Genomic DNA, 72,089 nt, shown 5'->3' with positions numbered 1-72,089 from the left:
AAAAAGAAAAAGACTGAAGTCACCAGAGCTGGAAACAGTGTGGTTCCTTGAAGAGGTACACAGCTCGGAATGAGTGGAGGCCAAGTTCTGCCTGCCATGCAGGAGCAGAAAGGAAGGAGGAAGGCTACCTTCTGGAAATAATGATCTCGTGGGGGCTCCACTGCCTGCAAAGTATGTGGAAAATCGTCAACGATCAATCTCATTTCCATATATGCTTTGACTCTGACAGGATTTTAAAAATCGTGTTTCCTGCACGTACTCTAGGGTCTGGGGAAAAATGCATACATAGCTCTCGGAGGATATGCTTAAAGCCATATGCACATGCATATAAATATATATGGGTTAGAATAATTGATCATATGGAGATCTGGGTTTTCTCCCCCTATTCCCTATACTCCACAGAAACAAACAAGGCAAAATATTGACTCACAAAGTTCTCATTCAATCTTAAAATCCGGGCGACATCAAGATAAACCGCAGTGGCTTCGCGCTGTTCATGAGATCATCTAACCTCCTGACTGAATTACAGCTTTTTAATCCCACCCTTTTCTATTTATTACCTTATGTACAGCACTCCATTATCTAGAGTGCTGTCAGAAAAAAAAAAAAAACAAAAAAAACAAAAAAACCTTCCCAGCTGCTGTATTAACCTAATCACAATTCTTTTCTTACCTTGCCTTACTCTGGGCTGTGGGGTGGGGGGAAGGAGAGATCTGATGTTTCAGTGACAACTAGAAGAAGGTGCTGGACGTTTCTTCCCTGCTCTTGGTCAGCATGACGGGCCCCGTTCACTCTCCACCTCACCCGAGTCTGTATTAACCCAGCGTGGAATATGGCAATTCCCTAAGCCACGGTCATTAAAGTAAATACCATTTCTCCCCATAAGGCGCCCTTTAGCTGCTGTGTTCCTCGTGCTTGTTTATTTCATGATACCTCATGCCAGATACTCTTAAAGACAGTGCTCCAGTGCAAATGGCCAAGCAGCTAGACTGTGAAATGTGGGCGCTCCCATCCATCAGGGGAAGGAGTCTGCCGCGGGGGAGGTTGTGTTTTGTATTTGTTTTCCATTCATTATGTGTTTCTTGCTGAGCCTGCCTTTCCCACAAATATTGACGGCTGAGCTAATGACTCTCTATTAACACCAATTCGTGGGGGCGATTGTGCATCTTCGGAAAGTACTTATAAACACTATTAAAAGATTTGGCTTTACGGTGATGGCAAATCCCGCCAGATGTGCCATTGTGTTGTTAGACAAAGGCAGTCTCGAAAAGGTTTCAAGGTATCGTTGAAAAAGTAATCTTTTATTAGGCTGCCTAGCAAGATGCCCCGTTAAGTACTGAGAACCCATAAGAAGTTTGAGTTCCGATAAAGAACGTGTTACCAGATGGCAGCAGTAATTACCCTGTCCCCAGACTCGAATTGCATTTACCCTGCCTTTTGCCTACAAAGTTGCCAATGCGGTACCCAGCTTTTCCACCGGAGCACACCGGGTCGTATTTCCTGCTGGCACGGCTATTAATGAGTGGGTGCTTTTATTAACGGTGTAAGACAAGAATATTTCAATCTTGTTGTTACACCTGCTGCCTGATATAGATCATAAAGGACAAGGATAAAATTTAATTTGCAGTAACTCTTTGGAGCCAGAGTAATGCTTGTCCAGGAGTTCCTTGTCCTTGTCAGAGCATTGTGGCTTTTCACTAAGTACCCAGCCACTCAATTCTTTTCAACTCTGGCAGAAGCAGCCAGAGAACACTTTGGGAGCTCTATAAAAGGCATTCTCCTAATCTTCAAACCATTGGAAAGACTCTTTAGCATCTGTTAAAATATTTTTCCCTTCTAATCTGCCTGAAACTAATAGGGAGAAAATTCTGAGATGTTTCTTAATTAAGCAATAAGAGATGGTGGAGGGTGGTCTGTGCTGAGTTAATCACAGTTGTAAAGCATGAAAAAAAGGAAAAGAGTTAAGTACCCCTAAATCCTTGGGCATCTCATTTCCCTCTCAATGTGCCTTATTGCTGTTATTAAGAAGTCTTTTTGTATTTCAGGAGAGGAAGATCCAAATGCGGGAAAGCTCAAGTGTAAGGGAGGATGGGGGCAGTGAGTCAGGCAGAAAAAACCAGCAAAATCCCCCGCTTTGGCCCCGGGCTGGGGGGTGGGGGGTACAGGGGGCCGTGGGGTGCTTCACCCTGCTATCTTTTAGCCCCCTGGCTACTGGGAGTGGTCTGCAGGACTGCCTCCTCAGCCAGGAAGGAAATTCAACCAGGAGAACTGCGGGATGTCAGGCACCAGGGAAGGCCCCAGCTTCACTAAGGGGCCGGAGCCAGCTTCCCCTGACCCCATTCCTTGCGGGATTCCGAGGTCGTAGTCATCAGCACACAGCTGGTGAAGCAGACAGTGTGAGAGCCGAAATCTCCCTCCCCAAAACCAGTGTGCAAACTTCTCTTTAAAACCCCTGAAAAGGTGAGCACCTAAACCTTTAAACCCACCTCCTAGTCCCTAGGATTCCGAATCCCCACAAACTCCTTTCCCGGCAAATCCAGAGCTTACCCGAGAAGAAGGGCAACTCAAGCTTGTTTTCTCTTCAGGCCATTAAGCCGGGAGTCCTTCCTCCTCTTTGTTCAACCCCGAGACCAACCCGAGGAACTAACTCTGGAACAGTCTTTCGCATTGTTGCAAGCGTTTCTCCCCTCTATGAAAACTGTGCCCATCCCGAGTTAGACCGACTGTGATGGAGCGGCTTGTTAGCGACCGCAAGGACAGCGAGGACAACAACCTTTGTCTGCTCTGCCGTCGTCACCGTGAACTTCATCCTCAGGAGAGTTGGATGGAATGAGGGCGCCCCGCCGCCCTCGCGCTGCCTGCTGTTTATCTTTCCCCTTTCATTGCCATTTTATTCTGTGAAGACAGCAAAATCTGTCGGCTTGAAATCCGATATAAATACCAGAATTAAGTACATAACGGGTGTTTTTGCACTTCTCCTCCACACAGTTGACCCTCATGATTTGCAGATGGCATTGTTTGCAAATTTACCGACTTGCTAAAATTTACTCTAACCCCCCAATTCGCACTAAAGTGTTTCCAAGGTCGTTCACAGACGTGCACATGTACCAATCAGTGAAAACACTGAGACACGGACATATGCATCCCAGGTGAGGAAGGACAAGGTGACGCTCTACTTTTTCATATCAGCTCTCTTACTAAAAACGAGTGTCATTTTCACAGTCTATTTAGTGCTGTGTTTTCACATTTCTGTGCTCTTTGTTGGTGATTTTGCTGTTTAAATGGCTCTGATGCATGGTGCTGAAGTGCTATGTGACGTTCTTTTTTTTTTTTAAGATTTTATTTATTTATTTGATAGACAGAGATCACAATTAGGCAGAAAGGCAGGCAGAGAGAGAGGAAGGGAAGCAGGCTCCCTGCTAAGCAGAGATCCTGATGCGGGGCTCGATCTCGGGACCCTGGGATCATGACCTGAGCCGAAGGCAGAGGCTTTAACCCACTGAGCCACCCAGGTGCCCCAACTATGTGACATTCTTCTACTCAAGAAGTCTTTGATGTGTCTTCCAGAGAAAATAACATGTATTAGGTAAGCTTCGTTCAGGCATGTTGTAGTGTTCTTGACTGTGAGTTCGATGTTAATGAATCAACAATTTATATTGAATAAGATGTCTCAACGCAGAAACACACATAAAACAAAATTGCATATTGATCTATTGGTGAAAATGTTGTGGCCAGGGGCTTGTAGGCATCTAACCTTGTATTCCCCCAGAGGCAATAATTCGGTTTTCCCTAATTCGGGGTTTGCTGCAACTTTGTAGAGCATAACTACCATGAATAATGATAACTGACTATATATAATAAGAATTGTTTACTTCAGCTCAAAACTAGTTGGCCTCCCTGGTGAATTTTATTAAATACTTAAAGAAAAATTAATACCAATCCATCTCAAACTCTTCCAAAAAATCAAAGAGGAGGGAACACTCTCAAACTCATTTTATGAGGTATCATTATCCTGATACCAAAACCAGGAAAAAAAACTGTTAGAAAGGAAAACTATAGGCTCAGATCCCTGATGAATGCAGATGCAAAAATTCTCAACCAAATACTAACACACCAAACTCAGCAGCACATTAAAAGGACCATTCACTATGGTCAAATGAAATCTATCCCTGGGAGGCAAGGATGGTTCAATGTATGCAAATCAACCAATGTGATATATTGCATTAATAGAATGAAAGAAGGGAATCATAGGTCATCTCAAAAGTTGAAAGAAAAAAAAAAAGCATTTGACAAAATCCAAACATCCATTCATCCTTTCATAATAAAAACTCTTCACAAATTAGGCATAAAAGGAACATATCTCAACATAATAACAGTTATTAACAATAATAACAGTTAATAATAATGTTGACAAGCTCACAGCTAACATCAATGGTGAAAGAATGAAAGCTTTTCCTCTAAGATCAGGAACTAGACAGGGGTGCCCACTCTCACCCCTCCTTTTCAACAGTACTGGAGTCTTAGCTACAGCAATCAGGCAAGAAAAGGAAATAAAAAGCATAAGCATTGGAAAGGAAGAAGTAAAACTGTCTCTATTTGCAGATGACATGATTTTACATTTAGAAACTTCTAATGACTCACACAAAAAACTGTTAGATCTAATCAGTGGTTTCAAAAAAGTTGCAGGATACAAAATTAACATGTAAAAACCAGTAGCAGTTCTATACACTAACAATTAAACTTTTGAGAAAGAAATCAGTCCCATTTACAATGGTATCAAAAGGAATAACATACTTAGGAATAAATTCAACTAAGGAGGTGAAAGATCTGTACATAGAAATGGGAAGATATCCCATGTTCATGAACTGGAAGAATTAATATTATTAAAATGTGAATACTGCTCAATACCATCTATAGATTCAATGCAATCCCTATCAAGATTCTAAAGGCATTTTTTTACAGAAGTAGAAAAAAACCTCCTAAAATTTACATAGAACTTAAAAAGACTCCAAGTAGTCAAAGAAATCCTGAAAAGGAAGAACAAAGCAGGAGGCATTACAGTTCCTGATTTTAAGTTTTCCCGTAAAGCTTTAGTCATCAAAACAGTATGTCACTGGCATAAAAACAGGCAAATAGATCAATGGAACATATGGTGAGCCCAGAAATAAATCCAAGCATATATGGTCAACTAGTATTTTTAAAGGGAACCAAGAATACTCAATGGAGAAGAGACAGTCTCTTCAATAAATAGTGGTGGGATAATTGGATATTCACATGTAAAAGAATGAAACTGGACCCGTATCTTGTACCATTTACAAAAATTAACTCAAAATGGATTAAAGACTTAAGTTAAACACGAAACGGTGAAACTCCTAGAAGAGAATATGGGGAAAAAAACTCCTTGACATGGGTCTTGTCAATGATTTTTTAGATATGACACCTAAAACACAAGCGACAAAATAAAAAATAAACAAGTGGGACTATATCAAACTAAAAAGCTTTTGCACAGCAAAAGAAACCATTGACAAAGTAAAAAGACAACCTAACCCTACATAATGGGAGAAAATACTTGCATACCATATATCTGATAAGAGATTAATATCTATGGGGCACCTGGGTGACTCAGTGGGTTAAGCCTCTGCCTTTGGCTCAGGTCATGATCCCGGGGTCCTGGGATTGAGCCCCACATCGGGCTCTCTGCTCAGTGGGGAGCCTGCTTCCCCCTCTCTTTCTGCCTGCCTCTCTGCCTACTTATGATTTCTGTCAAATAAGTAAGCAGAATCTTCAAAAAAAAAAGATTAATATCTAAATCATATAAAGAACTCATACAACTCAAAAGCAAAAACAAACAAAAAAAACACCCCACATAGCCCCCCTCAAAAAAACAAATCATTCAATTTAAAAATAGCAAAAGGCCTGTTTCTCCAAAGAAGATCTACAAAAAGCCAATAGATCCTTGAAAAGATGATCAACATCACTCGTCATTAGGGAAATGTAAATTAAAAGCTCGATGAGATAACACCTCCTATCTGCCAGAATGACTATCATCAAAAAGATAAAAGATAGCAGAAGCCCGTGTGGATGTGGAGAGAAGAGAGCCCCTGTGCACTTCAGAGGTGACTATAAATTGGTGAGGTCCCTATGAAAACAGTACAAAATGGCCTCAAAAAAAAAAAAAAAAGAAAGAAAAAGAAAATTATCATATAATCCAACAATTTCACTTCTGCGAATATATCCAAAGGCAACAGACACATGAACTCAAAGAGTTATCTGCACCCACGTGTTCTTAGCGTTGTTATTTACAATAGCCAAGACATGGAAACTCCCTAGTTTCTATTAGTGGATATATGTTGTGTTTTATCTGAACCAGAGAATATCCTTCAGCTGAAAAAACAAAACAAAACAAACAAACAAACAGACAAAAAAACACAACAAAACAAGGAAATCCTACTATTGGCAACAACACAGATGGATCTCAACTGCATGATGCTAAGTGAGATACATCAGACAGAGAAAGACAAATACTGTATGAGTCACTTACTCTGAAAACAAAACGAAACTCACAGAAACAGAGCTCAGACTTGTGGTTAGCAGAGATGGAGGGTGGGAAGGAGAAGTGGAGGAAAGTGGTCAAAAGGTTGAAACCTCCCATTCTAAGATAAGTAAATACTAAGTATAGAAATGTCCAACTTGCATGGCTGCATGGTACAGAGCAAAGCTGTGAAGAGAGGAAATCCTAAGAGTTCTGAGCACAAGGAGAAAAAACTATTTCCATTCTTTTTTTCTTTTTATTATGTCTACATGACAAGATGGCGGTCAACCGTACCTGTTGTGGTGGTCACTTCAAGGTATGTGTCAACAAACCAAAAAAAGAATTGCTTACTTTGCACTCTCCCCTCTCAGCGGGCTCGAACCAAAGCTGGTTAACACGGCAGTGGCTCTGAGGTGAAGCCCCACCCATTTTAGGGAAGGGGTATCCTTCTAGCGTGCTCGCTGACATCTGAGATGACACAGATCTTTTAAAAAGTCTTTTGATCTGGCCCACAACCGGGCCTCTCGAAGGCAACTTTCCCTCCATAACGTGTGGCGTTCTGATGTCGGTACCTGAGACCACTTGAGTGCGGGGGGCCCTGCCTGAGGCTTTTGACAAGCTTTGGCCAGACCCACAGCCCTGAAGGCTGAGAAAATCAATACCTTGTCTTGCCTCTATCCCTGCTCTAAGGCATATGAGAGACAGAAGTGAGCTATCATAAGGAATATTTGAACGTGTTCTTCTAGGGTCCTGCTGGCCTGCAGACTCCACTGATGCCCTGCGTGCCTTTGAAGAACACAGAATCTGTCTCCGACCTCAGCCAGCTCCCCCCGCAGGTGCAGCTGCGGAATGTGCCAGGTCCAACGCACAGAGAAAACGTGGGATGCCTCGTGCTTGGAGAAGGTACAGCTCTCCGCGCTCAAATAGAAACCGTTTTTCTTTCTTCCGTGATCTCTGTCCCAACTCATCATGGTGTTTTGTTTTGTTTTTTATTTTGCTATTGAATGCTGTTCCTGGTTTTAAAAGAATTAAAATATAGCATGAGTTTTATTGGTCATCTTTATACTTCCTGTACGCTGACAGTTTGAAATGAAAATATAAGCTCATTTCACTCTCATGTGGAAACCATCGAAATTAGATAATCTGTACTTCTTAGCTGGTGTATTTGTAATCTGTTCCCAGCGGGACAGAGAAAATACTACACCAGACCAACTCAACTATTTCCATCTCACTTCTCTCTCTCTCTCTCTCTTTTTTTTTTTTTTGTAAGATTTTATTTATTTATTTGATGGGATAGGGAGTGTGGAGCATGAGCCAGTGGGGAGGCAGAGGAAGAAGGAGAAGCAGACCCCCCACTGAGCAGGGAACCAGAGGTAAGACACGATCCAGGGAACCCTGTGATCATGACTTGAGCCGAAGGCAGCCGCCTAACAACTGAGCTACCCCGACTCCCCTCCACCTCACTTCTTGATACTCACACCTTCTATCAACATCCTCTACCTTCGGCTTCCTGGCAAGGAAGGAAGGCCGGGAGGAAAAGGAGCTATGGGCGGCTCTGCTCTTCCCTTTCCTTCCAGGTCCTCCCGTGAGGGTGAGCGCTGGCCCAATAGCGAAGTGACACAAGTAAGAGATGCTCTGAAGAGGTTCGCTGGCCATTTGTGTTACTTAGAACACCATCACCCCCTTTCTGCATTCCAAGCGAGTTCCCACTCGACGGTGTGGCCCTTGGGGCCAGCAGGGTTCCTATTCACCACTCCCAGTTGCCTCATGCTTGCAGGTCCCCACCTTGTGTCTTGCTGGGCTCTGAGTGGGGGCACGGGAAGTTTGTGCTCATGGGGCATCCCGAAGGCGATATGAGAAATCAGAGACAAGGCACAGCAGACACACATAGCACGCCTCGCTTCTCTCCTGTGCGTGTTGTGCCGTCCCATCAGATTTTACATACAAATCTCAAGTTTGAAGGTCAAATTTTTAGGAATTTCAAGACGGTGACAACAGAGCATTGAAGTGCCCGTCAGAGCACAGGACTCTGTGGGGTAGGTTACCCACCCATGATGCTGGTCTGGGCACCCAGACTGGGCTGGGCCATGTGCAGCTTCTAGAGTTATGTATGGAAAACCTTCACTACCCAGGCAGGGAAGTCTTGAAAATAAGGACCCATTTCCTGGAAAATAAGGAACCCTTGGAATAATGAATGTGGTCATCCAGCCTGGTTGGGTTTAACAAAAAGGAAACTCTGGGCTTTAACCGAGGGCTCGTTGAGCACATTTCAGGAAGTCCCTTGAGAAGGTCCTGAGATGATCTCTTTTACCAAAAAAAAAAAAAAAAAATCTGAGAGAAAATCTGAGGTCTGGGTGTGAGTGAGGAGACACACAGACGAGCTCAGCGCTGGAAATCCTTTAGAGATGAGCACGAGCAAGATTTTCAAGACCCAGGGGGCCTATGGGCAGTGGTTTGAGGAAAAGGGGATCTCCAGGGGGCACAGCAGAAAACAGCTCAGACGCCCGAGTGAAGTGGGAGCAAGCTGGGAAAGACGGCAAGAGAAGGAAGGAAGGAGGAAAAAATCCTGGTTTGGAAGCAGCCGCAGGAGTACCTTTGAGAGGGGAAGGTAGATTATCTGTAAGGTGCTGTCGTTCGAACTCTGAAGGCAGGCATCTGAGTCCAAACTTTAGAAAATAAGTGGAAGTTGACTGCCAGGGACAGTGAACACGGGGAGTGAGGGAGAGGATAGGGGAGCATGTTGGCAGGGGGCTCTGAAGCCTGCACGCAAGGGAGCCACCGGTGGTTACCAAATGATGGTTCGGGTTGGCAGATTTGGAGAGTCAGTCCGAGGTCTGACGGTCATCCCCAGGATACCCAGGTCCTGGTTCCATGCTGCTGCGTCTCCCCTTGCCCTTGGGTGTGTGTGGCACCTGTGATGTGTTTCTAACCACTAGAAAACAACAAAAGTGAGAGGAAGTGTATGGCTGCGTATGTGAGATTACATTACATAGGACCGAAATGTCGGTCCTGTGGAAGGTCTCTCTCCCACGCTGGCTTTGGGAAACAGCAGCGTGTTGGTAAGGGGTGGGGGGTGGTGAGGAACTGAGGACAAGAGAGTGGAGCCAGCCATTCCCCAGCCCAGCATCAACAGAAACTCTACGACCTGTAAAAGCAAAGGCGAGCTTTCTGAAGTTCCGAACCCATGTACTGGTCATCCACTGCTGTGTAACAAATGAACACCCACACAGAAAATAGCACAGTCATCATTGCATCGTTTCTGCCGGTGTGGCTCAGACCTCGATGGCAATCTTATGAGTGCCAGAGCAGAAGCCCCAGCCATGCTGTGTTGCCCCCAGGAACTAGGGAGTACGTGTGTCCTCTCTGGTGGTTTCATCCTTCCCATCATCCTGACCTCTGGACCATGTTGCAGGTTCTGTCACCTTTGCTTCAGTGGCTTGGTGGTCACCTCCTGCAGAGGAGTTCCCAAACCAGCAGTTCCAGCTCTGAACTTCCTCCCGAGTGCCAACTTCCATCTTTAGTTTCCTAAAGTCATAAATTCAAAGAGTCAAACTGTAATTACCTAGTCATTCGAGTTTTTAACCAATGTTTGCTAAGTGACTTCTCTGTTCCAGGCACTGTTCTGGGCCCCAGAAATGAACAAACATCCCTACCTTTATGCCACTTATTTTCTAGTGGGGGAGGAGACAGACACTGAATGTATGTTGGATAACATTAAGAGCTACACAGAAAAAATAGATGATAGAGAGGGATATAAAGTGCCAATGTAGGGAACTGAAATTTTATACATGGCAGACAGTGAGGTCTCACTTAGAAGGTGACTTTGGCGTAAAATCATGCAAGTAAGAGGGCAAACGAGGCATGTTGTCAAGGAAGAAAGTACTCCAGAGAGAGGGAACAGTAAGTGCAAAGGCCCCGAGGCAGAGGGTGCTATTTTAGGAACAGCTAGGAAACCGATGTGGCTGACATAGAATGACCAAGACAGGGAGAGTGATAGGAGATGAAGTCAGAGAGGGAAGGAAAGGGACAGATTTTGTGGGTCTCATATGTCATTGTAAGGTTTTGACTCACAGTGAGATGGGTGTGAATAGAAGATTTTGCATGGGGCTTGCTATTATGATAGACAGTATGGGGATAGACTGGAAGGGGATGAGAGTGAAAGTCGGACTTGCTTATTCACTTCTAGAACAACATCAGACTAACTTATTGGTCAAAAAATAAATGCTTAACACTTGAAAGTTGTCAAGTCTATTGATCTTGTACAATTTTTTAAATTAATGCTAAGTCTTAAAAATACTTTCTAAATTTTGTGGAGTAATTAGAAATGGTCTTCCCTACCATTACATCCTAAAGATAATTAACTTACATTTTCTTCTATCACTCTCACAATCCCATTTCTTAAATTTGAATTTTCATCTATCTGCAATCTATTTTGGTGAAAGGAATACAATTAGGAAACCAGTTTTATAATTTTCCAAATGGCTAGTCATCTGTCCAAGCTCTGCTTATTATATAATCGAACTTTCTCCTACTGAAAATCTGATGAGATTTAGTTCTTATTCTGACATAAATATGAGCTATTGATAAGAACCATTCCTTATGCCTACTTGGTCATCATAGCTGTAGCCCCAAACTGAGGCATCTATGTCCCATATAAGGTGGTTGATTCATGATCACTACCTAAACTACCTGCTAACACAGTGACTAACAGTTCTATCTCTTACTTTTCATCACCAACAATTACTCCCTGTGATTAAAAATTAGGAGAATGAAACAGGGAAAGACAGAAACAGCACGAGTCACAAACTTTCCCCCAGTCTACAAGGGAACAGACTTGAATGTTTAATATCCCTCTGCCTCTACTCCCCAGGATGAGAAAGCAAACAAGAAGTTAGACACAAGGAAAACTTTTTTCTTTCCCTCCATCTTCCAATACTGTGAAGTATTCTCATTTTAATTGAAAATGGGAGATGGGGAAAATTATGTAAAGAACTCACCAGGAAAGAAAGCTTATTGTCGTAGTAGTCAAAGGAATTTTGTTAGAAATTCAGTAACCAGCATTTACAAAGTGGGGATGACTCTGACAATCTTGGGAGAGTCCGGACCAAACATCTGGGTTGAGTTACCTAACCAGATGTCCCACCAGAGGTTCAAACTGTCGTCTTCTGTTTGGTTGATTTCGTGTTCTCTGCTTCAAAGAAAAGGATGTCTGAACGTCACCTGTGCATCCTAGGGAAGGTGAGTCACTGAATGTGGGCCTCCGTGGCAGTGGATGTGGGGTCCCATGAAAGCCAAGTTCAGCTTCTTTTGGAAATAAGAGCCAGTGGTGCCACTGTCCCAGGAAAGACTGTGATATAGACACCTGGAGCTCTAAGGCTTATGAACGGGAAACACTCTCCTTCCCCTGCAGGGTAAGGGACAGGGAGTTCAGAAACAAGACTGGTCTGATGTCCAGCCCTACATTCCTGGGGCAGCTGGTCCCCAGGGAGAGGCATGCATGTGTCACCGAAGGACTTGCACCCAACTTCAGTTCATGCAAAGGAAAAGGGAGGGAGCCCTTCAAAAGACAACAGTGGACAAGGGTGCACAGGTCCTTTCAGTAAAGAGTGGGCCAGGACGTGGTCAGAGCGTCCAAGCTCCCCGTTAAAAATAAGTGGCAGGAGTGTAACATACAACATGATCACCGTAGATAACAATGCCTTATGGTATATTTCAAAGTTGCTAAGAGAGCAAATCCTGAAAGTTCTCATTACAAGGAAAGAAAACATTTTTTTCTTTTCTTTTTTTTTTTAAGATCTCTATATGAGAAAACGGGTCCTAAGAAAGCTCGTCATTATTTCATAATATGTCTAAGTCAAGTTATTGTACTGTATACCTATACTTGCATGGTGCTGTAGGCCAATAATATCTCAATAAACTGAAAGGGGGAAAAAAAACCATGGAGCCTGAGAAAAGGGGGAAAAATGTCAAGTAGTTGCAACAGGGTCTGTCTGGCCAACTATGCCTGAAATAACCATCCGGCTCTTGACAAAAGTTTCCAGACCCCTTCCTCAAAACAATGAATATGGTTTTATTACCACAAAATTGAAAAATATGTATAACACTGTGGTTTTTATAGAATTGAAAGTAAATGAAATATTAAAGACAACTAAATTCAATTATGATTTCACATGATTGGTCTTGCAGCCAGCAAGATTCGGATGAGTAAAAAATTTATAAAGATGTAATAAATTTATAAATTTATTTCATAAATCATCCATTGATATGTTCCATAAAATCAAGTTTTCTCTTAATTTTAGGAAATTCAATGTTTTATCATTTCGATTTCACATAATCTATGTTCTGTCGATAATAAAGATTGGAAGGTAAAAAATACAATATAATCATACTTAAAATATTCAATATTTTCATAAATTTTCATAAAACTTAAATTAAACATAAATTTTAAATTATTTTTCCTATTTTGTTTCAAAAACTTTTTGTTCTACAATACTCAAAATGTGTCAGATTTTAAAAAATAAGTAAGTTAGTAATTAAATTCAAATTTAAGTCAAAGCTACATAAGAGTCAAATTTGTATTTACTTTTAAACATTTAATAAAACCTTTAAAATATTTTTATAACGTTAAAAAAAAGTGGACCAGTATGATTGGCTGAACTGTTTACAACCAGTTTTCAAAATCCACACGTGGAATCATGAGAAGCAATAGGAAAAACAATTAACAAATTGCCAGTGCTTTCTCCCTCAGGGATGAAGTCGAACTGAAAAAAAAAAAACTGGAAAAAAAAAGAAACATGATCCTTTCTGGACCCCGAGGTTACAACTTCAGTCGTGCCTACTATTTTTGGAAGGAGGCTTTTTAATAAAGTTAGGAATATAATTTCTATCTGTTAATTGAATTGGTAACAGTGATGAGTGATAAAGGAGTCAAGTTGTATTTGTTTTGTTTCTTTAATTTCTGTTCAGTAAGTATATAATGGGCGGCGATGAAGTTTATTTTCTTAGATTTAACAGTTTAAATACATGGACATTACTTTGATAGACCGAAGAGCCTAATGAAACAGAATAGTCTGGGGCTAGGATTTGCAGGTTAAATTCAGCCTTGGCCAGGGGCACCTGGGTGGTTTGGTCCGTTAAGCGGAGGGATTCTTGATTTCTGCTCAGGTCCTGATCTCTGGGGGTTGTGAGATTGAGACCAACACTGGGCTTCACACTCAACAGGGAGTCTGCTTGGGATTCTCTCTCTCCCTCTCCTTCTGCCCCTACCTCCTCCCTCTCTCTCTCAACTAAATAAATAAATCTTTATAAATAAATAGCTAGCTAGCTAGCCTTGGCCAAATACTGTTCACCTGATAGCAGCCAAATCTAATTCTAATGATGATAAATGTCCAAAGAGGTTGAAGTTGAATGCCCAGCAGGAAAGATACATTTCCAGGGAATGAAACGATATTCTAAATGTTTTAAGTAACACCTCGCCATTTCCACATAATGTCTGATGATGTATTTTCAGGATTTTTATTATTCTTTCTATTCTTTTCTTTTGCAACTAAACCCACAGTTAACCAGCTTATGTCCTGCTGGGGTTAAATCTATCTACCCCTACTTGATTTCCATCTTTCATCCCAGATGTATTACACTTGTGAAACTTGCCACTGGTGTTCATTTCTTTTTTTGTTTGTTTGCTTTTGTTTGCCACTCGCTTTTCTAAAATATTAAGGAGTAAACATGAAATTAAATATTCAAATCAGTACACAAATAGTGCAGGGAGAAGAACCTAAAAAGTCTGTGGAAACTGAGCTGGTGCCTGGAAGCACCCACCCCCCCAAACCCACCACCTGATGTAGTACACAATTTCTTTTGGTTGATAAGGATATAGGCAAATCCCATGTAAGGCAGTCTAAGAGTATGGATGCATGATTTGGGGAAGAATGTTCTACAGCAGTCAGGTATGTGAAAGACACAGACAAAATATGGAAAAACAAAAAATGACCTCTGGAAATTTGAAATGATACATTGAAACTTTCAAATATCCCGACATGTGCAAGTAGGAGGGGCAGGGGGCTCAGCAGGGGGCGTGGTCTGCAAGGCAGTAAAGGGCTCAGGCTCCAGACCCAGAGAGGGGAGTTAGTCAACTCTTTCCCTCCCCACTGTTCAGTCCCCTTCTGTTTCTCTCCCACCCCAAAGCAAACTAAAGGAGCCAACTAAGGAAAGGGCAGGTCTGAGGATCCCAGTTCTGTCTGCGGTGAATCCAACTTGAGCCTGCCAGTAAAGTTCAGGTCTTAGAAAAGAGCAGGAAACTGGGAACATTTGCTCTGGCTTCAGAGGGGGGAAATATGAAATTGGTAATGAAGCAGAAGCACCATGTCAACTGCTTAAAGTTCACTCACATTTAACATTTCACACACCATTTACATGCCTGTTCTCTCTCCACCAAGTGAAAAAGGCGGTGCTGCCCTTTGGGACTTAGCGGGACGCTTGGCCTCCTTGAAGCGCCCCTCTCTGTCGCTTTCTCCCTTCCGCTCTTTCCTGACTCAGTGGTGAGAGGTCTTCATGCCAGTTGAAACCATCTGTGGCTCAGGGACACCCCGCCCCCAACGGAGCACCAAGTACTCGCACTGACCCTTCCAGCGGGAAAGAGCACGGATCCCCCAGCAGAGGCCAGCTTAGTTTTGCAGCTAAATTCGCAGACCCCGCAGAGCCGGCTTTTGCGTTTTGGTGCTGTGATCGCCTGGCTGGATCCGTGGGATTTCACCTGCAGCACTGGCGTCACACACCGGGCATTCCAAAGAGACCTGACAAGTGACTTCGACCTTGACTTAGTGACTTCTCTGTTCCAGGCTGTTATAGGCTAAATTATGCCCCGCCCCCGTTTATATGTTGAAATCCCAACCCAGGGTCCCTCAGAATAGAACCATATGTGGAGATAGGGCGTTTAGAGGGGATGATTAAGTTACAATGAGGCAACTAGGGGGTCCTAATCCCATGTGACTGGTGTCCTTAGAGGAAGAGGTAATTGTCTTCAAGCAGTTGTCTTCAAGCCAAGGAGAGAGTCATCGCATGAAACCAACTCTCCTGGCACCTTGGTCTTCTACCTCCAGTGTCCAGAACTGGGAGGTAATAAATTCCTCCTGTTTAGACCACCCAGTGTAACACACAGGCAGGGTTGTGAGGAACTTACATGTATGAACTCAATTCACACACCCGTGTGTGTAAGGAGAGGGAGAAACATTATTAATATCCCTTTGCAGGCAAGGAAACAAAAGCCCAGAATAGGTAAAAATTAAAATTTAGAAATGAAGATTAGGCAGCAAATAAGGGATCGAGTTGGGATTTTAATGCCTGTACTCTGTATGCGAGGCCATATACTGAACGGACCCTGCACTGTAGGACCCTCTACCTTCAGAGAAGCCCTTCCTTCCCAACCAATGTCTTTCTTGCAATCTTTAAGGAACAAAGAAAAAATTTTAACCCAATAAAGGCATAACTATGGTGTCTGAAAATAAGGAAACCAGCTCCTCTGCTTTCTCACTTTATTTTTTTTCTAAATATTTCTATTTTGATTCATTTGAGAAAGAGAGAGAGCCAGAGAGAGGGAGAATGGGGGGGTGGTGGGGTCAGGAGCAGAGAGGGGGAGGGAGAAGCAGACTCCTCACTGAGCAAGGAGCCCAACGCAGGGCTCTATCCCAGGATCCCAGGATCCCAGGATCCGACCTGGGATCTGACTCGGAAGGCAGATGCTTAACTGACTGAGCCACCCAGGTGCTCCTCTCGCTTTATTTTTGAATTCCCTGAAAATGGGGAGCTGCTTGGCTCACTCAGTTAAGCATCTGAGTCTTGGTTTCAGCTCAGGTGATGATCTTGCGGTTGTGGATTGAGCCCCCACAGCGGGCTCTGCAGTCAGTGCAGAATCTGCTTTAGATTCTCTCTCCCTCTCCCCCACCCCCACTCTCAAATAAATAAATAAATAAATGAAATCGTTCTTAAAAATTCCCTGAAGATGAGTTTATCTTCATATTGTAAGAGAAACTCCAGCTTAAACTGGCCTAAATTAAAAAAAAAAAAAAAAAAGTGCCCTCTCACCTTCAAACTTTCCCTCAAGGAGACAAAATGGCTGCTGTGATTCCGGACTTCATGTCTTCACCCCATAACACTCCCGCGTAAGACCTTGTCTTTGGGCTTTACTTCCCAGAAACCTCAGCAAAGATTCCTTTCCAATGTTAAGGCTTTCAGTTCTACATTCGTGGCTGGAACACTGCAGCCAGGGGTATGGGATAGAGTCACTGACTTAAGACAATAAGGTTCCCACCCAAAACGCAGAGCTGAGGGTCTCAGGATGGAGATGAAAGAGACTCCTGGTTAAATAAAGGTTTCCAGGGGCTGGGGGGAGAGGGGAATGAGGGATTATTGTTTAATGGGCATGGGGTTTCTGTTTGGGATGACCACAAAGCTCGGGAAACAGTTGGTGGTGACAGTGTACAACACTGTGGATGTACTTAATGCAGCTGAACTGGACACTTAAACATGGTTAAAACAGCAAACTGTATGTTATCTATATTTCACTGCAAAAAAATTAATCTAGAAAATAAAATTTAAAACTTTCTTAACGCATTTCCCTTGTATGTCAGCTGAAGCCAGCTGGTATTTTATCCATAAAGTGCCCCTCTGCCATTGAAAATAGCTCTTGGGGGGCACCCGGGTGGCTCAGTGGGTTAAGCCTCTGCCTTCGGCTCAGGACATGATCTCAGGGTCCTGGGATCGAGCGAGCTCTCTGCTCAGTGGGGAGTCTGCTTTCCCCTCTCTCTCTGCCTGCCTCTCTGCCTACTTGTGATCTCTCTCTCTATGTCAAATAAATAAATAAAATCTTAAAAAAAAAAAAAAAGAAAAGAAGAAGAAGAAATCTCCACACTGTTTTCCAAAGTGGCTGCACCAACTTGCATTACCACCAACAGTGTATGAGGGTTCCCCTTTCTCCACATTCTCTCCAGCACTTGTTTGTTGTCTTGTTGATTTTGGCCATTCTAACTGGTGTAAGGTGGTATCTCAATGTGGTTTTGATTTGAATCTCCCTGATGGCTAATGATGATGAACCTTTTTTAAGTCTCTGTTAGCCATTTGTACGTCTTCTGTGGAGAAGTGTCTGTTCATGTCTTCTGCCCATTTTTTGATGTGATTATCTTTTTCGTGTGTGTTGAGTTTGAGGAATTATGCCTCCATCAGAAAGGATGAACACCCAACTTTTGTATCAACATGGATGGGACTGGAGGAGATTATGCTGAGTGAAATAAGTCAAGCAGAGAGAGTCAATTATCATATGGTTTCACTTACTTGTGGAGCATAAGGAATAACACGGAGGACATTGAGAGTTAGAGAGGAGAAGTGAGTTGGGGGAAACCTGAAGGGGAGATGAACCATGAGAGACTGTGGACTCTGAGAGACAAACTGAGGGTTTTGGAGGGGAGGGAGGTTGGGGTTTGGATGAGTCTGGTGGTGGGTATTAAGGAGGGCACGTATTGCATGGAGCACTGGGTGTGGTGCATAAACAATGACTCTTGGAACACTGAAAAAAAATTAAATTAAATTTTTTTAAAAAAGGAAGGAAGGAAGAAAAAAAAATAGCCCTTGGGAACCTTCCCTAGCCACTGACCCAGGGCCAGGGCCAACGGGCATTAAAGGAAAGTTGCCAAATGTCAACACAGAGAATTATGCTCAGATTGTATCAAACACTGGCCTGTGACAGGGCTCAGGAAATATCGTGCTATTCATAGGAGCAGAGAACCCTTATCTTAGACTGCCAGATATTTCACACAGGGAGATAATTAAGGTCAAGTCTCATACTGGTGGTTTGAACGGGAAAAAATAGCGGGCTTTTTAACAGATATTTTCCAGTGGCACCTTTTAGCATAGGGAGGAAGGGAACAAGCTCCAGCTGTAAATGGAAAATGAGTTGCAGCATCTGTTTTGTCCTGTGTCTAAGTATAGTGAGGTTCACACGCAGACGTCTCAGCCAAGCCCTCCAGAGAGTGGAGCTCTTGCCTTCTGACAGCTACAACAAAGGTGAGCAGATTGCTCTGGGATAAAATCCACGCCCGTTGCATCCTGTCACCGGCAAGTGGAAAACCAGGTCCGAGGCAGCCATCTAGCTGCAAGGTAGGAATTTACATCCGCGACGGCCTGTGTCAATTTCAGAATGATTTTATCGCGCCTGCTCCTGTCGCCGCTAAGCTGGAAAATGCGGACTGTGACATACTGAAGCAAAAAAGGGACAAATTTGCATGGTACTGGGCTGGAAGAACCCTTTGATTGTTGGAGATGCCCGATGATGCTGTCAAGCGCCAGGAGACAGGGCACCGGGGACGCACCAGATCTCCACTCCCGGAGGCTGACAGCGAACGATTTAGAGTCTGCACAAGATCAAAGAGTTGGGTCTATCTCAAGTAAAAGTGTTAGAAACACAAAGAAGCCGGCATCTTGATAAGAGGACATCAAGAGGCGAGAAGTGCACAGGGAGAAAGAAAACGACCTTGAGTCTGTAATATGTTACAAGCCTCGGAATTGTAAAACGCCTGAAATGAAAAGAAAACGTGCAGCTCAAATGAGAGTTGTGGAGCCGAAAAGGTTGGAAGTTGTATGCTTGTCACAAAGAAGAGACAGGGGAACAATAGAGCTCCACAGGATTATGACTGAGATTACATGTCTGTGTTCAAGGCTGATCACTTGCTTGCATAAGTAGGTCTGCGACTTGGAGCTCCGACACACGTATGTTTTAGCTGAGTGTGCCTCCTCGGTGTCAAGCACAAGACTTTTTCAAACACAAATATTCTTTTAAGAAGAGAACTGATGGGGCACCTGGGTGGCTCAGTGGGTTAAGCCTCTGCCTTCGGCTCGGGTCATGATCCCAGGGTCCTGGGATCGAGCCCCACATCGGGCTCTCTGCTCAGCAGGGAGCCTGCTTCCCCCTCTTTCTCTGCCTGCCTCTCTGCCTACTTGTGATCTCTCTCTCTGTGTCAAATAAATAAATAAAATCTTAAAAAAAAAAAAAAGAAGAAGAAGAGAACTGATCCCGGGCAATAGTCAAGTCAAACTTTGCTATTTAAAGAAGCAAATAAAAATACTGAAAATGAGACCTTCTGTAGAAACATCAATAAGAAATTAACTGCTTTGGGAATTAGCTTATCTGCAAAGTGTGTCATATAATAATATGTCTTTCGGTGGGGAATATATTAATGATTCCCTTCAAGAGAGGGCTTCATCTTCTGACAACATTCAAGTGTTTCAGATCTGACTCCCCCCAATTTGGGGTTTGGTTTTTGTTTTTTTTTTTCCTTTTTCCTACTTTCCATGCAAACAGCTACCATCTCCATGTCTGGAATGAACATTGGAATGAACCACCAGAGAAAGAGTAACAGGTAGATCCAGCTGGGAAATTTGGAGCATCCATTTATCTCACGTAAAGACAACATCTCAGAAGGGCTCCTGGGTGGCTCAGTGGGTTAAGCCTCTGCCTTCGGCTCAGGTCAAGATCTCAGGGTCCTGGGATTGAGCCCCGCATCGGGCTCTCTGCTCGGCAGGGAGCCTGCTTCCCCCTCTCTCTGCCTACTTGTGATCTCTGTCTATCGAATAAATAAATAAAATCTTAAAAAAAAAAAGACAACATCTCAGAATAAGCAAAATAAAACAAAAGGGGGAGGGGTCGCCTGAGTGGCTCAATCAGTTAAACATCGGATTCTTGATTTCAGGTTATGATCTCAGGGTCATGAAATGGAGTCCCATATCTGGTTCCTCCCTGAGCACGAAGCCTGGTTAAGATTCTCTCTCTCCCTCTCCTCTGCCCTCTGCTCATTCTCTCTCTCTCTTTTGGAGGGAAGGAAAGTAGGAAGGAAGGAAGGAGGAGAGGGAGGGAAGGAGGGAGGACGGAAGGAGAAAAAAAAAGAAAAGAAGAAAAAGAAAATCCTTACCTGTATTTCCCCTTTTAATCTTTACCTGGATAAATATACTAGAAGGGGAAATGTTATAGAAACTAAATAGACAGCATGCTTTCTTTACTTTTTGAGTCCCTTTTTCAATCACCTAATATCAGATAAACCACCTTGGGCACCCAAATAAATATTTGCTTTTGGTGCCATCCTGCCAGTAGTCTGGTCTTGAAAAGTGAATTTTCCACAGTGAAGGACATTTCCTGACACTCCGCACCCCCTGAGCTGAGCCCAGACACTTAGACCTGGTTTCAATTCACTGATCCAGTATATTTTTTCAGAAAACTTTTAACAACTTTTTCAAAATTTACCAGCTTCTTGATAACAGTTTTTAATTGAAAAAGAAATTTCCCCAACCTTCAGCTATGGTATGAGCATATAAATAATATGGTGTGATTAAGTTACCCCCGTGCATATTTGGCAAGCATAAAAGAGTTGTGCCTGGCGGCTGAAATTGTTCCCCAAATTTTTATGGTTTGCTGTTGAACATTCAACATTTCCAAAATATATTAAAAGGGAAATTCTAAGAGCCTTCATCATGACTACCTTGCCTGCACAGGAAATCATTTCCTCCTAAATACTATGCTTTATCTGTTCTGATTTCTGAATTCGTGGCAAATCTTTCAGTATTTGTCTGTTTCCCCAACCCAGGCAATTAACCAGGATAGAGGTAAACAGCTCTAAGAACTTCACCACGTGGTGCAATTTTCTAATAAAACACAAGAGGGCAGGGTTTGCTTTATTGTAAGCCTAATTCCACTCTGCTCCTCATCAGGATGGTCATTGTGCTCATTACAAATGCAGAAACGCTTAATAACGTACAAAGTGAATGAGTCATCAGACTCTCTTCTGGCAGCGAAAGCTCTGCTATTTTAATGAAGGACAAGCGTAAGCCTTTCTATGAGGCATTATTTACGACACAGAACACAATCGCTACCTGGGAGACACCGTGATAGTTTTAGCAGAGAATGGTTTGAAGAAGAGAGGACCAAATTCAGTCATATTACGTGCATGAAGTCTGACTTGAGTCCATGGGGAAAATAACACAAGTGGGTTAAGGGTTTTTGCCAAAGAGACACAGTCTCGATGAGACTGTATGAAGCATACATGCTTTGAATAGGAACCTTGAGTTGTGTTTTATTTTCTTTTGGGAAACTTTAATTTATCCTATTGTTCACGATTTTCTCGCATGTTGTTTTCAAGATTTCATTAAACTACTTGCCAAAGCGTAATCACATTCACAGGGCTTATTTTCAGCTTGAATGAAGCTAAAGCCAAATGATCATGTCATCGGTGGACAGTTTCTGAAGAAACATCTTGGGTCCTTCTCCATAAGAAAGGCACTGGTTTGTCTGCCTTCATAATTCGGCCGCCAACTCTTTCCACTGAAACCAGGCTTTTAAGACTTCAGATAGTGGAGGACCCTAAAATGATGTCATGACATCTTCCCTTTCTATCCTAGTCCCTACACATGGTAGAATTAAGGTCTACCCCTGGTGGGAAGAAGAAGATAGCTGGACGTGTACCCTTGCATGAGTTTGCATGGAGTAAATGTCCACATAGCATCTGGACAGCTCAGAACTGAAAGAGAGGCTGTTACTAATTTCGTGGCAGGGATTGAAGACCCTACTCTCTTACGTTTTATCCTGCTAATGCTAAAACAGATGCCAGAGGCCCTGAATGAAAAGTTTTCCTTTGAGATCAGTTCGTTCCTTAAAGAATATTTGTAAAATAGTCAGGATGAGTAAGGTTCTGCAGAAATAGGAAAAGTTCCACATTGGGTTTGACCATTGCGTTGGGGAGAATAATTATGTCTCCACTGGGGAGCGAACTGGTTCTTTTATGTCCCTGTATCAATTACCCCCCCCCCCCAATTTTCTGGGTACTTAAAGTGGTTTGATAAAATGGCATTGGAGCTGTACAGAGAGGTGTCCAACCTGACCTCTAGAAGCTTCCGTTCTTAATGCGGAAGCAAACTCCACACAACTTACGTTAGTTCATTGTTTTCTTCCGGGGTCTCCAACGAAATGATTGAACTGGAGAGCTTCCAGGAGGATCAGCAAGTTAGCTGCTGCGGGACCTTGCCTCCCTGGTCAGAGACTTGAAGTAGCCACCCCACCTCATCCTCCAACCCAAGATCAGTCTCTAGATTGTGGGGACATCAAAAGGAACTCAGTGCCTGGGAGGAGATGGGTGTCTTGTTTTTCTGCCTGTAAAACTGAGAGTGAGGAAGTAGCAATTGCCAAGAAACTCAAAAGAAAATAGAAGCCTCCATTTATCTAAGACCTTATTTTCAAAACTGAAGTTGTGATTATGTATTATATATATATTTGTATATGCATATATGGTTATATGTATACATATGTTTTTATGTATTATATATATACATATATTCTAATGTATGCATACTGAGTGCCAAAAAGATGGGAATTGATGTTCACAAATTAAAAAACAATAGCCTCCAACAGATGAACAATAATCCACAAAACATTTATTTTTATTTTCCTCTTTAATACATTTTTTATTTCTTGTTAACATGAGATTAAAATTATTCATTAGGATTATTATAATTAACAATGTTAAATCCTAAGCAAGACACAAATTACTGTCAAAGAATTTTAAAATTAGAAGAGAATATAAGTCACAAAGGAAACAGGCTATTAGATTTCAGCCACTTCTGAATGTTCGCTTTATAACAGCATTCCTTTTGAAACAGTAATTCATAGACATACAGTTTTTCTAATTCTGAGGCTACAAGCATGTAAAGTGATCTATACATTTTCTTCAAGGTTGAAGTTTTCCCCCTATCATTGAGAAATACCACCAAATCTACAATGCTTCGTGGTATTTTCTGAGTTTATTTGCATGAGATTCAGTGTAAATACAAACCAACTTGTTCATCCTAACAGGTTTGTTCTACCTTTAAATTTCTTAAAAGGCATTCATCTTTAACTGACTATAATGTCAGGAAACATTAGAAAATTTTACTCCTCTTCTATGAACTACAAAATTAGGAAATCATTTCTGTTGGGAAGACATTATAAAACAGTATCTTTTAAGAAGTTACATCTGCTATAGAAAAAAGTAGCCAAGTATAAATGATCACCCTCTATTTCTACCTCAGATAGATCTGGCTTTAAATAAATTGCTTGGGAATACGATGAATGAAAATTCTGGTGTACCAGAGAGACAAGAGAGAGGCGGTTATTTGCTTTATGGAATTATTCATATAGTTCATCTATAAAAAGTCATTTTCCCTGTTACTTTTATTTTTATTTTTTTTTTAAATTTATTTTATTTACTTGAGAGAGCAGGAGAGCGAGAGAGAGCATGAGTGGGAGGGGCAAAAGGAGAGGGAAAATCTCAAGCAGACTCGCAGTGGAGGGCAGAGCCAGACTCAGGGCTCCATCTCAAGACCCTGAGATCATGACCTGAGCGGAAACCAGGAGTCAGGCACTCAACTGACTGAGCCATCACGTATTATTCATCCATAATACGTGAAATTAATTTTAACGTAACTTCTCAGACACACACCTACCATGCACAACTATATCTTCATTTCAATATATCTCTTTTGGCTGAAAAATAGGGGGTAAAACTGTGTTCCCCAAGAATCCTGAGTTTGGAGCATAAACCTTCTGGAGTGGAGTACGTTCATCAAACTTTGCCGAATTTTCCAAAGATACTGTTAAAGGCAGGGATTGAGATCTACGTGGGGCGGGGGCTAGAGACCCAAGCAGGGCTTCGGCCCATGAAGGACCCTGGGCTATCTTGACTCTCATCTGCTGAGCCCGCACTCAGATGTGTCCGTAGCTTTCTGAGGCTCGCTCAGACTATGATTCGGTTCTGATCGGGATTTGTCCCTTTCTCCGGCTTTTGCTGTCTTATTTTGGAGGGATAACACTGTGTTTTGATGAATCTAGCCCCCTCCCCCATATGTAGAAAGCAGCTGGCATCAAGAATCCCCTTCCCACCCAACCTTCGCACACATCTATTCCAGTAGAGAGCTGCTGAAATGCGTGGACAGACAGGCTACCTTCTAGAACTTTGGACTCAGCCCTGAAGCACAGGTAGCAGATATGAGCAGATGAAATTTACCTTCAATCTCAGTAACTGTCAACTTCTCAGAAGGAGGGATCATCTTGGTAAGTCTGAGCATCTTAGTAAATAAAGATGGCTTCATTCTTACCTCTCATGATATGATGATTACTTAGTGGAACATAACCATTTAATTCTGAAATGTTATATTTTGTATGGATGGTTTGCTTTCAAATGATAAGGCTTAATTGATTAGCATTCCTAAGTAACTGTCAGAACACCGCAGCATGAGTAAAATCGGAAGTCAACTCCTAAAAATACACGTGGAGGGGCACCTGGATGGCTCAGTGGGTTAAGCCTCTGCCTTTAGCTCAGGTCATGGTCCCAGGGTCCTGGGATCGAGCCCCGCATCGGGCTCTCTGCTCAGCAGGGAGCCCGCTTCCCCCTCTCTCTCTGCCTGCCTTTCTACCTGCTTGCGATCTCTGGCAAATAAATTAATTAAATCTTTAAAAAAAAATACATGTGGATAATTTTTCATCTGAGGCTACCTGGTAAAGAAATTGGTTCAGGATCAGCCAAATGAGACCTCAAAGCAATGAAACTCTACTCAGATCGTCAGGGTTCTAGCCCCACAACCTTTTCCAGCCAGCCTTTCCTGGGAGAAGTGGTTCTATACATGTTAGGAGACTTAAAACAGTATATTAATTAACTAGAAAACTCTATCACTTAATCTCTCGTCTATTTTTCACTATAGAATCAGTGTTTATCTAGCTATTGAATCTCATGATATGACCCTGTTAAGAACTACAGATTCTGATAAATTCTGGAAAGTCTAATTTACAAAAGAGAATCAAACCGATCATTCATTCCTTCATTTACTCTCCATCCTCTTTGGAAAATAAGGCCTATTTTCATCTTCAAGGCTGTTTTAAAGGCTGAAAAAGAAAAGACACAGAGAGAAGAAAGGTAAGCCACCGGAAGATGATCGGAAGACACCTAGAAGCATGGATGTTTATAACTAAACTCATGGAGACGCAGGAAGCATCTTCCGCTCCCGCCCCGCTTGCCCCTTGACAAAGGAACACACTTGGGTTAAGAAAAAATGAACCACGATCTTGCCCAGGTCTCACATTACAGTGACCTCCAAATTAAAATGAATCCCCTTTATAGTTGTGTGCCTGTGTGTGTGTGTCTGTGTGTGTCTTCTCAGAACAGGAGGGGGCTTAATCCATACGGGGAATGACTATCAGATACCACAAATCGTCAGCTCTGTCTTTGTCCGATGGTCAAGATACCTCAAACATTCCCGTTTGTGTTTGTTAAACAGTAAGTAAACCAGCGACTACAGCTACGCATCCTCTGTCTTGAGAAGGAGCACCACAGTAGGAGCAACCGTGTCAAACGTCTTCTGCTAAAGGAAGAACACTGACTAATAGCGTGTCCATCGGCAAGGTCAGACCTGTGGCTTGGCTGGTGCCTCTCCAGGGGAAGGCATGAGCTCTCTAGGCTTCTTCCGTGTACTTCTTGTTGCTTAAATGTGTCTCCGCTAGGGGTGTGTAGCCTTTTCGGAGTCTTCTGTACTGAAGGAAAAACAGCACCACGAAAACACCAGCCAAAGCCACCAGCATTCCCAGGACCACCAAGAGGGTTGGGGTCCAACTTGGAGTTTCTTCAGCTGGAATTCAAGCAGAAAAGGGTCAACAGTTGGGATTTTCATCAGCTAAAGACTCTCAGAGAAGAGAAAGAACCCATTTGCTTTTCACGTGCATTTTTGTTGATAGAGCAGAACGATACTGGCTAGGATAAAATTTATATTCTTCCCCCACCAACAGTTTGTCATATCCACAATTGTTTTTCTTGAGGAAATGGCATTCCATTATTTAAATACAACTGATTGCATGTTTTAAATTTCTTGCAATAAACACTTACACAGAATAAACCCTCCAAGGAAGTATATAACTACTTTTGCGAGTTAGAAACTCATTTGTTAAGGTGTATGCTAACGTAGTATCTGGGGAACTGGAAATATACAAGCCCCAGATGGAGAAATTTCGCTATTGTCTCTACCTTTTTATAGGGTGATAAATGTATAAGACAGATCAGATTGGCTATTATAATAGGAGACATTCAATAGCAGGAGCTGATGAAATTTGTACCCATTTAAAGAGTCGTGAATAAAATCTGAATCTTCCACCTGATAAATCCAGTTCTCTACTCAGATACATTTTATAAGCACTCTCCACAAAATTAATGGATTTCATTTTAATATACTTATGCCTATTTGTCATGTTTTTAAAAATTCCCTTATCCTTGGCTAGCTATTTTCTTTTAATTGTTTTTAAAGATTTTGTTTATTTATTTTTATTTTATTTTTTAATTTTCTTTAAGATTTTATTTATTTATTTGACAGAGAGAGATATCACAAGTAGGCAGAGAGGCAGGCAGAGAGGGGGGCGGGAAGCAGGCTCCCCGCTGAGCAGAGAGCCCGATGTGGGGCTTGATCCCAGGACCCTGAGATCATGACCTGAGCCAAAGGCAGAGGCTTAACCCACTGAGCCACCCAGGCGCCCCGATTTTATTTATTTTTTTAAGGGAGGGAGGGAGAGCACAAGCAGGGGCAGGGTAAGGGGCAGTGGGAGAGGGAGAAGCGGGCCTCCTGCTGAGCAGGGAGCCTGATGTGGGGCTCAGTCCCAGGACCCTGAGATCATGACCTGAGCAGAAGGCAGACACTTAACGGACTGAGTCTCCCAGGCGCCCCTAGGCCAGCTGTCCTTAAATTCAGTTTCTCTGACCTGGGTTCTTATTCTTCATCCTATACTTGGCTAAATGTAAAATCCTCCTCATTTTTCCTTCATTCCCCAGAAGGCTCCCTATCCATCCTGCAGGGATGCCTCCAAGATCATTGTAATTTTCCTCCTCTTATGACAATCCAACATCTGTTGCCAGAACCATCTTCTTCAAGCGCAGATGTTTATTCTGACATTTCTTTGTTCGGGAACCAAAGATGATTATTCTTTTCGTTGTGGTAAAATACACGTGAAACGTGTGTTTCACCATCGTAATCCTTTTTAAGTGCTCAGGTGTGGGGCCCAGTGCTTCACACGCTTGAGCAACCATCACCACCACCTACCCGCCAGACTTTTTTTCATCTTGCAAAACTGAAATAAGATCTCCCCGGTGCCCCAGCCCTCCAGCCTCTGCAACCCCCATTCTACTTTCTGTCTTTATAAACTCAACGACTCTAGACACCTCATATAAGTGGAATCTTATAGTTTTTGTTGTTTTGTGACTGGCTTTTTCATGTAGCGTATCTTCAAGACTCGTGGATGTCGTAGCATATGACAGGATTTCCTTCCTTTTTAAGGCTGCGTAATATTCCATTGTGCGCATATGCCACACTTTGTTTATCCATTCAGCCATCAATGGATGTTGAGCTCTTTCTTGTGTCTGTTGTGAATAATACTGCTACAAACAGAGGTTTGCAAATAATCTGTGTGGGTACTTGCTTTCAGTTCTTTTCTGGATCATATGGTAATCTGATGTTCAGTTTTTTGAGGAGCTGCCATATTGTTTTCCACAGAGGCTACCTACCACTCTGCATTCCCACCAGCAGGGCACGAGGCCTCCAATCACCCCACAGTCTCATCGGCACTTCTGACCTGCTGTTTTGTCAGTAATAGCCATCCTAATGTGTGCAAAGCGGTGTCTCATTTTGGTTTCTGCCTAGCTGTTAAGGCCCTCTGTAATCAGGCTCTTCTCACAGATCCGGACTTAATTCAGGTAATCGTCTACCCAAGCCTTCCTCTCCAACCAGCCTTCTTCAGGCAGTCCTCTATACAGACTACCCCTTTCACACCGCTAAAAGCCCTGCCCTCCTTCAATCTAAAATGCTCCCTTCTTTCCGCCTCCTCTACAGAAGATCCACCATCTCTTTGAATCAGACTCAAGACCCATCCCCTTCCTGGAAACCTTTCCCAAATGTCCCACTCCCTTCTTCAAACTTCTGCTGTAGTTATGTCTCCCCAGACAATACTGTCAGTTTCTGTGGCAGACCAACACGTGAAACGTGAATTTGTGTCTCCTGAGGAGTTAACACATTCTGGGCATATTCAGACTCTCAGTCTATACCTGTTAATTGGCTGGTGTCAGAGGAATGGACGTAGGGGCAAATGCTCATCCCAAACCTTGTGATTGTTGCTATGTTTGATTCCAGAGAAAAGAGAATGAAGTTTCAAAAGATATCTCAGCTGTCCAGAGAAAGGAAACTTCCAATCAGTAAGGAAAATAAGCAAAGTTGCAGGACTAGAAGGAAAAGCAAGGGACAGATTCCAGGGCTTGGAAGACTCTGAAGTCAGAGAGAGGGGGAGAGATGTGAGCTCACAGGTCATTACAATTGCACCACAGACAGAGATTTAGGGAAGATGGAAGAGACACATGGGGTAAACTCACCAGCAGATGGGCTGTGTGTTTTTCTGAGTTCTGGACATATTAAGATATTTATTTATTGTTTTATCTTTTCTTTCTCAACCTGTCCTAAGATTGTTTAAGTGACCCATGGAGCTATATTAGGGCCTGGGCAAATAGAAAAATATGTGCCCATATATATATACTTATCAAAATATCAAATTTTCAACCAAATGGGAAAAGCTACTAAAAAATCTACAATGTAAAAACATGATTTAAAGAACTTTAATTAAGGACACATATGCGTGCAACCCCATGTAGCCCAAATTGTTGGCAGGCTAACGCCAACCTCATAAAGCAACCCGCAGGGCTGGTATGGGCTAACTGGAAATAATTGGTCTCATTACAAAATAATGTAGGGGTGAACAAACAATGATCACAACGGCCTGTCTATTTAAAGTGTTGATATTGTATTCATCTTTTTTGCATTTATTTTGATTTTAAAAAAAATACTACATTATGCTATTATTTATCTCAATTACTGAGTTTTTTGGTCTCTCCCTGAACTTCATGCTCACAGTAAGTGTTTTATTTTCTTCACAATAAACCAAGTCCTTCCTTCAAGTAACGATTCTCCAAGTCCTGATGAACTCCATCCACATGTGGCTAGTGCATTTTGATTTTGTTGGCTAGACATTTCAAACCATAGCCAGGTTTTTATTAATTCAGATTATTATTTTTTTTATTTAAAGTTTTTTTTAAGATTTTATTTATTTATTTGACAGACAGATCACAAGTAGGCAGAGAGGCAGGCAGAGAGAGAAGGGAGGAAGCAGGCTCCCTGCTGAGCAGAGAGCCCGATGCGGGGCTCGATCCCAGGACGCTGGGATCATGACCTGAGCCGAAGGCAGCGGCCTTAACCCACTGAGCCACCCAGGCGCCCCTAATTCAGATTATTTTCATATATTTACTATATGCTATTATTTATTAATTCAGTCATCAAACCAGTCCCTTTTCTGCCATTTAGCGGGTAGTGCAAAGGCTCATTTTGCTTAATATAAATATTTTAGAAAATCGCTAGTAAAATTAACTAGACCTGCATACTTGAATTTAAGGTCCAGGTTTGCATTTTTGGAAAGAAAGAAAGGTCCTTCAGAAGATGAATGAATTATCCCCTTAGAAGTTGTATTTGTTACCTGGCAGACTGATAGCATAGCTGTAGCCAAGCTGGTCTGCAGTTAAAAAGAATTCCTCGTTAGTCACCGGAGGGAAAAAAGGAACCATGTTATACATCCGATTGTGACCGATCGGTGCCAGCTCCTGAGGCCAGGCATCCACGGAAGGATTGGATCTTTTCATCCACTCATCAAAAATGGCGTCGGTAAAGGAATGAAGTACCTGCAAGAGAATTGAACATGGCATTGGACATTGATCTGTCTGTCCCAATCAGGTCAATCTGATTGAAGCTTTCTCTAGAGTGGATTGGGGTTCTTCTGGACATAAGGACTTCTCCATACCCAACTGTATCTTAGTGACATAACCACTGGAACTTTTAGTTAACATTTTCAAGGCTTCATGACATCTCTCCAAACAGGATCATCCACCCCTTTGTCAAGTGAATCAATCAAAGTTCACTTGCAGATTTAACACTGGTTTGAGAACATTAGATGCCTTCAATAAGTGAGTGTTGATTATTAAGTTGGGAAGAAAGGCAAGTATGATAAGATAGATATCTCTGGTTTTGTTCTTAACAGAAGAGAAAGAAGAGGCTGTGTTCGACAGTATTGAAACACAAATGGATAGGGAAGAAAGGAAGGGAGGAAGGAAGGAAAGAAAAGAGGAAGGAAGGAAGGAAGGAAGGAAATCTCCAAAATGGCTTTTTGAATTTTTCTCAGTAGGATGGCTCTTTTAGGTACTCATTTTATAACACTCTCATTTAAATTTTCGGTCTTACGCCAGCAATAGAAAGTCTAAAAAATGCTGTGAGGGTGCATAGTGCTCATTTTTATTTTCTCAAGGAAGCTATTAAAGTCCTTCTCAAATACAGCAATTATTACGTTTTAAAATATTAACAACAAAATTTCCACATTTATAGCCCCAATTTTGCAACACAACATAAATGTGAGAGTTCAGCCCAACTTTTATGCTGGGTTCCTCTTTTATTCCTAGACTGTAAGTTCAAGGACCAAGGGGCACTGTTCCCTTCTCTTCCCCTGGGTCCCAAGTGTTGTCATCCTGGAGCCTGTCACATGGGGGTAGGGAGGTATTTAGTCCAATAAAAAATGTTTCTCAAACGAATTCATTCACCCTATCGCCACTATTCCTTGTACTCCAATTAGATTATACTATGACTTGTTACTTATTTTTTTAGTTTCCTTCTATAACTTGTTCCATATTTATCTATTTTCCTTAACAACACCCCTAACTCCTAAAGGTCAGAGATGGGGTCTTTTCACCCTTGGAAGCATCAGCTTAGCATGCAACCTGGGCAGAGTCGATGTCTAAAAAGGATTTGTTGCCTGAAGACAGTGCCACGCAAAGTAGTTTTGTCTTTTGCACAATTCAACGAAAGAGGCCCCTTTCTATCTGGTGTTGTTTCCTCAGCTTGCAATCTGATTTCTTCTGTTTTCTCGCATCTATCAAGGACTCATGCAATGGTCCTCATCCTGAAGCACTTTCCCTAATTTCTCTCAGCCTAAATTCATAGCTCTTTGCACTTCTCAGACCCTTTAAGTGCATTGCCCTTCTGGCTTATGTAGCTGTTGTTTATTTATTAGATACTATCTATTTTCAAATCTTACCCAAGGTTCCTTGTAGTTAGTTACCCCTATCAGGCAACAGCAAGAACTTTCTACCTATATTGTCTCATATGGCTACAGATAGGATAGTTAAAGGAACTGAGTGATTTACTCAAGGAATTTCTTCCCAAATGGATTTTTACAGTTCGTGGCAGAGATAATCATCTTAAAACAAAAACATCAAATTTTAAGACCTGGGCTTTTGCAGACATGAAAGATTTTTTTCTTAATTCTAAAATCTTAGCTTTGACTAACAAAATTTAAGCTCCAAAGAAATAGAGGTATAACGCATATTGCATAAGCAACAACCTTGGAAGACACATGATAATGTAAAAGATCAATGTTTCCTATAAGGAGAACTTAGAAAAAAGGATCAGCCCTGGAAAAAGAACTGAGTGTTAGTTGTTGGTGTAAGTCACTGAAAAGGTTATCTCGTGTCCAGAACCCCGGGAACTCCAGAGAAGGTTAGAAGGCTCCCAGACAAGAAAGTTGTGCTTCATCCTCCAGATAAAGCCTGGGGAGCCTGCCAGTTTCAAACAGACCTTTTGCCACAAGCACGGAGCCCAAGCAATAGAGGCTGAGTGCCGAAGGACAGTATGCACTATTGGTTGCTTACCAAATATCCACTCTCCTTTCTCTGTAACTTCCTTTGTATTTTGAGTGAAGGGATGTATCAAACTATCCCTGAGATTGAATTAGGAGTCACTGGGTGAGATTCCTAAGAAAGCTCTTTAAAGGTGGTGGTCTCAGCTTAAAAGTGGTCCTTTTTCCCTTTCCATTTATCCTAGCTGTTTCCTGGAACATGGGTGTGATGGCTGGAGTTGCAGCAGCCATCTTAATTGCTAACTAACAAAGTTAGGAAAAGAAGGCACTCACCAAGGTTAGTAGAGCAAAAACCCAGAAGGGTCTGTGATGACTGTCTGTGGTGACTCTGGACGGCCTGCCACTGGGGATCTTTTACATTAAGAGAAAAATAAACCTCTCTTTCATGAGGGGGAGCTTCTATAACAGGTTTTCTGTACTAAGCAGCAGAACCAAATCTTAAGGGATACACAGAAAACGTATCTAGGGGTGTTCCAGAGTATATTTTCCAAAGAAGGTCACACAGTATCTCCTGAGCATTTAGGAACTGTGTGAGTTCAAGTCAGAGATCAAATTGTGATTAGAAAAAGAGACAAGGGACACTCAGGACACAGAAAGATCCAGATTCAGTGCTGTAAGAGGCAAATAACTTTTGGAAAACATCAGAATTCACCCATTGCAAAGTGTAAATAATTAAGGAGGGGACAAGACTCTGCAGCAATTCATAATTTGGAGAGATAAAAGAAGAGGGAAAAATAATAAGGAGAGATTATAGGTCTCCAAAGGACTATAAAACATTATACAATAAATGCTCTAGTAGGAACCATATACAGAACACCCAATTTATAGAATGTAGTAAAAGAGGCAAGTGTGTGCCAAGAAGATGCAAAGAATGCAATAAACAAAATGCTGCAAGCAATAACGTATCCACAGCCATAAAGAAAAGTGGTGCAGCCTGCAGAATAGGTATTTTTGTTAGAGTTGTGAACATTGTTCCGAAACAAGATACCTTGAATTGCTCTTGAGAAACTAATAGTATCTTTGTTTGACATGAGTCAAACATGAGCTCGGTTAATGTCTCTGTAAAGGCTAAATGTAATGGGAGGGTAATAAATAAAAGCACAGGTAAAATAACAGAATACTGTGGTTGCCTTATATCTGTATAGAGATACATAGTTATATTCGGGCATTAAAAATTGAGTGCTTCAGAAATGAGGTTACAAATTTTGTTTCACAAACCGATTCTCTCTTGCTCCGACTGCATAAGGAAAGGTACAGGAAGAAAAAAAACTTCCACCTTGGAGGCAGTATCGAAGAAAATGTGATTCTATGGGCTTTCAAGGTAAAGTTTCTCTAATGTAACCCTTGCAGAAAAAAGCAATCAATCAATGGCTATCGTGCGTGCAGGCATAAAGAAACTTGAATAAAATACAAGGAAATCATGCATATCTTTTTCAGGATCACTAGAGGATAAAGTTACTATCAAACTTAACCTTAGCTTAGATGTCTGCACAATCAGATTCCTGCCATAATGACCACAGACACCAGTACATCACCAAAGACCAGTCCACTGTGGTTTTCACCACTTGAATTCATGTGTTCTTACCCAAAAGACATCATTCATGGTCAGAGAGAGTCTTAAGATGATAATGTTCTGCCCCTCTGAAAACTCATATGTGATCACTTGGAAATCACATAATACACACCCTGTCACATAGGGAAGGTCCATTTAAAACTAAGGTTAGGAGCACCTGGGTAGGTCAGTTGGTTAAGTGTCTGCCTTCAGCTCAGAACATGATCCCAGGGTCATAGGACTGAGCCTGGGATCAAGACCCACCACAGCACTGGGTTCCCTGCCTAGCAAGGGACCTGCTTCTCCTTCCCCCTCTACCTCTCCCCGCCCTGCTCATGCTCTCTCTCAAAAAAATAAATAAAATATTTTTTAAAAAGAAAAGGAAAAAAAAAGAAAAAGCACCCTTTCTACATAAATTTATATAAAAGCATTGTATACAAAATATACAAAAGTATACATTAAATATATGCAATACATTGTATGTAAGATATATTAGCATGTATATAAAAAGAAATATCAGTTATGTATGGTGGCAGACAGTAACTAGACTAATTATGATGACTGTTTTTGCAATATATACAAATACTGAATCATTATGATATACACCTGAAACTAACTTAATTTTACAGGTCGGTTATATCACAATTAAAAAAAAATATATCAGTTGAGTCCATGCGGAAGAAAGCTTATACTTTAAGGATTAAACTTTGAACACCTGCAAACAGAGGAGTACAAAAGATTCTGTTATTAGTATGGCAGCTTTAAAAGAACTCACTGGGTCAGCATATGTCATAAGCAGGTGGGAAAGAGAACCAGGGGGATGTCAGAAGAGATTCTAGATAAGAACTGAGATACTGCCAGTCCATTCATGTCTAAGGAATCACCAAAACTCTAGGAGGAAGGAACCCAAATCAATGTGATAGCCACTTTAGATTTGCATATAAATGTGGTCTGCTGTTATACTACTTAATTTCATCAGTGACAAATATGAAGTTCATCTCTTAGCATAGGTTTAGTTCTTCTCAACAGAGCATGGGTCTATCTTCACAAAGCTTGGAGTTGGAAAGAATTTCTTCAGGGGCCATTTAGCCCATGCCAAGTTAAAAAAGCAAACTATTCCCTAGACCAAGAGTATAGAAATCTTGCCACCCTGGGACTCTCTGCCCAAGCAGTGGCCACCCACCATCTCCAATACCTCAGCTCTTTTAAAACTCACCAAAGTGTCACACTCCTTAGGAATTATTAACTTTATCTCAGTGATTTAAAAATAAATAAATAAATGTAGCATTTATTCAACCTTCCAGAGGCAGTTTGGCAGTATCTACAGACATTACAAATGTATTTATTTAATCTTTGGGCTGGTAATTCTCTTCTCTTGATTTACTCTACATGGTCATGCATTTAAGCACTGTCTGCCATGCAAGAGATTAGAAACCACCTACGTGCCCGTCAAAACTGGTTAAAATTTCAGGATAAAGCCACACTATAGAATACCATATAGCCATAAAAAAGGGATGGGAATGGCCTTCATGAACTGATATAGAATGATTTAGAAAAAATAAAAAATACAAATAAAAATAATGGAGTCACAGACTTCTATAGTCTAAAGTATGCTGCCATTCAGATAACATATTTGTTTGTATATTTATAAAATGAACCTGGAAGACTAGGGGGAAATGATAATAACTAGCTGGGAGATGGTAGTGATACAGAGACTTCATTTTATGCCTTTTATATTTGAACTCCTTATTGCATTATCTATTTTTAAATTTTGAAAAAATATTTAGGAAACTATGTAACAACCTAAAAAGTGTGCATTCTACGTACAACTGTATAAACATAGAATACGAGAGGAAATGAGCAGAAAGTTCAGATGGAATTACAGGCAAAATCTTTTTGCCAATATTTCTGTAACTCTAAATCATTAAAAATTTTTAACTATTAAAAATGAAAAATTAACATAAAAAGTTAATTTAAATACTCAAGATATTAGCCTAATTATACTTCTTTTTTTTTTCTTAAAATTTATTTATTTTGGTGGGGTGGGGGATTAGAGGGAGAGAGAAAAATCTCCAGCAGATTCCCCGCTGAGCGAGAAGCCTGATGCAGGGACCGATCTCACAACTCTGAGATCATGACCTCAGCTGAAATCAAGAGTCGGATGCTTAACTGACTGATATGCTTTTTCTTTTGTAAGAAAGATAAATAAAATGGATCCATTTTTAAGTGCTTCACTCTTGTGGGGAGAGAAGCAATGTCCTGTATTCTTCTTTTGGGATTTTTTAAACTAAACTCATACCAATTCACAAGTATTTTATACTTGTTATTATGACCTATTAATTTTACTAATTTTATTATAGCCTAGAACAGTAGAGTCAGAAGGGAATTAACTTCATGTAGTCCCATTAGTCTTGTTTTTAGAAACTCACTTTTTCTTTTCTTGTTTTTTCCCCCTAAATTTATGGAGCTATCTTACCCAACTATTAGTCATTGTTAAGAAATACAAATGATGGTAACACAGTATGTACACCTCATTTCATGTAGAATTTCAGTGTATAAGGTGACCAAAAAAATGAGCTATGCAGTGAATATTAGTCATGCAACCTATGAATCTCCCAGTCACTTAGGAATTGAAAGAATGAGAACTTGCCAAATGTACCTTTCTAAAAGGATAACATCCAAATACAGCCCTAAGAATAGTTGCTTTGAAATTGGAAGGAAAATAATTATCTCTAACATAATTTCTTTCTCAGCAGTTAACTCAACTGTTTCTCACTTTAGGCTGTATTGGTTTTCCTTTGTTTTTCCCCTAGATTATACCTAAATTCAATACTGAAGACAGCACTACCTAGCATTTCTGTAACCTAATCGTATTTTCCGTGATGAATGTGTACATACCCTTTAATTATCTTATGAATTATTAGAACTTCAGAGATTGGTTTCAGAGTTTTTCCTGTATTTTAACATTATATCTTTTACTCATTATTGTGATCAGATACAACTTTGTACCTCTCTTGCTTGAAGAAATTTCAGGAAAATAATTTTAATAAATGTTGTATGCAATATATTTGCATAAATTGCCTTGAGAATTTGAAATTCCAGGAGCTATCACTCTTTTAAATGAAATATTGTAACCTGGATCTCAATATGGGCAAAAATTATTTAAGCCAGAATTGGCTTCAACGTGAAACTCTGTGTAAATAGCCTTAAGTGCGAGTTCTGGAACTAGTGCCAAAACATTTCCTGCCTTAAAAAAAAAAAAAAAAAAAAAGGCTGTGGCTTTTTGTCTATTTATTTGCATATGACAACTTATACCAAAGAAGAACAAAATTTTAAATATTAAAGGTATTAAAAGTAATGAAGACAAGGATGATTAAATTTCTAGTATTTTGAACTACATGCAAGTCACAGAATTCCTCACCCATAAAGTCATAATGTGAGCTCTCCTAGGGCAGGAAGAGAAACATGACTGACAGAGAAAAAAATACTGCAGAGAAGGGACATTAATTCCTTAGAGCAGGAGTTGGCAAACTAAAGCCTGTGGACCAGAGCTCACCACCTGTTTTTTATTTCTCTCTCTCAGAGAGAGCAAGAGAGAGAGAGTGTGAGAGATCATGGTGTGGGTGGTGGCAGAGGGAGAGGGAGACAATCCCAAGCAGACTCCACACTTAGCTTGGAACCCAGTTCATGGCTCAGTCTCACAACCCTGAGATCATGACCTGAGCCAAAAATCAAGAGTCAGACACTTAACCAACTGAGCCACCCAGGCAGCCCTACCACCTGTTTTTTAAATAAAGTTTTATTAGAACACAACCCTCACCCATTCATGTATTGTCTATGGCTGCTTTCATGCGACAGTGGCAAGGTTGAGTTATTGCAACAGAGATCATTTGGCCTCTAAAACACGCTCTATCTGGTCATTCACAGAAAACTGTTGCCAAGCCCTACACACAAAATGGGCATCCTCCAAAGACGGAGATAAGATGTAACAATCCTTGAAACTTAGGGTGTTGAAAAGCAAGTTACCAGCATCACCCTTACTTCCTATAGTAGGAGAGAAAGGTTGTGTGGGGGCATATAATCCTAATTTTGCCAGAAAATTCTGCTGTCCTACTCATAATATTTTGGGGTACTGGTGAAGGAGTACTTAACATCTTTCCTCATGAATATGATCTGTGTGTATAAATTTGATAGTTGAAAACATATGTTTTACAAAAGCTTATTTAGAGAAATATAGATAAGTAGACATAAAGAGAGATGGCAGCGAAGGGAGACACAAGTACTGTTTGGCCTAAGCTAATGGCTGAGATAATAGCTAGAAAAATGATGTGAAATATCAGGTTAGAACCAATAAAGAGGGCAAGCCTCTGAGAGAAGAACTAAAATGGCTGTGGAGATCTTGCAGGTAAGCAAGCCCCCACCTTGCTGGAGGCTGGGACCAAGAGTCCACATTTCTGATGACTCCATGTTTTGTTACACAAAGCTGAGGGAAGAAACACTTTTTCGAAAAAAGGAATAGCTCATCTACTGCCTTATCTATGGATTCCCCATAGCTCACTCTGGCCAGGCATTCATCTATCTGGGAATCCAGAAAGCTCCCCAGACCTTCACACCACCAAGCAAGCTCAGAGCATTGTGAGCTATACCTTTACCCTCCCTCTTCATATCTCCTTTTTGTGTACACTGGGTGGAGTAAAAAGTAATAAATCCCCTTTGAAATACCTCAGGATTTCTTTTCAGTAAAATTGCCTTAGGGCACAACTGTCTGTTATGGAGAACAAGATAAGAAAACTTAATTAAGGTTTGGAAATTCAAAGCCAACATATAGTTTTCTGATTCTTTCCCAGCAACTACCATAAAACACATTGTTGTCTTATGATAACTTTTGTATTGCACTTGGCAGTTTCTAAAGCAGCTTCATATTATTCTAATCTATTTAGTGTTGCATTAATGAGCACACCATTCTACTCCAACACCCGATCAAGATCTGTGACCTGCACTTTGCAGAGCAGGAAACAAGAGGCTTCACACAGTTCAATGAGACTCCCAAGACTGCACAATTCAGGACTAAATTAAGAAGTTATTTGACAGTGCTCTTTTGACTATGCCATGTGGCCTCCCAAAGAGACCAGAAAAACAAACTGCTATAAACTGATGGTATGGACTGAATTATGGTCCCCTCAAATTCATATGTTGAAACCCTAACCCCCAACATGACTGTATTCAGAGATTTTAGATACCAACAGAGGTAATTAGGGTTAAATAAGGTCAGATGTGTGGGGCCCTGAAATAATAGGACTAGTACTTTTACAAGAAGAAACCCCAAAGAGCTCATTGCCTCTCTCTCCACTATGTAAGGACACACCACCAAGAAGGCAGTGGTCTGTAGGCCAGGAAAAGAGCTTTCCCCAGGAACTACTGTCACTCAGCACCTTGATCTTGGATTTCCAGCTTCCAGAACTGTGAGATATAAATTTCTGTTGTTTAACAGTCTATCTTATTTTTGTTATGGCAACCTGAGTAGACTAAGATACACTACTAAAATAAAGATTCAGATGAAGAAAATTCTGCAAAAAGAAAAAAAAAACATAAAGTGTCTGCTTGCTACAATACGATCTATACTAGATAATAATTTAAATTCAAAATGCTGGCAAAATAGAAAATGACCAGTGGTGAAATTTCGTCTTTGAATTGCTTTGAAACCATCCACCCAAGACACACGACCCTGAAGACAGACAAAGTTAAAATAGTAGTCAGTTAAGTATCTGTAAAGCAGAGACATTGTAGGGGTTTAGCAGCTGGAATACAAATGTTTAAGACGCCTAAAGATTCTAAGCCAATTCTGGTGAACCGTACTTAAGGGGGAAAAAAAGCAGCCCCAGACATCCTGGAGCTGGCCTGGCGCCATCACCAGGAAGGCCTTCGTGTTCTGCCCCGGGGTAAACAATCATGGAACATCAACATCAGACAAGGTCCCTCTATGATCCTAATGGATCAAGACAAAAACAAAACAACTCCATGTTTGTGCCTGAACGTAGACAAAATATGAACATTGTCCAAACCCTACAACACCTAACATGAACAGTAGCTCTTCCCCAGCTAATACAAGCAACTGCCATTGCTCTACCAATCACTAAAGATTATTGGGGTACAAAGTCATAGAATTGCCCCTGCTTCCTGACAGCATTGAACCCAGAGCAAAGCCCCGCCTCTTTTCACCCTCCCCAAATCAGCTAGTGCAAGCCCAAATCCTTTCATTCTTTTCTACCCCTGAGCCACTCGATGGTTCCCAGTCTGTCCCAATGACAAGGAATACACCCTCCTCGGTCTCGTGGAACCGTGGAACCACGTGTTCCACTCCCAGGGTTCCTTGCGGTCTTTGACCAGAGGGGGCTGACCAAGGACAGCTGGGACAGCAGGGACAGCACGGCCCAGACCTGCACCTCCCCTCTTTGGTTAGTCTCCAGAGAGCGCCTTGGTGAACAGAGCTTGGGACTCCAACATTTACAATCCCACGGTCGAGTTCCTTTCTGGTTTTCCTTCCGTTTGAAAGTTATCACGAGAGATACCAAGAGAGTTCACCCCACTTTGATTTTTGAAGAGCTGTGAGGTTCCTCCGTACCAACAACAGCTCGCTCCCTCTGGACTGGCTGTATTTCCTCTCAGAGATACGAAGCCAGTTAATAAACTAAGGAACACCAAATGTGGTTTTTCTATTAATTCAAGGCATTTGCCATTTTTTCTGTCCAGCCCTCCTACCACACTCTCCATCCCTCTTCTGACTAACACAAACTTTTTCCCTGCAGGGAGCTCCCTAAAATGGTGTGTGTTGGGTTCACACGCATGCCCGGACAGCTGGTGAACATGTGACCTTGCTCTGGCCCATCAGAGCACCGCACTCCCCCTGCCACACTGATTGGTTCATAGAGGGCAGGTAATCCAGGCCTGGCCAATCCTGGGACGGCTCTCTGTTACTATGGTAACATGGCTGCTTCCAGCCCTGCCTCAGGTGCTAAGCTGGTAGCGTGCGCATCTGTGGCTGCAAGTGGCTAGCTTATTTGCCACGAAGACAGAGACAGAGCGGACCTCATTTGAGCCCTCCAGATTCAGCAATACCTAAAGGCAGCGGCACTCCTCAGTTTCCCAGTTATTTAAGTCAATAAATTAATTTTTTTATCCTTAATTAGTTTGAGTAAATCTACTCCTTTGCAAACAAAAAAGAAATGTATGAATATACCTGCAAGTTTGCACACCGGCCCAAACCAATTTTTCTGTTCTGCACTACCAGGTTCTCTTACACGTGGTGACCTCCTGCCCTTGGGGGTGGGTATTGGCGGTGGTCCTCACTATCTCCGGTAAACTTGTTACTAGGTGGTACCTAACCATGAAAGCACGTAAGGACCGGATTCTGGTAAACCTACATTGATTAACAAGTAGACACAGAAGGAATAAAAGAACCTGCTTTTGTATACCCAGGGAGGTCCACACCATCTTCTGACAAGTGTCGTAAATGGAAGATTCAGTCCAAAGTGGACACAATAATATTAAGACAACAGGAGCAGCTCCATTTTATGCAGAAGGTTTTGTGAAGTGAGGAAGTCAGTACCAAAAACCAACAGAGCTGTGGACTTCGTGTGCTGTACCAAAGGTGCCAAGTGGCTAGGCTTCATGCAAGGGTCATAGTGGTTCCACCACTCATCTTCAACATCAGGCATTTTATTATTGAAAAATTATTATCATTATGCTAATTTATTATATAAATTATGCTAAATTGTGATGTAATTTATAATATCATTATGCTAACTTATGAATCCACCCTAGACTATAAACTCCTGTCTGGTGTCATTACAAAACTAACCATTTCTAAAGCATGGGTTTCTGAAAGGGGGACTTTAAATGCTGTCTAACCAACTCTAGGGCATAGAATAAAATGAATTTAATGTTTGAATACATCCCATTGTCCACAAAGAGAATAAAACACACACCAAACCTTAATCTTACCGAAAAACAAATAAATCCAACATCTTGCATAGAAAAATTTTTCACCTATTCTGAGCCCTTCAACATACCACAAAAATAGGATCGTTGGCAGCAGAATGTGGCAAAGCACTTGTCCCATTCAAGAAGGAATGAACCAAGTTATGTAGGCTCATCACTTGAGAGTCCAAGATGCCGTTCGCTTTATCAAACCCTTCCAGAGCATTCCTGAGAGAAAATCAGTATGTCAGTGACAACAGTTACAATTGATAAAGATCTCTTTTTATTGTTTCCAGCCTAAATAACAGTCTTCTGACTTGAGATGGGATAGGGACACGGAAAGCACTGTCATAGCTAATTAACTACAAATTAGTCCCAACTTTCAATGATATTCTATGAAGGGAGGGAACTCTTAATCAATGCTACTTCTGCACCTGCTCAGTTGGACTGTACCTCTTTTAGACACTGTGTGACAAGTCATTACTTTCATATCTCTCTCCCATGCCAGATTCTGAAGTCCCAGAGGACACAGACTGTGTTTTCTCCAGATTTTTATGGATAGAGCTTACTGCCATGCCCCGCACATGGTCTGCAACCAGAAATATTTTTTGAATTAACACATACTCTCATATTCCCCTTTCTCAACTAAATAGACTTCAGCTTGACCATAATATATTCAGCATTCTAAATGTATCCCCAGATTCCTCTTATCCTTATCTTTTTCTCCTCCCAGTTTTCTGGACATTCAAATTGTCCTTCTCCTAGCTCAGTGATCCTCAAATTTAAGCATCCACAGGAATCACAGGAGAAAAACACATATTTCATGCCCTACTTTCAGAGTTTCTGATTCAGAAGGTATGGGCTGGGTCTCCACAATTTGTGTTTCTAACCAGCTCCCAAGCCATGCCAATTATGGTGATCTGGGCCTCACATTTCGATAACCACTCCCTTAACTCAAATCAGTAAAGACTGCAGTTCATTTTAGGATTGCCTGTGTGGCTCAGTCAGTTAAGCATCTACCTTTGACTCAGGTCATGACCCCGGGGTCCTGGGATCAAGCCTTCTGTCAGGCTGCCTGCTCCCTCTCCTCATTGCTTGTACTCTTCCTCACTATCTCAGTCTCTCTTAAATAATAAATAAAATCTTAAAAAAAAAAAAAAAAAGACTGTGCTCCATTTCAGTAGCATTTTTACTACCATGAAGAACAAATGTATGTTCCTTTTCAAACAATCTGAAATGTCAGCCTTTACATGATCCTTGACACTACTCTGAAAGCTGTGTCCAACCGCCGCACAGACTTTGAGTTCTGCTGCACTTGGCGCAGCTCTGCATTTTTCGGTTTACCCTCTCCCCTGCCCCAAATAACCCACCAGCTGTGTGATTTACACACAGGATAGAGGGAATCTGGTTTGGGGGAAGACCATGAATCTACCCATCGTGTCTTTCAGGAGCCGCATTCATCTTTGCTTAAAATCTTATTTACATCCGTACTTATTTCCCACAATTCTGAAAGTTTTTTTAGAGGGAGAGATTTATTAGTTGGCCTTTCCATTTCAAGTATTGTGATGTCATTGCTGTGTTATAGCTTGAGCTGCATTTGGTCTATAATACTTCTCTGAGATCTCGGACTTCAATATTAAGGTCTATGGCTGATACATTAAAGAGAAAAGAAAAAGAAAGAACAGGAGCAAATAATTTTTAAATACGATATTTAATGAAGTACCTGATTCTGAACACTGTACCTATATTAGAAATACCAAAGATGGTTTTGAATAGCTAATTAGAAAATATTAAAATGACACTATTCATTATAGTGGGTGGTTGATGACTTTCCTAACACTGGTTCCTTGTTATCCTCACTTGTCACACCCTTCTGCATTACTTAGCCTTGTACATGACTCCCAACATCCGTATTTCCTTCTAGTTCATTACAACCACAGGCATGAAAATCTTAAAGTATTTTAAAATGCCATCTAACAGAGTTCAGAGCACCAACCTGAAGCTGAAGGTCGAGTTCTGGAAGAAAGGGGGGCTGTCAAACTTCTTGAGAGATAGACAATCTTGTATGTCTTTTAAAGTTGGCAATTTTGCACTGTTCAGTCCCACTTGATTTCTTCTTAACAGACCTTCGTAGGTCCCATTACAGAGGGTGACCCGGCGGTTATAGTCATCCAGGCTAAGGGTTGTACGGAGAGTGAAAATGGAATGTTTTAGTTTGTTAATATTATCATAACTTTGGGCCAAACCAACCAATCAAAATCTCAGTCATGATAAAAATTTTATTACAGTGATCCATCCCACCATGTTGGGGAGCACTATCCAGAAGGCTGTAGGAAAAGCTCAGTGTGTAGAAGAGGGGATCTCTGCTAGATTGGCCTACACCCCCGCAAACACATGAACACCCAGATGAGAGGTGTGTTCAAGGAAGCTTGACAAAGACACAGGGCAGGAGAGCTAGAGCCAGTATGATTTGGAAGAAACAGATAAATAAAGGAACACAGGGGCCACTGGGGTGGCTCAGTAGGTTGAGCATCTGTCTTTGGCTCAAGCCATGATCCCAGGATCCTGGGATGGAGCCCCCACCTCAGCCTCCCTGCTCAGCTGGGAGCCTTCTTCTCCCTCTCCCTTTGCCCCTCCCCTGGTTCATGCTCTCTCTCTCTCTCTTACTCTCTCAATTAAATAAATAAAACCTTTAAAAATAAATAGATAGATAGATAATAAAGGAAGGCAGAAGAGACTCTTAGGGGACCTTTCTTTGAGATATGTACAAAAAAAAAAAAAAAGGAACAAATTTAAGGAGTCTCTGAGGACAGGATTCTCCATGGGTTCCAAGGCTGGTCATTTTCTTATGTGTTCTTCAGTACTTCGGAGATCTTTCCCCCCTACCCCATCCCCATCCCTCTCAGCTCACCAGCGCTCTATGGTCCAGCCATACTGCACTGTTTCCAGAGACTTTTCGAGCTCCACACATGATGTTCCCTCCACTGAGGACACACTCACCACCCTCCCTTCCATCTGCTCGGGGTGTATGCCTCTGCCTCTTAGAGACTTCTCTTCTCTTTCTTGGCTTCACACTTAGACCTGTCATGATTCTTTTCACATTGTATTGTAATTCGTTTACAAGCAATCTGCCTTTGTAAATATAAAACAACACCCAAAAGGGAAGCTCTATTTTACGCATCCTTGTATTGTCAGTGCTATTACACTGCCTGGAATACAATCAGTACGTAAGAAAGGTTGGCCGAATGCAGATACTACTTCTAGCTTTAAGACAGTTGATCTAGAAATGATAACCAAGGGGCGCCTGGGTGGCTCAGTGGGTTAAAGCCTCTGCCTTCGGCTCGGGTCATGGTCCCAGGGTCCTGGGATCGAGCCCCACATCGGGCTCTCTGCTCAGCAGGGAGCCTGCTTCCTCCTCTCTCTCTGCCTGCCTCTCTGCGTACTTGCGATCTCTGTCTGTCAAATAAAAAAAAAAAAAAAAGCGGGAAAAAAAAAAAAATAGAAATGATAACCAAGCCCATTCGATTCACCAGTGTGATTTCCAGGCCTCTATTTTTTTTTTTTTTAATAAAAGGGCTTAGCATTTTTTTAAATCCCACTTCCCTCAGGAAAATCATTTTCAGAAACATGTAAAAAGAACCCAGGATGCACTGGAAACAGACATGCACAGCCTCTCTGTCTCTCAGACACAGGATAATATGGCCTCTGGATTTCCATTGCAGGTAAACGTGTACCCTTACCTATCACAGACAATTTCCCAGTTGGAGAATCTTGAGTTCTGACTAATTAGAGTTGGATCATCTTGTCTTGCTGCCCCAAGCAGCTGGTCCGTACATACATCACAGTCGTTCCTGCCAGTGGCAAAGTTCCAGTAGGGCAAAGCAAAGGACTCATTGCCGATAAGTTGCTAAAAGCAAAGGGCATGCCTAGTTACTTAACTCATGATATCAAATACAATAAGAAAGCATATAAAACAAAGACTGATATGGGTCTTGACCAAATGCAAAAACTAAAAATACCAAATGCAGAGTTTTGACCAACCTGGAGATCCCTTTCCAGCCACAGTAAATGGTACCGGTGCCAGGTAACGAACGCAGGTCCTTGATGTGAGAAGTCTATGGCCTTGTATGGGCGCCCTGGTCCTAAAGCAATTGGGAAACATATTAAAGATCATGGAATAATATTTTTAAAATGTGAAATCTTACCCCAGTGGGATGTGTCTGCGGAACCAGTAAATCCATGCTGTTCTAACTGAAAAAAAAAAAAAAAATTGTTTTTGTCACGTGTCACTCTGAAAACAACAGCAGCAACAAAACAATTTCAGAAGTGACTAGCTCTTCTAGGGTAAATTCTTCATCTTTCGAAAGTTGGATTGTCCTCAGAGATCCAGACACCTCTAGGTCACTTTCAGCTTTGAGAATCCCTGTCAAATGCTTAAGTTTTAAGTAACATTTCATTAAGATGAGATAAGAGTATCCAAAGGATTAGATCATAAGAGCTCAATGAAATGTGTTTTCAAAAAACATTTTCTAACCTACTCCTTACAGATGCACACATTTATAAGGGAGGGATTAATTAATAATAAGGCAACTTGGGCTGCTCTTAGTCCTCATTCAGGCATTTTTGTCACCGAAAAGAACTTCGATGGATTTTGCCTCCGCCATCAATCCGTTACAATCACCAGCTGACAGGCATGGTGGCCAAGACTAGAACAGAGAAAAATACACTCAGACCAATTTTGGTGGCCACTGGAACCGCCAATTTTAGTGAAAAGCTTTGGGCAATTTAATGACCCCCTTCCTGCCCGTTCCATCCTTCTTCTGCTTTCATAAAAGCTTTCGATGGTTATGTAGAAACTTTAGCTAACTTTAGTTCTTTTTCAAAGTACCTGTAATAACTTCAGACAGCTGAACAGACACGAATATAAATTTAATTCCTAGGTATGACCAGAAACTATAGTCTTCCTTCCCTCCTGAGAGACAACCCTCTCATAAAGCAAAAATTCCTCCGAGTGATGACAGGAAAACTATAAAGGTTTACAGCCAGAAAAGCCTCCTTATCTGTCGATAAAGAAAGACAGATGCTTACCTGAGAGGCAAGATTTTTAAGGACTCGCACTGAGGAAAGACATGCTATCACTTGCTGGTGGCTACGTAGTCCTTTTTAATTCAGAACAAAGCTTAATGTTCCCCAGATGAACTAATGAGGCAAAATCAAGCAATGGGGAGCCAGTGATAAACACAAGAACAGACGATTCCAATGAGAATCTGACTATTCAAAGGGAGCTTGATGTCTTCATTCACCCTGACTCCGACAAGGGGCCCCAAAGGTGGGGATAATAGGTACAGCCAAAGAAATCTTCAGGATTCCACAGAATACGACCAGGAATGGATTCCCATCCCCCTGGAGTGAGCTGACTGACGTCTGTGTGATCCCTGACTGAGACATATCCGAGGACATAGCTGGTCCTACAAGATTAATGATGTTCTTAACAAACAAGGCCCCATTCCAAGTCTTAAACAGGCCCTGATTGGGGGATCTAGAAGGGCAGGGCGCCATTTTCCCAGGCATCCACTGTAACGGTTCAAAGGGCTAATTCAGGAGGAATTCTTCATTGCTAGAGCAGCTAATGCTCTTCCGTGACAATACAACTCCAAAAAAAGCCAAGGATCCCAACAGCGAGGCACCATCTTATGGGCCCCATGAATGATGACGCAAAAGTCTAAAGACTAACACATGCGTGTTTAATGAGATACGCACTTTCCACACAAACCCTCTAATTCTGCACAAAGAAGCTTCATGTGCTTTAGCACATGTTCTGTTAATTCCTCTAATTTGAGGGAAAATGTCAGAGAGGGCTTCCATGGCCAGATTTAGACGTGTTTTCTTCTGGAATCAAAAGGAATTTGCCCCCCGCTTCACCAGCCTTTGCCTTTGAAGATTAATAGCTTCACAGAGCAGAGTTAAGACTTTGAACCCATCACACCAACTCCAGGAGAAAACATTTTCCCAAATGTCAGCCAACGTACTGGTAGAATGTTCTCCCTCCTTGCTTCAGGCAGCATTGGATAATCGTCTGATTTTCGTAAGCCTAACCCTTCTTGAGGTTGCTCTCTTGTTAATTAACTTGCCTGAAATTACTTCCCCGCCCATCCCCCCCAGCCCCAAACTATAATAATACACCCTCAGCTGAGGGAAATAACCCACCTAATAACGTATCTCTAACAGAGTAATAATGGAGCCACACGAAGAAATCATATATGCTGCAGTTGGCGATCTGCGGCTGGGTCCCGTTGGGCCCCAGCAGGCCGAGCCAGTGTTGGGTGGTGATCACGTAGTCGGGGTGCGTCGTGTTCTTTGCGAGGTCTAAGGCGTCCAAGAACTGTTCCCTCTCCTGAGCAGTCAAGGAATGAAGATTTTTCCGAATAACCGGGGCTCTCCTCTGACTGCAGTCGTGGCCGGTCCAGCCGAACTTGCAGCCCCCACAGTTGTAGCCAGCAAAATGTCCTAGTTTATTTTTAAAAGAAAAAGAAAAGTTGGGAGGAGGGGATGGAAGAGGGAGTCAGTTTATGTAGCTTGGAAGAAATTTCTGAATTTGAAGTCTGGGCTAGAAAGAAGGAGAGGAGGAAGGTGTTTGCAAGGAGGCGAAGGAAGCCATTTTCCTACACTTCCTCTCCTCTTGCAATCTCCAAGGATGGGAGTACTAGAGTTGGTTAGAAATACCGCCAGCAAGAAAACAATATGAAAGGTGACACAAGCTGTCATGGGTGGACCGTGTCGCTTCAAAACTTGCAGGTTGAAGTTCTAAGCCCCAGTCAGATTCGATATGACTGTATTTGGAGCTAAGGTCTTCAAAGAGGAAATTAGGTTAAAACTGAGGTCATTAAGTGGCCCCCAATCCAGTCCAACGGGTGTCCTTCCAAGAGGAGGCCATTTGGACACTAGTAGTTACAGAGAGAAGACTGCGTGAAGACCGAGGGAGAAGACAGCAGCCAACAAAGCGGGAGAGAGGCCTCAGGAGAATCCCCCTTCGCTGACAGCTTGACCTGGGCCTTGAGGTCTTCAGAACTGAGGAGAATGAGTCTCTGTTTCCTCCCCACACCCTGCCCCCTGGGCTGCCCAGCAGTCTGGGATGGCGACGCTGCTGATCCCTGCTCTCTCTGGCCCACACAACACGGCCCACACAGAGTGAGTGGCTCATTGACTTCGAAGAGGAAGAGAACATTTGCCAAGCTCAAGGTGGAACCAAAATAAATGGGCTGATTTCCAGGAATTGAGGGGAAATCTGACATACAAAAGCTGGTTTATTTCACAAAGGAGACAGAGTTAAGACAAAAATCGATGGAGGCCGGCAGGTCGTAAAGGTGAATGAGCCGCCACAGTCTCCGGAAGTGCAAATCACAAACGTCCCTGCTTTATCAGCCCAGGGGAGGAGAACTCGCCCTATGAGCTAATAAGCTCCCTCCTGATTAGCATCTAAAGTGGGAATTATTTCAGCTTGTCCTGGACTTTTCCCTTTTTAGCCTTGATTACTGCTTTTGGTATGACCAGCCCCTCATTCCCTAGGTGGTGATAAGTTAGAGAGTGAACATCTAAAGATTATTTGAGCAAAATGTTGAAGGAAACTGGGTCGGTAATGCTCATCTCCCAGGGGATTGGAGGGGTTACTTAAAGCATTAACATGGGAAACCAACTCTGCTCTCCTCCTGCCTCTCCCCCTTCTCCCCTCCAGCTCCTCCCCTCCTTTTCCACCCCTATCCCCTCCCCCTCCCCTGCTTCTCTCCCCTCCTCCCCCTCCCTCTCCTCCCAGACCCTTTTACTAGCTCTCACTTCAGTCCAGGGCACTTTCCCCTCATATCTCCTGAAATTCCTCTTCGCCAGGGTTACCACTCCTGCTCTCAGCCTCACGATGGGTGGTCTACAAGGTCGTCCTTGACTCTACATGTCAGGGTCAGATGTTCCCGCCCTGAGCCCACCCCCCCACCCCCGGTACCTCACACACCCCCTCCATTGGATTCATCACACCAGCAGTAATTATCTACTTGTCTCAGGTACGGGCAACCGGAAAGCATTTATCCCACTGCCTAGGCCAGTGCTCGGCCTTGTACAAAATGAATATTTGTTGACTGACTAAAAGAAACATAAAGCCAAGTCACCACGATATGCACTTTAAACATTGTACATTCTTATCCATAGTCATACCTCAATAGAGCTGAAATTTTTTTTGAAACATTAACTAAAAACAAAGACATATAAAGCATGTGACAGATAATCCAATAGACATAAAATTTCTTCTTCCTCTTTCTCTCTATCCTTGTGGATTAGGAGGAAAACAGTTCCTGTAAATAATTTTGGTAAGTGGTAAATACCAAAGCAGAGGTAAGGAAAAAATACTATGACCGCAGTAGAGAGAGAATTATTTGAATTTCTACAAAGAAAATATTACAATGATGTGAAACAAAATGACCAGCATTTGTATCGTGTAAAGAAAAATGCCCGGGCCTCCTTTTCCATTAACCCAGTGGATTTCTGGATGGTTAAAGAAAATGTCATTAAAAATATCATGAGTAAGAATTTTCTTAAGGTAATTTATTTGGGTTCTATGCTCCTCAAAACACCCAAAATACCCTACCTATCCTCACACAGCTCAGTTAGCTGTAGTCTTCTATGTTTTAACATCATATGAGAATGTAAGTAAAAAACACTTAAAAGGAAAAAATTCTACTAGTCCCAAGGCTGAAACATGTTTTGGAACAGTTTCAGTTAAACATTAATATCTACATTGATTACTAGAGGGAAGCTATTAAATAGAAATTATTTATAAATATTTATTGAGCAACCGAGTACCCAAATACCAGTACCCAAGTAACCAATACCAAGTACCCAAATGTCCACCATTTCCCTAGAGCCAGATGACTGAAGGTGAATACAGAGTCACAGCTTTACAATAAGAGAGTGAGGGTCTCCTTCCAAACGCTAAGATATTGCACACCTCGATTTTAAAATGGTCGATTCAATACATTTCTACATGTAAATGCGAAAAACTTGTCTCCAGATTTTGTCGAAGTTGAGTAGTTTGTAACTTATGTCATGAGTTTTAATATTCCTTCACTTCCTTTACCACAATTATTTTTGGTTGCTAGAAACAAAATGATCAATAGCTAATTATCTCCCTCCTTTGTTTATTCAACAGATAATTTATTAGCACCCACGGCCTAAAGGGCTGTCAAAGCTCCGCATGCCTCTCTCTGTGCTCCCACTTGTTTTGTTCGGAGACGTTTCCATGCTTGTAGGTTTGGATTTCACTCTTTCGAGCCTGTCAGATTGGGATCAGAGCTCTGCCTCACAGAGTTAACACGGAAAACAAGCAGGTTAACATAGTAAGCGCTTAGAACAGTGTCTGGTACATAATAAGTTCTATATTGAGTGTTGTTATTGTTACTAGATACCACTTAGAAGCAGGATTTTATTTTATTTTTTTAAAGATTTTATTTATTTATTTGACAGAGAGAGATCACAAGTAGGCAGGGAGGCAGGCAGAGAGAGAGAGGAGGAAGCAGGCTCCCCGCCAAGCAGAGAGCCCGACTCGGGACTCCATCCCAGGACCCTGAGATCATCACCTGAGCCAAAGGCAGAGGCTTTAACCCACTGAGCCACCCAGGAGCCCCGAAGCAGGATTTTAAGTATTTGTTTTCATCTGTCTTCCTCACCCGCTACACTGTGGACACCTTAAAAACCATGTTGTGTTTTTTTTCCCCTCTTTGTACCTGAAGGGCTAGCATCACTAGGGCTAAATAAACGTCAATCAGGTGGGTGAAAAATGAAGCAATGAATAATGGAATAAAAGGCATCAGGTAAGAGAAGATACATGTAGATATAAGGCACCATGGCTTCATCCAGGAGATGACGGACGTGTGTGCCATGAACCACCAGTGCAGGTCTAACTCTGGGGACAAGTGAAAACAGAGGAATAAACCAAGCACCACAGAAGACAAAAGGCAAAGCAATTAATTCTGACTCAGAAGACCAGAGCTGCCTCACAATTACATTAACCAAAGACGTTTAATTTTACAAAACCATACTTGCCCCCAAAAAAGCAATGTAGAAGGGCTAAGAAGAAAGAATTGGGACGGGGAAGGAGGCAAAACAGGGGACGGGGGTTAAGAAGTACAAACTTCAAGTTACAAAATAAATAAGTCATGGGGATGTAATGGAGAGTATAAGGGATATGGCCAACACTATTAGGTAGGGACTTTAACTACGCAGTGTATACAAATGTCGGGTCACTGACTTGTACATCTGAAACTAAGATAATACCTTAGTTTATATCTTATATATTTATTTATTTATATGTTTATATTTGTTTATATCTTATATCTTAGTTTATATCTTATATCTTATATATCATTTATAGCTCAAAAAATTAAAAAAAAATTTGTCTGCATGGGAGCTCGCCTATGACCCTGAAATGTACAAAAAAAAAAAAAAAAAGTCCCTTTTCCAGCATCTCTCCAAAAACTCTGCATTCGAGTCCCTGTTACGTTTGGAGCTTCTAAACATGGTCCAAAGTATTCAAGAAAATGCTGCAGACAACAGAAAAGTGCAACAACATGGAAGCCCAGCACACAAAATGCTTATTTCTCTTAGATTCCCTAGTGGTTCCCTACATCAATTTGACCTGCGTCCATTTATTCCCCTAACCTACCAATAGCAGCACCAAAAAATACAAGACGGCCTCTTAGCGGAGATGGCATTTCCTTACTGGAAAATGGGGAGAGAAAGAAAAATAAAGGATCCGGAGATACCAATCTATCTACCATTGAGTATGTCCTTGGGCAAAAATTAAATTAAAAGGACAAATTCCTAAACCTACTTAGGACTGGGCTAGGGTTAGAAAAGAGAGTGAGAACCGCCAAGCTGTGCACGTTCCTACATGAACTGTAACAACTCAGCCTCAGAAGGCTATTAGACTAAGAAGCTTAAGGACCACTGATTAGTGAATTTACAAGGAGCTCTAAATAGTGTACTCCTTTTAATTAGAGATTCTATTATTTTAATAACAATACTTTATGCTCACAGGGAGCCTTTCATCTACAGAGCTCAAAAAGATTTTACAAGTGCGGTTTCATCATTATCCCCATTTCAGAGATTGGAAAAACGGAGGCACTTAGTCACTTGTACAAACAAGAAGATCTCCGACAACTGTTCAAAAACTATTTGCTGTGCATGTTTTCCAAAAGTCCAAAAACACAGCTGCAACTGGTATGTTCTGAGAAACACCAGCTGGCAAGGGAGACGTAGAAGGTGAAGAGCTAATGCCAAGGTCTCCGGAAATTCAGGTCCTCCTGACAATCAAGGTCAGTGGGTTTTGGGTTCCAACTCATCCCTCCAGAGAACAGAGAAGTTCTCTCTAGAGGATTTGAGCCCATCATTTGTGTGTGTGTTGGTGGGGAGTTCCCCTCCAGATTTTGTTATTTCTCTTTGTTAGGCTAATATCTTTTACCAGCTTCAAGCTCGTGACGACTATTGAGTATTTTATTTTATTGTGGTATGAACATTTAACATGAGAGCTATCGTTCTCATGCGTTTTTAAATGTACAATACATCATTGCTGACTCTAGGTGCCATGTTGAACATTAACTCTCTCGAGCTTGTTCATTTTGCCTAACTGAAACTTTCTGTGCACTGATTACTAACTCTCTATGTCTCACTCCCTGGGCCCCAGGTAACTAGCATTCCACTCTTTGATTCAATGAATTTGATTTTAGATACCTCATATAAGTAGAACCATGCCCTATCTGTCTTTCTGTGACTGACTCATTTCCTCAGTATAAGGCCCCTCAGGTTCATGCGTGTTGTCACCCACTACACAACTGCCTTCTTTTCTTTAAGGCCAAGTAGTATTCAGGTGGATGTATGCACCACTTGGCTACAATGTGGAGAAATTGGAATCCTTGTGCACTGTTGGTTGAAAAGCAAAATGGCCCAGCCACTATGGAAAAACACATTATGGAACTTTCTCAAAAATTAAAAATAGAACTACCATATGATCTAGCAATTCCTCTTCGGGATATTTGCCCAAAAAAACTGAAATCGGGATCTCATAAGGATGTTAGCACTCCCATGTTTATGGCAGCACAATTCCCAAGAGCCAAGATGTGGAGACAATCTTAATGTCCATTGATGGATAAATGTCTGTTTATTTTTTCATTGCATTAACAAAGTTCAGGGTCATCATTACATCCCTTCCTTAATAAATTTTCGTGACCTAGAAAAATCCCAGGAGCCCTATTTGAAAAAAAAAAAAATTATGAGGCTAACATAGAGGAGAGCTTTGGGGTTTAGGTTTTGGGATCAGGTTTAAATTCTGAAGACTGCTTCTCAAACCAGGAAATGCTACCCTTGGAAGGCAAGCAACTCACTCTTTGGGGGAGAATAAGCTGAATGAACATCCTATGTCTTGCCTTGGGACACACGACACATCACAGAATGGTGATTACTGTTTATAATAAATTGGTTTCCAGCTCGGCCACTGCGACTTGGTCAGATGCCCTGAGACTCAAAGAATAAGATCACTGAGCCGATATAAGTGGAGCCAACTAGAGTTGGTATGGAAAGAGCTATGATTCTGAATGAGTCTACACAGACCAAATCATAGAGGATGGGAAGAGAGCCATAGGCTGGTAGTTGGTCTCAGGAGCAGCTATGGCCTTGATAATGGCTGGCAATGGAGACCATAGGCACTGAGAAAGCTCTGCCTCCTTGGACTGGCCTATAGACATGTGATGTCCTTAACAGTCTGGACATACAGGTCAAAGCCTCTTTCTGACCCACTTCGCCCTAGGTATATGTTTATCCTCCTCTGAGCAGGGGGGATCCCTTTTCATGTTAGGAAGTAGGTCACTGTGACTCTAACTTCCTGTCACTTCTGGAGAAATATTATAGGCGCCTTCTGGGAAGGGAGATTATAATTATCCCTTCTATTTGGCCATTCTCTATTCTCTCCATCCTCACCTTTAAAAAACAAAAGGAAAAAAAAAACTTGCTAATCAGGTCAAAATATAAAGTAGATGATGGTAAGAAGAGCTAAGAGTTATGTCTGATTTGTTAATATCGTCTGCCCCAGGACTCCATAAACGGAGAGGCCCAACCGTTGTAAGTGGTAGCACTCTATCATTGATTTGGCCTGGAAATAAGTGTTCTAGAAGAATTTTTGAGTCGTAGACAAAGAAGTTACTGTGTAGTGTGGTTTCAATCACACAGGTAATATAAAACCTGCTGCTTCTCAGATAAAAGGCAGGAGAATCCATGAAATAATGTCTATAGAAGACAATGCTCAATTAGCTCAGGAAAAAAATGGATAGTATATGTTCAGTATGCTATTTAAAACTTTTATCACAATGATTATCCAACACAAAACTAACAGTTCCTTTGAATCACAGAATTAATAACATGACCGCAAAATGATTATACAGCCAGAATTTTCTGCATGTTAAAAAAAAAACTAACACCATTCCTACATCAACATGCAGTCCTTTGTACATTTCCTAAGTTCACCTTTTTATATCCCTACATAGCCCCATTATCTGTATTCCCTATGTGCCGGCATCCTATGAGAACGTTAGCAAATAATAATAATAATAATTTATTTTTTTAAGATTTTATTTATTTATTTGACAGAGAGTGAGACAGCGAGAGAGGGAACACAAGCAGTGGGGGTGAGAGAGGGAGAAGCAGGCCTCCCGCCGAGTGGGGAGCCCGATGTGGGACTCGATCCCAGAACCATGAGATTATGACCTGAGCCGAAGGCAGATGCTTAACAACTGAGCCATCCAGGCGCCCCTAATAATAATAATTTTAAAAAGAACACTTGGCATGCAGCCGGCTGCTGTATGTAGAAGAGAGGCCAATGGCTTTGCTAAAGTTGCCACGAGCGTTTTCTGTGTGTCAAATGCCCTGCCAGGATTTGAGGGTTTACCGCCCCTCTGCGTGGCGGCTGAACACAGGCAGGACCTACTGAAGGGGACTTGAGAAGGTTCAGAAGAGTTCGAGGCATAAAAAGGGCACAGGGATTTCAAAGAAACAAGTAATAAGAGAGCCCAAGGTCTGAAAGAGGAGCAAAGTGACAACCCAGGCACATCGTTAACTAGTAAGAGGTACTCTGCCCAAGACCTGTTCCAAACACAAGAAATTCTGAGGCTGGGACCGTGGAACCCCTGCCTTGGACGCCTGGCTAGTAGACGCCAAGGCTACCCACCCCACCCCCTTTCTACAAGTGCAAACCCATTTCAGAAGGGGAGGCCACGGAATCATCTTGAAAGGACTTGCTCTGAAGCTCGTTAGCTTCCCTCTTCCAACAAACAAGCCAATGGCATGTTGGCACGAGTTCACATAACCGGGCTCGGCCCACGTACTACTCATCTGGTGGACTAGAAGGTGCGAAAAATCAAACCAAGGCATCAGCCCGACTCAGTTTGCTGCCTGTGAAAACCAAACTTGGCTGGCCACGGAAAGCCTCATCTGATAGTCTTAAGAGTTTCCTCTCGTCCTGAGAAGGGGCTCCTTTCCCAACTGGGGCCTTCCCACCTGGCGCAGGGCACGGCCGGGTCTGCCCGCCTCCCTCACCTGTGCACCGGCAGGTCCGGTGGAAGAACTTCCTCGGCCAGCCTTCTCGGTCGTCCTGGTTGCGAAGGACGTAAGGACCGCTCCAGGGCCTGGTGTCAGCTTGCACCTCCGTGCACTGGCCCCGGCCCTCCTGGGAGCCACAGATGTTGTCGGGCTCGGGGCCCAGCGACGGGCAGCACTCCTTGCTCATCAGGCTGTCCACGGTCATGCAGACCCGGGGGAACTGCGCGCGGGCTCCGGGCAGGACTGCGCAGCCCAGACAGCTGAGCACGAGCCCCCAGCCCAGAGGGCTCATGGCTTTGTCGGCAGAACTCCCTCTCGCTTTCCACTCCCCCGATTCCGCCCTGCCTTTCTCCTCCTCTTCCAGTCCTGAGCTCTTGAGCACTCGTTCAGTGGATTTTTGGTTTTGGGGGTGGGGGAGTTGATATTGTTTGGTTTTGCGTTCTATTCCTCTCCCCTTTAAAAAAAAAAAAAATACCTGCAAAAAATCGCCGAACCCACGTGAGTGCACGTGTGTACTCGCACACGCATGGGCTGTTTTATGTGATTCAAACAACTAAAACAAATTTAATGCCATCCAAAGCGCCTCTCACAGCCAGATTTAACGAGGGTAGCACTTCTCACCATCTTTCCCCCGTTAAATCAGGCTTTGCCTAATTGCGATAATTTACGGGGTACTGCAGTCATACTCCTTATTATACTGGTATTTCTAAACCCCTCCTTTCCTCCTTAGCCCGTAACTTTAATTGCCTTGAACTCAGTTCAAAAGCCAAACACCGTGCTGCCTTTATTCTGTCTGGCTTGCCAAACCACGGGGCCTTGTGGGGTTTGTGTAAGGGCTGGGAGAAGCCATCATTAGGGGGATTAGTGTTAGAGAAACCCTCATTGTTAGCACATGACCCAAAGGGCATAATGAAGTACATACAGTTGCTGGCTTTGTTTCAAAAGGGCAAAACCATCTTCATTATCTGGGCTCATGTGCCCCAGCCAAGCTTGTGACCTCAGACTTCCCGGGGAGTCAATGGACACAGTGAGCTCCTCATTGTTGCTAAAAGGCCTTTACAGACAAGCGTGCATTGCTAACCACAATTCACTCCTGACTGCTCCCTGACGTGCTAGAAAGACCACTGCAGGAGGTCACACAACTTCAGAAATAAAGAAACATTTATTTAGGGCCGATGTACAAGGAATTGCTTTGTTCCACAATTAAGGGCCCTCTTCCCTCCAAACGAGAATGCACTATTCTACTCAGCTCATCTAGGCGGTAGATTTTTTTTTTTTTTTTAATTACCCAGGGTAGCCTGCCACCAGAAATTCAAAATTATAATTGTCTGATTGTAAGGAAGGCAGTGGGACCATTGGGAGCAAGGCCTTGCAAGTGACATCTTTTGATTCATGTTAAAGTTAAATGTTGTCAGGCTTCGGTCTAGAACACAATGCCTCCTCTCCCCCTCCCCACCACGGTGCTTCTGGGGGCAGCGAGAGGAGCGTCCTGATCTGTAGTGATGGCTGCTATTAGAACATCTCTTTACCCCTTCGTGGTGGAAACAGGCCTGACTTAGTGCCATCAGTGTCTGTGTAGACAGCCGACGTGCTCCGGCGCCAGACAGTTTCCAAGAATATATTTGGGCATAAGGACAGAATGTTCCAAAGAAAATTCGTAAGGTTAAAAAAATGTTCATATAGTTGTTCCTCCCCGGTGCGCATCTGTGTCATCCCCATGGCATTAAGCTGTTGTGACTCATTAAATGGCAGTTCTCATCTCTGACTGTACTCTGATGCCAGCTGAGACCCAAGCCCAGAGAAGCAAAATCTCTGTATTTGTTGTAAGTTCTCGAAGCCATGTTAATGTGCAGCCACTGCTGAGAACCATAGGGTTAAAATAAAGCAGGGTTCCAAAGGAAATGTTGGAATAGAGTCAGCTGAAGGATCGATGTATGTTCATTTCCTGAATCACCATAAGCTGAATGCCTTAAAATAACAGAAATTCTTTTCTCTCATAATTCTAAAGGCCAAAGTGCCAAATCAGTGTGTTGATAGGGCTGCACTCCCTCTGAAGGCTCTGGGGAAGACACCTTCTTGCCTCTTCCAGCTCCCGGTGGCTGCCACCATTGCTCCGTTTCCCTGGGTTGAAGCAAAATCGTTCCCGTCTCTGCCATAGGCACATGACCTCTCCTCCTGTGTCTCTGTCTCTCCTCTGTGTGTCTCCTATAAGGACACTGGTCATTGGATGTAGAGACCCCTGGATAGTCCAGAATGTCCTCATCTTGACATTCTTAAGTTAATTACATCTGTAAAGACCCTCTTATCAAACAAGATCACGTTCACAGGGTCTAGGTATGGACATGACTTCTTGGAGACCACTATTCACCCCCCACCCCATGTCATGGGTAAAACTGGAATGATAGCAGAATTGCAATAGCTCAGAGTTGGAAGGGAATTTTGGAGCCCATTCATTCAATCCCTGTGTACCTACTGATCCAGTTCATGCCAACATTGTGCTGCTTTGGGATTCCATTCTAAGTGTTGGGATGTCCTGGTTCCATAAGTATTAGATTCAAAGTTCTTGGATAACATCACTGACAGAGTCAATGACTCTCATGTCATAATGCCCCCAGGCCTAGGTCCTAGGATTACTTTTCTTTCATAACAATGCTTTCATAATAACTCACTAAGTCTGTGGCTTTAATTGCAGGCTATCCTGACTCCCCAAATTACAACCCTGGCCCTGACCTCAGTCGTGAGCCCCAGATGCATATATTCAACTTCCTACTTGACCTCTTACTTGGAGATCTAGACATTTCTCGATTAACATTTCAAGGTAAAGTTTTGCTCTCTCCACCCAATTTTCTTCTCCGTTAGTCTTCTTCTCTTAGTGAGGAGAACCACCACAATCCTGTTAATGGTCTTTGATTCTTCTTTTTCCCACCTCTCCTGTATATGCTTCCCAGTGCACTTAGAGTAAAATCCAAGGTCCTTTCCATGTGCTAATCAAAGTGAGGGCCCCAGATCCACAACCATGTGTTCCTGGTCTGCATCAAAATAAATACAGTAAGGAGAGAAATTGAGAGTCAGCATTTGGAAACTATCATGGTGATTTGGCATTGCCTCAGTGTTTAAGCACATGATCAATGGACTCATCTCATTGAAGAAGAGTCTAGTTAGGGGGTTGTCAGACTTGCATGGACACGACCTAGTAGCATAAACTACAGACCAATCCCACTGGACTTCATGTTGGCCTGTGGCTGAAAAAAAATTTCTAATTATTTTTTAAGTTCTTCACCATGGATAGTTTGAGCAGAACTGGCATGTAAGGTCCTCCATGATCTGTGCCTTACCCACCTCTTTCTCCCTCTTGTTCTGCCATCACAGAGTACACCCATCACTCTAGTACTCAACCATGTCACTTCCATTTCCATGCTAGTCTTTCTTCTGTCATTCCCTTTGCCTGGAATGTTCTTCTTCAGAATCCTTCTTGTCACTCGGGGGTCAGCTCAAATGTTAGCTCCTGAGGGAGGTCGTTCCAGACCACTCACTCTGTTGTGTCTACACCCAGCCACCTACTCTCCATCACATTGTGTTATTTTTCTTCAGAGCACTTATGACTGTCTAAAACTATCCTACTTGTTGGTTTAGTTGCTGAAAGTCTGTCTCTTCTATTCTGGCATAAATTTTAGGGGAGCAAGAACAACCATGTTGCCTTTCCCAGTGCTAAGAACAGTATGAAGCAAGGAGAGGCTACATGATAACAGTTGGTGAATAAACAACCTCAGTTCAACTTTTTTATGTTCATCAGAAGAGTCTCACCATTATAGGGAATGACTCTATACAAATTAAGTGTTATTAATTTGACTATATAAAATAAATTTAGACTACTAAATACCACTATTATGTTAAGGGTTCCTTATAAGATTTGTCACACTACTAAAAGGGTTTAAAAATTACTGGTCCAATCTAACACTACACATTTGACCCCCACCACATTATCACCAACATCAAATTCCTTCCTATTTCTTATAAGATGTTAGCAGCATCTGGTTAAGCACCTCTAATAAGGAGATTCCTTTAAGAAATAGTTCTAAAAGTTAGGAAATTCTTCCTTTTTAACAAGCATTTAATATTTAATATAATTTGAATTTAAATATAAATAGTGAAAATTTCCTTCACTGATATTTCCAGCAAAAACCCTTGGAAACTTCTCCCACCCCACCCAGAAAAATGGGTACACTCCATTTTCCACAGAATTTTGTTCCTTATCTTCCCTCTTCTTCAGACTAAATTTCCTTAGCTCCTTCCATTTTTCCTTCATGTGAAGGAAATTTTAAATTCTTCCCTAATTTTAAATCCTCCCATTAGCCTATACTCTCTTTTTTTTTTTTTAAATTCAGTTTGCCATTTGACCCCATGATGCCTGTTTCCTGTAAGTTAATTCAATATTCCTGATACAACCTAAGTAAAGATGACTGAAAATTTAGCTCATGAGCTTTGTCTAACAGCACATCACTCATCAGTCTTATATCTGTTAGCTTAAGCTAAGTCAGGTAGCAATTAAGACCTCAAAATCTCATTGGCTTGTGAAACAATGTCTACCACCCATCAGCTCCGGTTACTCTCCACACTGCCTTGTCCCCAGGACCCAGGGTGAAGAAACATCTTTTCCTTACTCTCCGGATACTGCTCATCTTGTAACAAAGAAGTCAACAGTGGGCCACTGCTTGAAACTAATATACCTCGCTCATTTCCGCTCACATTCTATTGGCAAATGTAAATCTCATGGCCAAGACTGCGGCTCTCAAAGACAGGGGTTCTGTACAGAGAACCCATACAGGGAGGGTCAGCAAGTCTTTTATTGCATGTTAGATCCACTTAAATCCCTCCTCTTCTTTCATAAAGCTTTCACGAAGCTTCATCAAAGTCAAGTGCATCTCCTATCTCCATTCCCTATTTCTTTCCTCTGGACTTGCCTTTGGAGTCTGTATTAGTTTGCTAGGGTGGCTATAACAAAATGGCACAATGTATAGAAATCTACTTCTCACAGTTTTGAGGGCTGGATGTCTAAGCCCAAAGTGCCAGTAGGGTTGGTTTCATCTGAAGCATCTCTCCTTGGCTTGCAAATGGTTGTCCTTTTGGTGCCTTTCCTCATGGTCTCTCATCTGTGCACACAGGCCCTGATGCCTCCTCGTGTGTCCAAATTTCCTCTTCTTGTAAGGACACCAGTCAGCTTGGCTTAGGGACCACCCTAACAGCCTTGTTTTAACTTCACCTCTTGAAATGCCCCCACGTCCATATGACAGTCACAATTCTGTGGTACTGGGGATTAGGGTTTCAACATGTTAATTTTGAGGGAACATGATTCAGCCCGTAACAGGCTCAAAGCACGAGTTTACTTTCATCTCTATTAAGTTAGGATTACCTTTTGATATCAAGCCATCTGCCAACAGAAAGGTGTGTCATGGGAAACCACCAGGTGGGACTTCCAAGGCATTTTTGATGTCATCTAATACACCTCACAGTGCCATTTTTTGAGGACCCAGGGGAGAGATTTCTCACAGGGCTCAATATCCAGGAAAGCGAGGCTTCCACATAGCAACTAGCTTGGCCTGGACTTTTAGACCCCGCGGATCTTATAATGGTGTTTCTTTCCTTGTCTTGGTCAGTTATGAAGCTTAGAGCCAATTTGCAGCCCCCATGTCAAGCAACAGATTTACACACTACTTATCTAGTTTGATATTTTCTTTCCCACATATTCCTGGATTCTGGGATTCTTATTTTATCCTTTTGCAAATTTATGCATTTTTCCAGCCTATCTCAAATCTCTAAATATCATATATATATTTATATGTATATGTGTATATATATACAATATATATATGCTTCTGTGTAAGTCCAAAGGTAAGAAATACCCAGCCAAGTCATTGTTTGTTAGCAAGCCAAGGGTTAGAAAAGAATTCAAAAATTCTTGAGAAGTTGGTGCAAGTAATCAGACATCTAAGAACCAAGCCAAGAAAAGCTAAAAAGATGTCATGTCATGAGCATAGCTGTAATTAAATATTGCCTTATTTACAAAAGCCAAAGTCTTTGCTAGAAACTGAAGAGCAGAATCCAGGAAGAGATATCTCATGGGCAGATTGAGACCATTTGTGGCTGGCGGAAGCCATAAAATCATGGGCTATTCTAAGGAATGTTCTGGAACCCTGTAGAGAAGAGGCTGGGTATCACAGAGCTAAATTATCTGAGAGTAGAGAGTGCCTTATTAAAAAGGGATTTGTTTTACAGTAGAGGGATGCATCTTAATAAAAAGAATGTTCTGCATACTTCCATTTTGCATTTTAGCACCTAGCACCTTCTTGCACAGAAGAGGGGCTCAGTGAGTGTTCCTGGGAGTGAATTGAATCAGATCCTTGAGGGAGTTTGTGAGTGAATGGTACAGGGTGGGCATGCAAAACTTTGCGGGTAGGATGCCAGCCTGGGCTTCCCGACATTCAAAGGAAGAAAACATGGCTCAAAGCCTGATAAACAATCCAATGGGGCAGTAAATTTTAGAGCTGTTGCTAAGGTTAATACAGAAAAAATCATTTACATCTTTCTTCTGCCTGTCAGTGAGTTGCCTGCTCTTTTCTCTGTGTCTCTGAATGTGAAAATCCTCCCCGTTTTTAGTCCCTGTTGGACTCCTTTGCCTGATGCTTTTTGATCTATTCTCTGCTGCCACATCATGGGGAAAAGAGATTATTTTTTTCCCCCATGTCCAAATTGTTTTCTAAATGCTGGGCATCAGTCCTGATAAGGATTTTGCTTTCTACATCTAAGAGCTTTTCTTTTCTTGGTGGTGTAAATTGTTCTTCAGAGAAATTAAAGGGTTAGGAATGTGCTGTGTGGTTTCTGGTGTTTCGGTCAGAGGCAGTCCTTCCCTCCTGCCTGCATTTTGGGATAGTCTGCCGTTAGGGCTGTGTTTATACATCAAACGCATTTTTTTTATTTCAAATTTTGCATCATTCATCTTTATATTCACCTCAGCTCTTTGTTGTGTACACTGCTGTCTTCCAGTTCTTATTTTATCCTTTTGTTTTCTATCCTCCACCTTGGGAACAAGTTTTCAATTTAGATTTTTTTTTATGTGTACCCCTACAATTTAATGACTCACTTGGGTAGGTCATCTAGCTACTCTTCCTTCAAAATATGGATGTGTGGAAGGAAAGGAATCCCTCCCCTTTCTGCCCACTTCTGATCAATCCCAGCAAGTATCATTTACAAGTTTGCAAGAAATCAGACAGGCTGAAAATGTAAACTCTTCAGGACTTTAATACTAAGAGATCCACCAGAGTTTATAAAGGTGTGGTTAGAACTGTTTGGCGTCTAGAAGGATTACCAGAATGTGTTGTCAAGTGAAAAACGGTAAGGTACAGAACTGTGAATTCACTGTGCTGGCATTTACATGGGAAGGGGTTGGGGGAGAGAGAGAGAGAGGCCGTGTCTGTCTAGCTGGGTGTAAATGGATGGGAAAGGAGACTTATTTTTGTTTTATACTCTTCACACATTTTTAATTTTGAACCATGCATATATAGTACTTATTTTTTTAAATCATACTTTGAAAATTTTAAGTTAAAAAATTTAGAATGAGGGGAGTCTGGATGGCTCAGTTGGTTAAGCATTTGCCTTTGGCTCAGGTCATGATCCCAGGGTCTTAGGATCATGTCCCGCTTCAGGCTCCTTGCTCAGTTGGGAGCCTGCTTCTCCCTCTGCCCCTGTTCCTTCTCCTGCTTGTGCTCTCTCTCTCTCTCTGATAAATAAAATCTTCTTAAAAAAATATTTAGAGTGAGAGCATTTGTGAGGATGACATTATGCAAAGAAACTTTTTCTGCGAGTTTAGTAAACTATGGCTTTGGCACAACCCAGATTGGTTTTATTGATCTCGACCCCGCTGCTTCCTAGTTCGATGACCTTGGACAAAGCAGTTACCTTCTGTTAGCTCCAGCTTCCCCATCCAACAGTCCAAGATGATAATATCCACAAAGTTTAATTCTAAGGGTTAAATATGGAACCAAATAGTGCTCGCTTCGGCAGCACATACACTAAAATATGGAACCAAATATTAATTGCCTAGCAGAACTTAGCACACAGCAGGTACTCAGCGAAGGGAGACTATAATTGTTATTATTATTATTTCCATAAGAGAAGCCAGTGACACCACGGTCAGCTTTTTAGATTTCTGTACTGGCAAATCATTAGTCTGACCCCTTATGTCATTTTTTATTTGTTTTGAGAGCCATTACCTTCTTAATCAATAACCCATAATGCTTCTATTTCAACAGACAACCAAGAAGAGGGGGAGGGAATTCCACTAGGATACTGAAAAATCCTCCCCACTGAATTTTTATACAAAGATTTATCAATTAACACACACATATGCATGCACACCTGTACACAAACACATTCATACCTATGCACATACACACACCTGATCCAAGAACCTAATTATAAGTACTTCCTATAATATGCTTCCTTCTGGGAACTAAATCAGTGCTTCTAACTTTGGCACATGGAAAATATTCTCATGCATAATGCAATGTTACTATCTAGAAATGAAAGGAACTATTCTCTTTTATTAAGTTGTATTTATTTAAGTAATCTCTACACCTAAACCTAACCCGGGGCTCAAACTCATGGCCCAGAAATCAAGAGCCACACACTCCTTTGAGCCAGCCAGGCACCCTGGAACCGTTCTTTCTTAGACTCTGCAAGATTAATTAAATGATATGTTTATAGGTATACTATTGGGAACTTAGGAATCTCTATCAGTTATAACAAAGACATGGGTGGACAAAGCTTAAATAAACCACGGAGATTATGGATAAATCAGATTTGAAACCATTTTTATTCATTTTAAGAGCTGACAAAAATGAAGGCAATCATTAAAAATAGAAAAATAAAATAAATCTTCAAAAATGACTCGATCTGAATCTGGTGCCTTATATGAAGCTCATTATTTTATAACTGTTGTCAGAAAGCATCTAACCACGGTGAATGTCTGATATTCTCTTTGCAAAAAATGACTCCTTCTCATTTCATCTCAGCTGCTCTAATTCAGTTACTTTTTAATAAGCCAAGTGCACACTCACACACACACACACACACACACAGCCTAAAAGAATAACTCTAAACTTCTAATTCATTTCATAAGCCATAGACAAGAAATATGTTCTTACAAATCATGGCAGACAGCTGCCTGCCGAATGTAAATTTCCCTGTTATGAATTTTTCATTTTCTGAAAAGTGTTCTAGTAGAAGGAGAAAAATGGACAAAACAAGATAATTTCATGGAGGCTTTGGTCTAGCTTTTGTTAGAGAAGAAGCTTATAATAAAGTCATATTTGTACAGTCACAAAAGCTACTGAATTTATGCCGTGGAAATGGATTCCCTCTTGAGCAGGATGGTTCAAAGGCCAGGTCAGAACTCAGCAGAAGATGCAGAAAAGATGGAAGGGTGTGCACTCTTCTCAGTGGAAACATGTTTGTCCTCACTGAAGACCGGAGCAAATATAAAATTGTACTTGAACAAGCAAAGTTCATGCATAAGGGGACTGGGAAACATGGAGGGTGAAGAGTTAAAAAAAAATTTTTTTTTTTTTCAAAATAAAAACCTTCCCGTCTTCAATTTCCACTGAGAATACTTGAGCTCACAGAATGTGTGTGAGTTGCCCAAGACTGCACAGATGGTATATTAGTTTGCTATGGCTGTCGTGAGGAACTGAAAGATAAACTGAAGCATTTAAAATTTTTAAGAGTTGAGTAAACATCCATTCAAATTGGAAACCCCAACCCAGAAGTGATTAGGAGCCCTCCCCCAGCAGGACGTAGGGGCAAGTCTTTTCCACAGAAAATGGAGAAACAAAGCCAGGAAATTATTTGATTGGCTATAGCTTCTGTGGTTGCATTCTTTGGGAAAGCCCCCTTGGCTGTCTGTGATTGGTTGTTCCTAACCTTTACCCAGAGTTCACTCTGTCTTAGGGTTTGGTTTGCTTACACAGACCACCAACCCTTTAGAGCCGCCTCAAACCAATGGCCTCCTCCAAGACTGACTGCTTTCACACAAAGTACTACAGACTGAGTGGCTTGGACAACAGGCATTGATTCTCTCCTAGTTCTGGAGGCTGGAAGTTGGAGCAGGGCCAGCCTACCTCTGAAAACAGTAGTGAAGGATCTATTCCAGGACTCTCTCCTGGTTTCTGGTGGGTTCCTTGGCTTGTGGTAACACAACTCCAGTCTTCACATGGCCTTCCCCTCGTGAACTCATATGTATCCAAATCTCTCCTTCTTATAACGACAGGAGTATATTGGTTTCGGGGCCCACCCTAGTCCAGTAGGATTTTGTCTTACCTCTACTTAGATCTACAATGGCCCTATTCCCAAACTGGGCTGTATTCTGAGGTACTGGGGTTAGGACTTTAACATATAAATTTGGTGATGGGGTGGGAGGTGCAGACACAATTCAGCCCATAACAGATGGTAAGTGGTAAACCTGGGCATTGAAGCTCATAAGCTTTTTGTCTTTTCGCAAGGAGGTCACACTCACCACATTCTCAGACTGCTGGGTTTAGAAGGAGATGGTGTGGGTCACATGGGTGGGGAGGAGACACTGAAGAGAAGTCAGGGAGACACCATCCTCTAAGCCTTAGGGTAGTTTTAGTGATACACTGAACTCTGTTTAATCTCATGGAAAATTCCAAATGGGGTGGAGGGAAGCCCACTTCTCTGAAGGTTAGCCTGTGACAGGCAGTTACCAGGAGCTCCTTTGAGTCCACCGTTAGGGCCACCCATAGTCTCTGAACTATATCACCGCACAAATTATAGATCTGGACAAGAAGTTTAAAAATCATTTAGACCAGGACTCTTAATTGAGAAAACCAAGGCCCACCCATCTAGTCAGCCCAAAGCCTCCATCTCCTGATTCACAGTGCAGTGCTCTTTCCTGACAACAGGCACTCAGGACAAGTAAAATATGAGAAATCTATTTCTTAATAGGGACACTTTTTTTCCTCTCATCTTTTTCTAAGCATCTCATGTTTAAAAGTCATTCTTAATTCCCATCTCTCTGGGACACCTGGGTGGCTCAGTCGGTTAAGCGGTTAGGCGTCTGCCTTAGGTTCAAGTCATGATCTCAGAATCCTGGGATTGAGTCCTGCTTCAGGCTCCCCACTCAGCAGGGGGATCTGCTTCTCTGCCCCTCCTCTGGCCTGTGGGCATTCTCCATCTTCCTCTCTCTCTCTCTCTATCAAATAAATAAATAAAATATTTTAAAAATTCTCACCTCTCTACCAACTCAACAGCGAGGAGTGGATAGGTAGCAAGTGCTCAATATTATTTATTAAAGGAATTTATGTAGAAGAACAAGGAAGCACTGTGCCTTTAAGGATAAACTCCAAGTAAACCTCCAGGTAGCCTCCTGACTGACTTGCCTTTGAAAAGACCCCAGGAACTCCTTTACCTCCTCCTAAATTGGGAGGTGACTTGGGTTCCTCTTAAAAACACTTTCCCTCTTCCCCTCCAAGATATGTCCCCTGAACTGAACTCTTTAGAGTTTCCGAGTGTGGCTGTGCCTGTCCTCACAAAGGAAAGAGAAGCCCCCTTGGGTGCGCCGCCATAATTGTTTGTGGCTGGAAAGTGTATTCACTTCTCCTGCCGAGGTCAGGGCTCCTTTGAGACTGGGCACAGCTGAATGATCTCCTTCAGGAGTATTCCTCCCGTCAGCCTTCTTCCTACAAACAGACTCAATGTTCACAGGTAAAGTTATTCTCTCCAGAGTCCCCACAGCCTGATGTCCTTGTGCATTTATACGTTACCTTCATCCAAGAAAATAATCTAGATTTAGGGTGATTGCCGCATCACCCTTTAAGGAAATATTTAAATATTTTAAGATATAAAGAAAAACCTATCTTGAGGGAGGCCTTTATTAGACAGTGTGAGAGGAAAAGCCAATGTTCAAGAATCCCGCTAAGAAAGGGAGAGGTGACCGCTATGTTCGAAGTTTGATGAGAAGTCAAAGCTGTTTCTCTTCCCTTTTCTGGTATTAAATTCTCCAGAATGTGTGCTCTGTATTATAGTTCTGAAAGATGGTACCGTGAAGAGGCACATGGAAGATAGACAGAGAGACAGGGACACACAGAATCTTTTTGTCTTATTTCTTACAACTGCCTAAGAGTCTACAAGTATCATAAAGTAAACATTAACTTTACAAAAGCTCTAGAAGAACGGAGCCGGCAAGCACCCAGTTAGAACAGCCATTTCCCAGACCCTAAAGTACTTTAAAGGTCCTTCATTGTTTTTGCAGTAACCGATGCAAGCACCATAAGATCACTCAGAATGACATTTGTCATTGGAATGGGTTCGCATTTGAGAACCAAGAACAGCACATTTCTCTGTCTCTTTCAAGGCCTACTTCCTGGTTGAAATCTTAAGCACCTGCCTTGACTGACCCATTCAACTCAGTGAACAGACCCAGATTACTAACTCTAGAGGGATCTCTCCAAGGGAAAGGGATGGCTATTTTGTTCATCTTTACATCCAACATCTAACACAGAGCCTAGCACCTAGGAACTGAATCACAATGTTTGTTGGAGGAGTAACTGAGCAAATGAATGATGGATGATAAATACTGACTCTCATTGCCTTAGGGCTCAAGGTAGTTGGAAATGGGAACTATTCCAAATAACTTGCTGATTTCTTGCAAATCAAAAGCCCAAATTTGGAGTTTAACATTAAATTTTTTCACACTTTTCTGATAACAATACACAAGTCATTTAGAAAATTTGCAAAACACAGAAAAAGATGAAGACGAAAACTTGTATCACTCATCATTGCACCGTTGAGAAAAAAATTCTAATTAATCTTTTGCTGTTTATCATTGCAGGTAAATATAATTCTTCACTCCTTCGGTAGTCTTTTTAATCAAATTGGAATTATAATTCACACATTTATATAATCTACTTTTATGCTCCATTAATTATACAATGAAAATGCTTTTCCACAACTTGCCGTTGTCAAAGTACAGAGCTAAAGAAGGCTGAAAGCTTCACTCAGTCAAGATGCTGACAGTCATGGGGCATCTGGGTGGCTCAATTGGTTAAAAATCTGCCTTTGGCTCAGGTCATGATCCCTGGATCCTAGGATCAAGTCCTGCATGGGGCTCCCTGCTCAGCAGGGACCCTGCTTCTCCCTCTCCCGCTCCCTCTGCTTGTATGTGCTCTCTCTCCCTCTCTCTATCTCTGTCAAATAAATAAAAAAAAAAATTTTTTTAAACTGTCAGTCATATCAAAACGTGGCAAGGGTTCATTAGGCTTGGAAGGTTCATTGTATCAGATTGTGAAAATGCTTCGTGTCTGTACCAAAGAGAGTAGAGACTCATTTGCACATGATTCTGAGGGAAAGAACAGTTTTGCTCTCATCGTAACTGAAGACAAACATAAGGAGCTATTTAATGAGGGGCTAGTTGACATTAGGACAAATCTCTGGCTACATATTATTAGTTGACACCCTCAGAAGACTTGCCAACCTCTTGAAATTTAAACTTGTACAGAATCCAGGAGAAAATGCCTCCCCATTGTGCTTCATAAAAGAAGTCAAACAAAATAGGTTCATACTGTATGATTCCACTTATATCGACTTTTAGAAAATGCAAACCCAGTCTCAAATGACATAAATCAGGGTGTTTGCCTGAGGACGAGGCAGCAGGTAAGGGTGTACAGAAGGAATTATAAAAGGGCGTGGGGAAACTTCGGGGCAGTAGATAGATTCATTACCTTGATCTTGGCAATGTCTTGCTGGCATGTAAATACATGAAAACTCATCCAATGGTAGACTTGCAATGTGTGCAGTTTATTGTCCATTAATTATATCTCAATAAAGCTATAAAAACAAATAAAAGTGCTAGAAGCAACCGAGATGCCCTTCAATAGATGTATGCCTAAACAAACTCCATGGTAAATCCATAAAGTGGAAATCTAGTCACATATTTAAAAAAAAAAAAAAAAGCTTTATCAAGCCATGAAAAGACATGTAGAGACCTAAATGCATGTCGCTTAGTGAACAGAGCCAGTTGGAAAGGCTATAAACTGTATGATTCCAACTCTATGTCATTGTGGAAAAGGCGAAACTACGGAGACAGTAGAGAGGTCAGTGGTGGGCAGGGGTTTGGGGGAAGAGAGAGAAGGATGAAGAGGTGGGACACAGGGGATCTTTAGGACATTGAAATTCTTCCGAATGATGCTGTAATGGTACAGACACTTGTCAGCACCCACAGGATGTGTAACACAGTGAAACAGACCTTGATGTGAACTATGGACTTCAGTTCCTAATCATGTATCAATGTTGGCTCATCAATTGCAATACAAGTACCCCAGTAATGTAAGGTGTTGAACAATAGGGGAAACTGGGCTCCTTCCTCCTGTGCACCCACTCTCCCCTGTGCAGCAAAATTAGGGCATTCATGTATGAAATCTTAATTAGACCTTTGCTGGCTGGCTTCTTGTGGGTCTTCCCTACCATTGACCTCACATGTGCCCTTTGGTGGAGGAATGATTCCTTTCGTTGTAGAAAGATTATAACGTCTCAAGGAAGCCAAAGAGGGAGCCATTCACCCATTATTCCTTTATTCAAAGATAACTATGGTTTACTTTTTGATGTTCGTACCTTCAATCTTTTTTCAGTACATAAACATAATTTCAAACAAAGTTGTGATCATTATCATGTTCTGTGGTATAATTTGTTTCCATTGAACAATATATTATGCACGTTTTCTCATCTGATTTTAAGGGCTATGTAATAACTCACTGCACAATAAATAATTGTGATGTTATTCTAATTGCTTTAATCAACGCCTCTATTTTTGGACATTCAGTACTGTTTGCAGTTTTTCACCTGTATTAATAATTCTGCAAAAAACATCTTTGTCAATTCATTTTTGTATTCATCTCTTATCATTTTCACGGGTTAAATTTCTAGAAGTCCGACTGTGGTGTTGAAGTATTTGTTTATTTGTAACGCCAAATTACCTTCCGGAAAGATTGCACCATCTCTACTCCAAAAGCAGAGTACACAAGTGGCCAAGACATGATTTCATCATCAAAGCCAAACCTTAAAGGACACATCAGAGTTTAAGCTTTAGTGTGTTGGGAAGCGCTTGTCAAAATGTAAGATGGAGAGAAGATAAGATTCTAACATGAGACCTTTGTGGACTATGTCCCAACACAATATTTCTGTTAAATGGTAATTGCTACCCACTCTATATCAATGGCTCTTGAACTGTAGAGAATAGAAGATATGACCAAGTCTCAAACCAAGAAGGAAACATGGTTTAACTGTATACAGTTTTTAAGGTCATAAGAGGTTTACATGATCATTTTATATTTCAATTATGAGGAATTTCTTTTAAACCTGATTATAAATAATGTAATACAACACCTCCTTAGAATTCACTCAAAGACAAGGCCCAGGAACCTTGCCTGGCAAGTCTATTGTATGAAAGAAACCTAGACAGCAGGCTCTTCCCAGATGCATATAACATACCTGTGTGCCTCTGGGTATTACCAACTGAC

At 41.8% G+C, this 72,089-nt stretch overlaps 1 protein-coding gene across 1 annotated transcript; it reads right to left on the bottom strand.

Annotated features, from left to right (window-relative positions):
- Positions 1-22,967: 22,967 nt before the first annotated feature.
- DCT (dopachrome tautomerase) lies at positions 22,968-57,261 on the bottom strand. Its single transcript, XM_080799349.1, has 9 exons — positions 56,503-57,261; positions 48,085-48,384; positions 45,919-46,019; positions 45,618-45,784; positions 43,874-44,053; positions 41,970-42,105; positions 30,144-30,345; positions 26,003-26,218; positions 22,968-25,478 (listed from the first exon to the last, which is right to left on the bottom strand). The coding sequence occupies exons 1-8, from the start codon at positions 56,795-56,797 to the stop codon at positions 26,046-26,048; spliced, it is 1,554 nt and encodes a 517-aa protein (XP_080655475.1). The 5' UTR covers positions 56,798-57,261; the 3' UTR covers positions 22,968-25,478; positions 26,003-26,045.
- Positions 57,262-72,089: the final 14,828 nt, after the last annotated feature.

The sequence above is a fragment of the Martes martes genome (assembly GCF_963455335.1).
Source record: "Martes martes genome assembly, chromosome: 3".
Lineage (NCBI taxonomy): Eukaryota > Metazoa > Chordata > Mammalia > Carnivora > Mustelidae > Martes > Martes martes.
This window is presented reverse-complemented; position numbering and strand designations above follow the sequence as displayed.

What these genes read in the sequence shown, in the direction of transcription:
- DCT (XM_080799349.1), bottom strand. Translation starts at nt 56,797, where the DNA reads ATGAGCCCTCTGGGCTGGGGGCTCGTGCTCAGCTGTCTGGGCTGCGCA. An exon ending in TGGGAAATTGTCTGTGATAG is followed by an intron (nt 44,054 to 45,617) that starts GTAAGGGTACAC and finishes TACAACCCTTAG; the next exon opens with CCTGGATGACTATAACCGCC. An exon ending in CTATGCTATCAGTCTGCCAG is followed by an intron (nt 26,219 to 30,143) that starts GTAACAAATACA and finishes CTTGAATTCCAG; the next exon opens with CTGAAGAAACTCCAAGTTGG.